Source organism: Delphinus delphis, chromosome 1, assembly GCF_949987515.2.
Source record: "Delphinus delphis chromosome 1, mDelDel1.2, whole genome shotgun sequence".
NCBI lineage: Eukaryota > Metazoa > Chordata > Mammalia > Artiodactyla > Delphinidae > Delphinus > Delphinus delphis.
The window spans coordinates 113415781-113487869 of record NC_082683.1 but is presented as its reverse complement, the minus strand read 5'-3'; the positions used below and the strand labels follow the sequence as shown (position 1 = coordinate 113487869).

The 72089-nt window shown below is 39.5% G+C and overlaps 1 protein-coding gene and 1 non-coding gene across 2 annotated transcripts; one reads left to right on the top strand and one right to left on the bottom strand.

Moving 5' to 3' along the window:
- Positions 1–15212: 15212 nt before the first annotated feature.
- On the bottom strand, positions 15213–15319 carry LOC132416789 (U6 spliceosomal RNA). The gene has a single exon (XR_009517725.1). It is a non-coding gene; the product is annotated as a U6 spliceosomal RNA (small nuclear RNA).
- Positions 15320–21620: 6301 nt separating this feature from the next.
- Positions 21621–71268, top strand: FCRL5 (Fc receptor like 5). The gene is made up of 18 exons (XM_060032223.1): positions 21621–21651; positions 28892–28912; positions 30163–30417; positions 31493–31765; positions 32055–32339; positions 33797–34072; positions 36754–37032; positions 42046–42324; positions 45650–45928; positions 49257–49535; positions 52853–53131; positions 65934–66212; positions 66652–66768; positions 67444–67471; positions 68596–68678; positions 68881–68949; positions 71069–71100; positions 71179–71268. The coding sequence occupies exons 1-18, from the start codon at positions 21621–21623 to the stop codon at positions 71266–71268; spliced, it is 3234 nt and encodes a 1077-aa protein (XP_059888206.1).
- Positions 71269–72089: the final 821 nt, after the last annotated feature.

Sequence of the window (72089 nt, the reverse complement as noted above, 5' to 3'; positions counted from 1 at the left end):
CATTGAGGAGAATAACCACCCTCTCCAGAATGGAAGAGATCTAATGTAGACACTCTACTACCATGTAACAAGCTGGCCCCCCATGGATCTGGCACGTTATCAAACTCCATCTAGCCTCTGTATCTGTCAGGCTGGGCACTTAAGAGTGGCCAGACTGGCCATGGTGAGCACATGCTTATATAACTGAGTACATACTTAACCTCTGCATCTTCCACCGATGCCACTTTTTACATGAACCCTTAGAGTAATCAGTGGAGAAGCCGGGGAAAGAGCTGACTGACGTTCACCTAGGGCAAGTTATCATGTCCCTCAGATTATTGAGATCCTCTTCTGCAGCAAGGCCTTTGGTGAGCATTCATATGAGACACAAATACTCTCATGCTCTGGGTCCAATCAGAGAGGTCCACCCATGTAACTTTTTCCTAATCTCCTAACTTTTTTATTTCCAACCCCCAGACCATATGGCCCCTGCTCATGAATCAGAGTAGACATCCATCTCTGGATATCTCATCTTCCAGTCAAAGTGGACCTCTAGATGTGCCACTAAAAGTTCTGTCACTGGCAAAACTCTTCTTCACAGTCCTCCAAGTACTCCCCAGATGGGGCTACAGTGTTGCAACAGTCACCTCCAGCCGACACTGGCATATTTAAGCCAGGATAGACTTTTTCCTCCTCTGTCAACTGGTCATAGGGAACTCACCACCAGGCCATAGTTGTTAGTTGAGAGAGAAGTTGGAGAGATGAATATGAGCCAGTTATTATTTATTCAACTTACTCATACCTTCAGGTGTCAGATCTTCTGTAATCACTTCCACTTGGTGATGGTATGAGTTCTTGATTAGTGGATCAGACACCTTCCAGCTAATGATGAACAGCTCAGGTCTCTGGTGTGTCATGTTCAAGTGTTCAGTGACTACCTGAGCAAGGCTACCCAAGAGCTTTTGCAAAAAGATGGTAGTTACTTGAAGAGGGCATAGGTTTGCTCCAAAACCCTAGGGTCATTGACTGTGATTCTCCTGTCTAGGCTTGCTACAGCATCCACAAAACATCCTAATCAGCCTCAGCACTTTTGGACCCTTTGGGTATACTAGGTCATAAAAACCAAGGACAGAACTGATTGTACTCTAGCCTAGACGAGCTGAAGAACTCTTCCTTCCTCAGGGACTCTCTCAAAGATAACAGCTTTATGGGCAGTTCAGTTATTGAGTCAGAACAGGGCAACCAGTGTGATATATGTTGCTTCCAATATCCAGAGGTCTGGGTTGGGCTTCTTTCTTAACAGAATGCAGTACTAACTAATCTTACTTTGAAAGGACTATCTCAATATGTTGTAGAGGGCCAATAATACTGCAAAACCCAGAAAAGGAAGGATAACATGTTAGGAGAATTTTTTACATTTATGAATTTATAATAGCAAAAACCTGGATATTTTGCCAAGGATAGTAGACTAGGGATGGAGGAAGGTAATTTTCTTTGGGGCTAAATTAATTGATACAGTTTCAATTGGTAGAGATCCTGGATTCAGTGTATGAACACAAGCAGCTAGGAGTGGTCCTAAATAGTTGCTCTCTTGGAGGATCAAAAATTATACTCAGCAGTGGCCTGGGTTAAATGAGGTTGAGATAGCAACTATTTATTGGTATAATGTAGTGGAAAGATTCAAAGATTAATATAAATGAGATTGCTGAAGTGGATTTACCACATATGACCCACTCGCCTACACTCTGACTATATCTCCCAAAAGGGCCTGGAGGACACCCCTTTCCACACATAGCAGTGAAAAATACATGAGTGATAAAAGTCCAAGCATCTTTGTGAAGCATAATAGAAATAGGCAAAGGTGAAGATACCACATCTGAAATAAGCTCCCTGATAGTGATGGAGTTCAGTGTAGCAGAGTCCAAGGAGGGCATGTCTACTATAATAGGAGGCAAGGTCAGAATGGTAATTAGAATACTATTGCTGAAAAGGACTTTGAATCTTGGTACCAAAATAGATGAGCAAGCTATATATGTACAACTTGTACATATATAAAATGTATGTGCATATGTACATTACATATGTACAACTTGTACATATGTAAAACAAACTGGACGCCTGAAAGGGATTTAATATAGGGTATTAAGGGACAGGCTGGAGAATGAGGCTCTAGGCTGAGCCTCCAAGGGCAACTCCCAGAATAAAACTGCCAATTTGGCCTGGCAAGAGAGCAGCCACTGCAAGATCCACAGGGTCTCAGCTGCTACTGGCAAAGTTTCAAAACTGAGAAGCTGCTATAACTTCCATTCAACACAAAAGCCTCTCCTTCTTCAGCTCAGAAAAATCAAAACATCCAGCTCTACCATGCAGCTTCCAGAAGAGCTCACAGCTGCAATTTCATTACACCAAAGTCCATTTCTAAGTCTGGCAGGTGATCTGTTTAGTGAAGGAGAGGTTACATGCAGAAACCCTAGCTTCACCCTTCTAGTCTCTATTGAGTAAGAAGTCACATAGAAAGCATTGGTATTAAGAAAGCCATTCATCATGACCTCCCATGACAGTTCTTTTAGAATGGTGTGTGTGTGTGTATACTTTTAGTGTAACTAAAAGTAAAAGTCACAGGCTGGAGAGTGTATCAGAATGAATATGGGCTTTTAAATCCAAAAGATTTCAGTTCAAGCCTTGAATGTGCCACTTATAAGTTCTTTGATAAGTTACTTAAATTTTCTGGGTTCAGTTTCTTTCTATGCAAAATGAAGATACTATGTACCTTGTACAGCCATTGTGAGCACATGCCTACTCAAGGCTTTTGTCCTTGCAGTTCCCTCTGTTTGTAATGATTTCCTCCTGATAACCACTACTTGTTTCCTCTCAACCTTACTCAAATGTTATAATACCCACAAGGTCTTCCCTTGTCACCCATTTAAGATAGCCACATCTCCTAACCCCCATTAATTCCTCTTCTTCTTATGCTACTTCATATTTCTCCAAAGCACTTTTACCATCTGACATTCTAAGAGTTTTTCTTATTTGTTTATTATCTGATTACACAAAGTATAACTTATGCTGTATGCAAACAGGGACTTTGTTTTGTTTACTAATGTATCCCCAGGGCCTCTTTCAGAGCCCAATACACAATACATGGTAACCACTTAATTAACATTTGTGAATTATTAGAATTATATAAAGCAATGAATATGTGCTTGATAATGTGCCTTTTGCATATAAGCATTCAAAACATATTATCAATATTAGTATTTAGTAAGCCATTGATATATTTTCTAGGTCAACAAATATTTAATGTGTACTTAATATACCAAACATAAAGACTGATCAGAAAAAGTGTTTCCCCTTAAGATGTTTCCAAACATCTTATTGGAAGAGATAGATACATAAAGAGATAATTCCCATATAATATGAAAGTAACATTAGATGGAGCACTTAGCCCATGTGCTAGGGAAAATAACATTAACAGTGTTAACAGCACTTCCCTGGTGGTGGAGTGGTTAAGAATCCGCCCACCAATGCAAGGGACACAGGTTCAATCCCTGGTCCAGGAAGATCCCACATGCCTCAGAGCAACTAAGCCCATGCATCACAACAACTGAGCCTGCACTCTAGAGCCTGCAAGCCACAACTACTGAGCCCATGCACACGACTACTGAAGCCCTCACGCTGCAACTACTGAGCCCACATGCTGCAACTACTGAGCCCACAGCCTAGAGCCTGTGCTCCGCAACAAGAGAAGCCACCTCAATGAGAAGCCTGTGCACCACAATGAAGAGTAACCCTGCTCACCACAACTAGAGCTGTGGCGCACAGCAACGAAGACCCAATGCAGCCAAAAAAAAAAAAAAAGTAAAAACAAAAAACAGTTGTAACTGATGACCCTAGAAGTCTTAGGAGCTTTCCAAATAAAGCATCACTTGCTCCCAGCATGAAGGGTAAAGCTGTGCTCCACCCAGTCATTTAGGAACCTAAGCTGCTTACATTTCATGATACTGTCATCTTCTGGGCTTCCAATTTCTTTGCAAAAAGAGAGAGAGTGTGGAAGGTCACCAGAGAGACTTTAGGGGCCAGCCCTGAAAGTGGCATGCACTCATTCCTCCCATAGCCCATTGACCAGAACTTAGCCACAGCTTCCTTGCCTAACTCAGGGGTGGGAAAAGCAATCCAGCTGTGGCCTGGGAAGCAGAAGACACAGATCTGTTGAACATCCCAGCCAGCCACTGCCCGACTCAACCAAGGGAAATTTTTCTGGAAGAGATAGTACACAGTGGTTAAGAGAGTATTAACATGTGGGAGCCAACCAGATCTGAGTTCAGATCCAGGTCACAGTTCATAGCTATGTAACCTTAGTTAAGTTACTCAAATAACTCCTTAGAGATTAAAAATGAGAATAACTGTAGAATCTAGTTCATAAACTTGCTGTGAGGATTAAAAGTGTGGAGTCTTAAGCATAGTGCCTAGACATAGTAAACATTTAATCAATGTTAGCTGTCAGAGGAGGAGGAAGGAAGGATAGACAGAAGAAGAGGAAAAGGAAACTGAGTTGGAAAACTAGACACAGAAAGGATGGGCTAGGGAATGAAGAAAAGGACTTAAGCAGACATAGAAAATGTGCACAGGCATAAAACAGAAAAATGTGTTCAGGAACTTACAAGCAGTTTAGTACATTTGCAAAATAAAACTCTGTTCACTGGAAAATTGGGTCAGTCTGGAAAGGGAGAGCCCCCAATAGCCTTGGTGCCGTAAAGAGCTTTATCTTGTAACCGCAGGGAACCACAAATGTTTTAGTCAAACCATGTGTCTCAGATTTGTCCTCCAGAGAGATCTTTCTAGTGGCTGTGTCAAAGACAGCTTCATGGTGGGAGAGCCTGGTGACAGGGAGAGTGGTTAGGTACTGTTACTGTCATCAAGGTTAGATGAATAGGGCAGAGCCACAGATGTAGTAGAGGGGAGGGGCACACACCTTGTTTTGTAGGAAACTCAGTAAAAGCAGTTATTGATTGGAGGTGAAGGAAGGCATCTAGGACAAGTCCCAGGAATTTGGCTTAGGCAACCAAGGGAATGACGATGCCATAGATGAAGACAGACTGAAGTATCGTTCAAAAACTCCTTGGGGGCTCCCCTGGTGGCACAGTGGTTAAGAGTCCACCTGCCGATGCAGGGGACACGGGTTCGTGCCCCGGTCCGGGAAGATCCCACATGCCGCGGAGCGGCTGGGCCCGTGAGCCATGGCCACTGGGCCTGCGCGTCCGGAGCCCGTGCTCCGCAACGGGAGAGGCCACAACAGAGAGGCCCGTGTACCACAAAAAACAAACAAACAAACAAACAAACAAAAACTCCTTGGCATAAGTGCAGTCTCACCCAGCTCCTCTCAGTGTTGCATTTTATGTGCCAAGATTTTATTTACCAAAAAAACTTGAAGAAAATTTGAGATTCACATTCAGATTTCTCTCCTCCTGGCCAATCACTTTGTGGCCTAGACATTTTTTTTTTAAAACAATTTGAAATTCCCTGCCTTCACTCTTGAGTCATTAAAATGTTTACCTAGATAACCTCTACAATACTTCAATCTTGTATATTTGGTGATTCTGCTGTGCACACCATCAGCCTTCAGTTTTCATTAGCTCCATCCCAGTTTCTTGCTTATTATATTTAATAAAATCTCTAAAGCTAAGCATGGCCTTGAGATAAGATGTAAAAACAGCCCCCACCCAAACGTCAGTTCAAGAGTATCAGAAAGAGGAACCCCAAGATAAATATATCATTTATGTTTATGCAAAAATGTGTTGTGTCTTCGGACTTCCCAGAGGCATGGAAAAATAACACCTCAGAAATTTACATAAGCTGGAGGGGTAAGGGGAAAGCCTCAAACCAGTTGGCTTCTACTATTTTCTGACTAAAAAAATGAGAATTTTCATTATGAAAAGAAGTCAGTTCATTTGCAGAGGGCCTCTTTCCCTAAGAGCACAAGTAGCCCAAGTTCTCCCCAGGAAGATATTCAGGACCACCAAGAAGAGAGCAGAGTTAGATGCAGGGTGTTATATAAATTTTGTGGCCCAGTGAAAATGCAAGACCCTCTGTTCAAAAACCAAGAGAAAAAAAGTGATGCTAAATGTACTAAAATATAAAGCTTTTTTTTTTTTCTTTTTTCCATGGTCTCTGCCTCTTCTTGTCATGATGCTTTTTATTTGCTATTTAAGGTCATTATAAGAAAAGAAAAGACAAAATTTTAAATCATTAGCATGAATTTTATGTTTCACCTTTATATTTTGCAATGCCAGCTTTAACTGCAAATATGAGAGTATTTCACTCATATGTAGAACCACAGAAATTAGACAATTTGTATTTCATAGTTCACTCATCATATGTATTTTGTTCTTTTGAGACCAGTGGAAATTCTACAAAAAAAAACCTCTCAACTTTTAAAATTTCATTTCTTAATATGAGCACATTATGCCAACACTTTCTATCTTTAGATTACTGACAAGTAAGGAAAGACTGAAATATAGAGATTGTCTTATCTTTCCTTTTCCTTTTATGTTATTTTCAGCTAACTTGATTAGCTAATATAGGGAAGTACCTTATATTAGGGTTCCTTGGTTGTTGAAGTTTCTTAGAACACGATTGCCTTCTTACTATGTTTAAAGCCAGTTCTGGTTCAAATGGAAAGCATGGCTTCTCAGGGCTGTTATTCATTGATGTAATATGTTTACTTTGTACTCCCTTTGAGTCTTGCTGACTCACACATATTGTGGATCCAACAGGAATTCTGTGTTCCTGGGGTATTTGAATGCTATTTGCATTTGGGCAGCAAGGAAAGTGGACACACCTATAGCAAGTACCTTCTCTGCTCCTGTGCTGACTCCATTGTTCCGTCAGACTTCATTTACAAAACACAATTTAAAGATAAAATTATTAGAAATTTCAAGACAGCAACAGCAGAGTGTTAGACCAAGCTCAGGGCCTTTATAAATAAATGTAGGGTCCTGTGTGACTGTACAGGTCATATGTTCATGAAACCAGATGTAGTTGTGATGCTGCCAGCAAGTCGTAAGTGGCTAGTCAGAGGTCTTCTCCAATGGATCTTCCAGAATCAAACAGGCCCAAAACAAGTTCTCTCTTTTTCTAAATGCTTTCTAACTAAATATTTGAACCCGTCATTGGAATTTGTGATTATGCTAGTGCTGGGATTAGAAGGCAATTGGATCTGAAAGCCCCGGGCTGAGGGCAGCCTTGGAGAATGTTACCTAACACAAGTTCATGTGCCCAACACACAGTGAGGCCAAACAAACTGAAACGTCAGAGTTTGGAGCAGTGAAAGGCCCCGCAAGGAGACAGGTGGCTCATGCCCCACCCCAAAACCTGAACTCCGCAAAGGGCTTCAGCAAAGCATTTTTAAAGTCCAGGTTGGGGGATGGGGGTGGTAACAGGGTATATGATCAGCTCGTGCAAGATTCTCTGATTGGTTGATGTTGAAGTAACAGGGCCGTTAACTTTACCAGCCCTTGGGTGCCAGTAGGTCTGTGTGCTATGTGCTTATGATCACCAAGTAGTTAATTTCTTCCATTTGGTGGTGGTTTTTAGCATCTGAAAAACTCAGGAAATATGCATGAGATACTATTATCTGTGTACTGTGGAGAGGAGTTAAAGCCGAGGATATGGGGGAGGGGTCTGTCATGGGAAAACCCCATAGGGTGCTGCTCAGTTACGTGAACGGAAAATAGAGCTGAGTTCAGGGTAGCGGGCTAATAAACTTCATAACTGCCATTTATGCAGCATCTACTGTGTTCTTGTGACATATACTTTGCAAACATTTAATGCTGACAACAACTAGAAGGCAAGTATAATTTATACCTGCTTTATAAATGAGAAAACTGAGACTCAAAATCTTGCATTGTTTGCCCAAAGTCCCCCAGAGGGTAACTGACAGAGCTAAGATTCAGTTTCATGTCTATCCAATTCGAATACCAATGTTCTTCCCATACAACAAGCTTCCTCCCTGGCCAATGATCAGAGTCTGAATACACAAGGCAGTTGGTGTATTGGGATGTCCAAGTTGGAAAAAAAACACGAAAGGAGAAGGGTCTTTGTGTAGAGAGTCACCTTGGCAGGTCCAGCATGTATCTTAAGATGGGGAGAGATTTGCTTGACAAACCCAATGATGGGTGCCTGTTTTGATTACTTTTTCTAAATGTAACCAGGTAGATAAATTAATAAGAAATAAAAATCAATATGAAGTAATGAACAGAGGGTATTCAGAAGTTGAATTAGGTGGAGGAACGGACATAGATTGGAGAACTAGCAAAAAGTTGGAAAGCTGGGGAGCTTTTGTTCTTTGCTACCTGTTCAAGGTAGCAAAGCCACAGCACACAAAAAGAATGTCCAGCATTCAAAGACAGAAGTCAAGAACAGCCTAATCTGACCTAATATCCCTTCTGGACATGGTCGGGAAAATGGTAGCAAGTATGCAAAGTGACCCACAGGCATGGGTATCTCACCTCAGAACCCTAGAAAGTTTAACGGGGGATATCAGACATGTTCTTTCCTTATTATCTCTGGCTGTTGCTCTTGTTTAACAAACTCAGGTTGATGTAGACAGTACCTTCAAGGAAACTGAAATATTCAAGGAGATTCTTAACAAACCTTGTTATCCTAGCCAAGAAGGTTCAAAAAACAAAGCATACATTCACAAAGTACTGATGAATGCTAAAACACGGATGAGCCTCGGAAGCATGCTAAGTGACCACATATTGTATGAATCAATTTCTATGCTCAGAATAGGCAAATCTATAGAGAAAGAAAGTAAATTAGTAATCTGTTGCCTGGGGCTGTGGGTGGGAATGGAGAGTACAAATGGGTGCCAAGTTTCTATTTGGGGTAGTGGAAATTTTAAAAAAATCAGATTGCGGTGATAAAACAAATGGATTTTATCATTGAAAATTATACTTCAACAGAGTTATTAAATATATATGCATTCACCCAGTGATTTTTAATAAGCATTAATTACCACAAATAAAGGCAATTTGGTAAAAATGCTGTAGTGTAGAAAGTGAATAGAAGTTCGAAAGAACAGCAGATTTTGGTTTCATGCAGGTCTGGGTTTTGAATAGGCTGGCACCAACCTAGTAAGATGGGTGGTGGTGTCTCCTTTATAAAGATGAAGAAACTTGGGATCAAGTTTGATAATTTGCTCATGGTCATCCCTCTGGTAAGTGGCAGAGCTCTGAGTCTCTCCGGTAACAGAGCCTGTGCTCCTTTACCTCTCTGTCACGACAGAACGTTGCCAGTTAGATTTTCCTTCAGGAAAATGACCTGATGGTAATATTTAAATTCTCCCTTTGTCCCGATTTGTTTATGCTGCCAACACTCCCTCTTCATCTCTGTCAATCCTCTCTCATTACTGTATCTGACACTTTTTCCTCCAGCTGCCTGTAGCCAGAGCAACTGAGAGGCTCCAACCCTTTTCCATATTGATTGACAGAGCCCTTGAACCGAAAGGTTTATCCAGTGATCATGAGATTACCGTGGTTAATTCCTCACGTCCTACTTTAAATATGTCTCTCCCTTTGTGCTTCAAAAGCCTTTCATTCTAATTTGTACTGTTATAGATAGTACAGTGCTTACTTATAAACTTCAGAATACCAAGTTTCCATTTCCTGCCATCAGGAACCCAGAATAGGTCCTTAATATTGCCCTTGAGATAACCATTTAACCATGGAAACTGTTGCTGCTACAGATGGCTTTAGAGCAGTGCTTTACCTAGATTCCTATTCAAATGTTAATGACTGTTGAATCTCTGTATTGAATTGGTTATGCTCATTCTCAGACAGATCTGGGTTCCAGACCTGGCTCTACTACTTACTGTCTTTGAGTCTTTGGACTTACAACGTACTTGAAATTAAGGTACTTAATTTCTTTGAGCTTCAGTTTTCCTCATCTGTAAAATGAGGACAATAATACCCACCTGACAGAACATTGCCTGTGTTATTTCACTGTTTAACTATTTTAGTGTTGAAGCAAAGATTAAATAAAATAATATATACATAGCACCTGATGTGATGTTGTATTACAGTAAGCATCCAATATATGGTAAGCTATCAGGATAAACATCACTTTCAGTTCAGAATAAAAGCATGTCTACCACATTTTACTTTCTGAGACAAACCACAAATGACTAAAAGAGTGAAAAACAAAACTCCATCTTCAATGAAACTTTTTGGGGGAGGAGGAGTTTTAACAAAACATTTTTTCCAAGCATACTTTTCCTTGGTATTTAAACTCATGTGTATTTCAAGGGAAAAAAAAATCCATTTCTTTCTGATTCATTTATACTTAACTCATCAGGATGTTACTAGAGAAGTGTTATTGGGTGTCCAGGTCACTTCCTTCCACCCTCCTTAAACTTCTGTTACTTCTCTTCTTTCTTTTTTTCATCTTGAATTTGTTGATTAATGTGGTAAGATTTAAGGTCATTATGTTATTGTGTTGCTATCCTCAAATATGATATAACTCTCCATTTATCCAGCTTTTTCATGGCAATAAATTTTACAATTTTCTTAAAGTATTACCAAATCAGGTCCAGCTGCTCACCACTCAAAAATCAATACTCAAGAGAGGCAAATGTTGGTAGAAAGGAAAGTTGCTTTTAATCAGAATGCCGGCAGTCTGGGGAGATGGTGGACTCAGTGTTCCCCAAAAACCGCCTCCCAAGATTCTGCTCAGCCATGAAAGTTTTAAAGGGAAAAGGGGAAGTTATCTCAGTTAATCATTGAGATAGGGGGTCAGAGTCGTTGCCATCCCCCTCTGCATGCAGGTTTGTGTGCAGGCTTGTCAAATTCTTGTGATCTTTCTTTTGATATTGTCTTGTTCACACAGTTTGTTCGTGAGATTACTGAAAGGGATGCTAAGGAAGAGATCTGGTCATCTGTTAATTACTTATTCTTCATTTCTACTTCTTTGATCTACAGAAAAAACCAACAAGTTAAGCAAGGTATTGTGTGATCAAAAGATTTGAAAGTTGTGCTAGGGCTAGAGATGAGTACAGCATAGGGGTGTCTGATTTAAGTTTTGTGACAAGACAAAAGGGGCCTCCTGCGAAGAGCTCTTTCCTGCCAAAGGCTGCTTACAAAAAGACTTGTACATTATTTTCCTTTTTTCTTTTCATTCCCTTATTTCTACCACCCCAAACCCCCTGCCTCTTTCAGATTCCACACCTGAGAGAGGTCACATGGTATTTGTCTTTCCCTGTCTGACTTATATCACTCAGTATAATGCCCATGAGGTCTACACATGTTGTCACAAATGGCAAGATTTCATCATTTTTGTGGCTGAATAATATTCCACTGTTCATATGTACCACAAGTTCTTTGTCTTTTTATCCATTGATGGACACTTAGGTTGTTTTCATATCTTGGCTATTGTAAATAATACTGCAGTGAACATATGGGTGCATATATTTTTGAGGTAGTGTTTCTATTTCCTTCAAATAAATGCCCAGAAGTGGAATTGCTGAATCATATGGTAGTTCTACCCTTTTCTCCACATCCTCACCAACATGTTTTTTCTTGTCTTTTGGATAATACCTATCCTGATAGGTGTGAGGTGATATCTCATTGTTGTTTTTATTTACCTTTCCCTGATGATCAGTGATGTTCAGCACTTTTTCAGATACCTATTGGCCATTTGTGTGTCTTCTTTGGAAAAATGTCTATTCTGATCTTCTGCCCATTTTTAAATTGGATTGTTTATTTTTTTTTTTGCTGTTAAGTTGTATGAATTCTTTATATATTTTAGATATTAGCTCCTTATCAGATATATGATTTGAAAATATTGTCTCCCACTCTGTAGATTACCTTCTCGTTTTGTTGATGGTTTCCTTTGTTGCACAGAAAACTTTCATTATGATGAAGTCCCACTTCAAAACCATACTGTTTTAATTACTGTAGCTCCACAATATAATCTGATATCAGGGCGTGTAATACCTCTAGTTTTGTTCTTCTTTCTCAAGGTTGCTTTGGCTATTCAGGGTTTTTGGTGGTTCCATACAAATTTTGGGGTTATTTGTTCAATTTCTATGAAAATGCCATTGGAATTTTGATGGGGATTGCATTGAATCTATAGATTGCTTTGGGTGGTATGAACATTTTAAAAATACTGGCAGAACATTCTTTGACATAAATCACAGCAGGATCTTTTTCGATCCACCTCCTAGAGTAATGAAAATAAAAACAAAAATAAACAAATGGGATCTAATTAAACTTAAAAGCTTTTCCACAGCAAAGGAAGCCATAAGCAAAACAAAAAGACAACCCTCAGAATGGGAGAAAATATTTGCAAATGAATCAACAGACAAAGGAGTGATCTCCAAAATATACAAACAGGTCATACAGCTCAATATCAAAAAAACAAACAACCCAATCAAAAAATGGGCAGAAGACCTAAATAGACATTTCTCCAAAGAAGGCATACAGATTGCCAAGAGGCACATGAAAAGCTGCTCAACATCATTAAAAATTAGAGAAATGCAAATCAAAACTACAATGAGGTATCACCTCACACCAGTTAGAATGGGCATCATCAGAAACTCTGCAAACAACAAATGCTGGAGAGGGTGTGGAGAAGAGCGAACTTTCCTACTTTGTTTAGTGGGAATGTAAATTTGTATAGCCACTATGGACAACAGTATGGAGGTTCCTTAAAAAACTAAAAATAGAACTACCATATGACCCAGCAATCCCACTCCTAAGCATATACCCAGAGAAAACCATCATTTGAAAAGATACATGCACCCCAACGTTCATTGCATCACTATTTACAATAGCCAGGACATGGAAGTAACCTAGATATCCATCAACAGATGAATGGATAAAGAAGATGTGAGATATATATATATATATATATTGTGTGTGTGTGTGTATACACACACACACACACACACACACACACACACACACTGGAATATTACTCAGCCATGAAAAAGAACAAAATAATGCCATTAGCAGCAACATGGATGGACCTAGAGATTGTCATACTGAATGAAGTATGTCAGACACAGAAAGACAAGTATCGTACATATATATATATAACTGATTCACTTTGCTGTACATGTGAAACTAACACAGCATTGTAAATCAACTATACTCCAATACAAATTTAAAATAAAATAAAAATACTGATTCTGCCAGTACATGAATATGGTATATATTTCCATATGTTTGTTTCATTTTCAATTTCCTTCATTAGTACTTGAACTTTTAAATATACAGGTCTTTCACCTAATTGGTTAAATTTATTCCTGAGTATTTTATTTTTGATGCAGTTGTAAATGGGACTGTTTTCTTTCTTTTTTTTTTTTTTTGCAGTACACAGGTCTCTCACTGTTGTGGGCTCTCCCGTTGCGGAGCACAGGCTCTGGACGCGCAGGCTCAGCGGCCATGGCTCACGGGCCCAGCCTCTCCATGGCATGTGGGATCTTCCCAGACCAGGGCACAAACCCGTGTCCCCTGCATCGGCAGGCGGACTCTCAACCACTGCACCACCAGGGAAGCCCCAGGACTGTTTTCTTTATTTCTCTTTCTGATAGTTTAGTTTATTAGGGTATAGAAATGCAGCAGATTTTTGTATATTGATTTTGTATCCTGAAACTTTACTGAATTCATTTATTATTTCTAACAGTTTTTTTATTAAATCTTTAGGATTTTCTATACATAATATCATGTCATCTGCAAATAGTAAAAGATTTACTTCTTTCTTTCCAGTTTGGATGCATTTTATATCTTTTTATTGCCTATTTGTTCTGGCTAGGACTTCCAATACCATATTGAATAAAAGTGGAGAGAGTGGACATCCTTATCTAGCTCCTGATCATAGAGGAGGTCTTTCAGCTTTTCAGTGTTGAGTATGATGTTAGCTGTGGGCTTGTCATATATGACCTTGATTATGTTGAGGTACTGTTTCCATGCCAACTGTGTTGACAGTTTTTATCATAAATGAACGTTGAATTATTTCAAAAGCTTTTTCTTCATTTATTGAGATTATTAACCTTCATTTTGTTAATGTGGTATATCACATGACTGAATCGTGGATGTAGAACTTGGAACAGCTGTATCCCACAAATTTTGGTACATTTCAATTTTTGTTCATCTCAGAGTTTTTTATTTCTCTTTTGACTTCCCTCTGACCCATTGATTGCTCAGTAGTAAGTTGTGGGTTTTGTTGTTGTTGTTGTTTTTAACATCTTTATTGGAGTATAATTGCTTTACAATGGTGTGTTAGTTTCTGCTTTATAACAAAGTGAATCGGCTATACATATGCATATATCCCCATATCTCCTCCTTCTTGCATCTCCCTCCCATCCTCCCTATCTCACCCCTCTAGGTGATCACAAGCACAGAGCTGATCTCCCTGTGCTATGCAGCTGCTTCCCACTAGCTATCTATTTTACATTTGGTAGTGTATATATGTCCTTGCCACTCTCTCACTTTGTCTCAGCTTACCCTTCCCCCTTCCCTTGTCCTCAAATACATTCCCTATGTCTGTGTCTTTATTCCTGTCCTGCCCTTAGGTTCTTCAGAATCTTTTTTTTTCTTTTTTTAGATTCCATATATATGTGTTAGCATACAGTATTTGTTTTTCTCTTTCTGACTTACTTTACTCTGTATGACAGACTCTAGGTCCATCCACCTCACTACAAATAACTCAATTTTGTTTCTTTTTATGGCTCAGTAATATTCCATTGTATATATGTGCCACATCTTCTTTATACATTCATCTGTCGATGGACACTTAGGTTGCTTCCATGTCCTGGCTATTGTAAATAGATCTGCAATGAACATTGTGGTACATGACTCTTTTAGAATTATGGTTTTCTCAGGGTATATGCACAGTAGTGGGAGTGCTTGGTCGTATGGTAGTTCTATTTTTAGTTTTCTAAGGAACCGCCATACTGTTCTCCATAATGGTGGTATCAATTTACATTCCCACCAACAGTGAAAGAGGGTTCCCTTTTCTCCACACCCTCTCCAGCATTTATTGTTTGTAGATGTTTTGATGATGGCCATTCTAAATGGTGTGAGTTGATACCTCCTTGTAGTTTTGATTTGCATTTCTCTAATGATTAATGATGTTGAGCATCCCTTCATGTGTTTGTTGGCAATCTGTATATCTTCTTTGGAGAAATATCTATTTAGGTCTTCTGCCCATTTTTGGATTGGTTTGTTTGTTTTAAAAATATGGAATGCTTCACGAATTTGCATGTCATCCTTGCACAGGGGCCATGCTAATCTTCTCTGTACCATTCCAATTTTAGTATATGTGCTGCCAAAGCAAGCACAGTAGTATGTTGTTTAATCTCCACATATGTAAATTTTTGTTGTCTTCATGTAATTAATTTCTAGTTTAATATTGTGTTCAGAAAGACACTTGATATGATTTTAATTATCATAAATTTATTAAAACTTGTTTTGTAGCCTAACATATGATCTATCCTGGAAAATATTCCAAGAGCCCTAGAGAAGAATGTGCATTCTGTTATTTTTGAGTGTAACGTTCTGTATATATCTGTTAAGTCCATCTGGCTAACACATCCTTTAAGGCAGATGTTTCCTTATTAATTTTCTTTCTGGTTGATCTATTCACTTATGTAAGTGGGGCATTAAAATCCCCTACAACTATTACTGTCTATTTCTCCCTTTAGGTCTGTTAAAATTTGCTTTATATATTTAGATGCTCCTATGTTGGATGCACAAATATTTATAAATGTATTCTCTTGTTGGATTGACTCCTTTATCATTATGTAATGCCCATCTTTGTCTCTTACTACCGTCTTTGTTTTAAAGCCTATTTTTTCTGATATAAATATAGCTACTCCAGCTTTCTTTTGGTTCTGTTTGCATAGACTGTCTTATTTCATCCTTTCACTTTGAGTCTGTGTGTGTTCTTACATCTAAAATGACTCTCTTGTAGACAGTATATATATATGGATCTTGTTTTCTTATCAGTCAGTCACTCTGTGTATTTTGGTTGGAGCATTTAGTCCATTTACATTTAAAGTAACTATTGATAGGTATGTACATATTGCCACTTTGTTAATTCTTTTCTACTTGTGTTTGTAGTTCTTCTGTGTTCCTTTTTTTCTTCTCTTGCACTCTTCTTTTTTTAATAGCTTCCCAAATTTTATATTATTTTTATTCATTAAGTGAATAATTATTTTAGCTACAAAATATTTAAATATACAAGCAAGTGAAATTATATGTTCAACAAAATTAAATTACAATCATTGATGTGTTTCCAAACATGTTTGTTCTTTTGAATTTATCACACCAAATTTACAAGTGTTAGTTTTTCATCCTAAACAATCTTCACAATGTTTTAGAAATTTAAATGTTATCTTTCAGATAAATTTTAAAATCACCCTGGTGTCTCTGTAAGAGTGTACCAGTTTAAATTATAATTATTTTTAATTGAAGCATAGTTGACTTACAATATTATATTGGTTTCTGGTATACAACATACTTATTCAATATTGTTCTGGATTATACTCCATTTACATTTATTACAAAATAATGGCTACATTTCCTATGCTGTAGAATATAATTATTTATTTTATACATAGTAGTTTCTACCTCTTAATTCCTTACCCCTATCTTGCCCCTTGCCCTTCCCTCTCCTCACTGGTAATCACTACTTTGTTCTCTATAGCTGTGAGTCCTTTTCTGTTTTGTTATATTCGCTTGTTTTGTTTTTAGATTCCACATATAAGTGATGACATACAGTATTTATCTTTCTCTGTTTGACTTATTTCACTAAACATAGTACCCTCTAGGTTCATCCATGTTGCTGCAAAGGCAGAATTTCATTCGTTTTTTTTGGTTGAGTAATATTCCATTATATATATATATATATATATATATATATTCAATATATATACCACATCTTTATTCATTCATAGGTTGCTTCCATATCTTGCCTATTGTAAATAATGCTGCTATGAACATTGGGGTACATGCATCTTTTTGAATTACTGTTTTTGGTTTTTTTATATGTATACCCAGGAGTGGAATTACTGGATCACATGGTAGTTCAATTTTTAATTTTCTGAGGAACCTCCATACTGTTTTCTACAGTGGCTGCACCAATTTACATTTCTACCAACTGTGTACAAGTGTTCCCTTTTCTCCATATCCTTGCCAACATTTGTTATTTGTCTTCTTTTTGATGATAGCCATTCTGACATGTGTGAGGTGATATCTCATTGTGGTTTTGATTTTAATTTTCCTGATGATTAGTGGTGTGTCTGTTGATCATCTGCATTTACTCTTTGGAAGAATGTGTATTGAATTCTTCTGTGCATTTTTAATTCTGTTTTTTGTTGGTTTGTTTGTTTTTGATGTTGAGTTGTATGAGCTTTTTGCAAATATTTTCTCCCATTCAGTAGGTTATCTTTTCATTTTGTTGATGGTTTCCTTTGCTTTGCAAAAACTTTTAAATTTAATTAGGTCCCATTGTTTATTTTTGCTATTGGTTCTTTTCCCTTAGGAGACTGATCCATAAAAATATTGCTGCAATTGATGTCAAAGAGTGTTTTGCCTCTGTTCTCTCCTAACAGCTTTTTCACGTATTACATTTAGGTCTTTAATCTATCTTGAGTCTATTTTTGTATATGGTGTGAGAAAATGTACTAATTTCATTCTTTTACATGTAGCTCTCCAGTTTCCCAGCACCACATATTGAATCTTTTTCTCTTCCTTTGTTGTTTGATGAATTTTTTTTTTACTGTTATGCTTATATTACTCTCTCTCTCTCTCTCTCTCTCTCTCTCGGTATTTACTAAAGGATTGTTTTGTGGTTACCAGGAGGCTTTTGTATAATAACATAACATTCTATTTTAAATTGATAACAACATAAGTTTGATCCCTATATCTCAAAATTTTTACTTTCCACCTCACAGTTTATATCTTTATGTCTTGTATATCCCTTAACTAATGATTGTAATAGTTGTTTTTACTGCTTTTGTCTTTTAATCTTTATACTAGCTTTATGTGATTAAACCACTAAATTTACTATATATTAAACCACTAAACCATTAAACCACTAAATTTACTATATATTTACCTACTATATATTTTCTCTCATATGTTTTCTTGTTAGAAATTAAACTTTTTTTTTTATTTTAAATAAGTCCTCCTAACACTTCTTGTAAGGCCAGTTTAGTGGTGAAAACTCCTTTAGCTTTTGCTTGTATGGAAAACTCTTTCTCTCTCCTTAAATTCTACCAGATAACTTTTCTGGGTTAGAGTATTATTTGTTGGATTTTTATTCTTTGTTTCAACACTTTGAATATATCATTCCACTCCTTTCTGGCCTGCAAAGTTTCTGCTGGAAAATCTACTGTTAGTCTTATGAGTGTTTCTTTATACATAACAAAATATTTCACTCTTGCTGCTCTTTAATATTCTCTCTCTGTCTTTAATTTTGACATTTTAATTATAGTGTGTCTTGGTGTAGTTTTCTTTGGATTCATCTTATTTAAACTCGGAACTTCGTGGATCTGGATGTCTATTTCTTTACCCAGGTTAGGGAAGTTTTCATCCATTATTTCTTCAAGATTTCTGCTATTTTCTCTCTCTCCTCTCCTTCTGGTACACCTATAAGTTGAATGTGTGTCCATTGGGTTTTGCCTCATAAGCTCCTTAAGTTATCTTCACTTTAAAAAAAAAATTACTCAATTTATTTTTTGCTGCTCTGATTGGGTGAGTTCTACGGCCTTGTCTTAAAGTTGACTCATCCTCTTTTATGCTTCATCTAGTCTGCTGTTGAATGTGTCTAGTGTATTTTTCAGTTCAGTTATTGTATTCTTCAGCAGTGATTTCTATTTGGTACTTTCTCATATTTTCCCTCTTTTTGTTGAAGTTTTCCTGTGTCCATCCATTCTTCTCCCCAGGTCAGTGAGCATCATTATGACCATTACTTTGAACATTTTATCAGGTAAATTACTTATCTCTATTTCATTAAGGTTTTTTTTCTTTCTAGGTTTTATCTTGTTCTTTTATTTGGAATATATTCCTCTGTTTCTTTACTTTGCTTGACTCTGTTATGGTTTGTATACAGTAGATGAAATGAAGCCCTCTCCCAATATTGAAGAGTGGCCTCATGTAGGAGATAAAACTTATTATTCAACCCTGCTCCAGCTCTTTGTCATCTCTCAAATCTTTGTGCTTCGTCAAACAGACTACTATATTTTTAAATGCTCCCAGTATTTGAGGATATGCCAAGAACTCTCAGAGTTCCTAAGAGGAGTATCTCAATACCTAGTTTCAAGCTGTTTGGAAGCTCTGTTCTTTTTTCTTAAAATTGTTTTGCCTCTTCAAGGTTTACTGTCTTTCCATACAAATTTTAAAATTGTTTGTTGTGGTCTGGGAAAAAAATGCCATTGGTATTTTGATAGGAATTGCATTAAATCTGTAGATTGTCTTGGGCTAGTATGGTCATTTTAACAATATTAATTCTTCCAATCCAAGAACATGGTATAGCTTTCCATCCACTTGTGTCATCTTCAATTTGTTTCATCGGTGTTTTATAATTTTCTGTATACAGGCTTTTTACCTCCTTAGGTAGGTTTATTCCTAGGTATTTTATTCTTTTTGATTTGATGGTAAATGGGATTGTTTCCTTAATTTTTCTTCTGATAGTTTGTTGTTAGTATCTAGAAATGCAACAGACTTCTGTATATTAATTTTGTATCCTGCAACTTTACTGAATTCATTAATGGGCTCTAGTAGTTTTCTGGTGACATCTTTAGGATTTTCTATCTGTAGTATCATTTCATCTGCAAAAAACTATATGCCAATAAAATAGACAACATAGAAGAAATGAACAAATTCTTAGAAAGATAAAATCTCCCAAGACGGAACCAGGAAGAAATAGAATATATGAACAGACCAATTACCAGTAATAAAATTGAATCAGTAATTTAAAATTTCCCAAAAAATGAAAGTCCAGGACCAGATGGCTTCACAGGTGAATTCTATCAAACATTTAGAGAAGAATTAACACCTATCCTTCTCAAACTATTCCAAAAAATTGCAGAGGAAAGAACACCTCTGAAGTCATTTTATGAGACCAACATCACACTACCAAAACCAGACAATGATATCACAAAAGAAGAATTGCAAGCCAGATGAAATAAAATTTGTATTTTAAGGCAAGAAAAGAAAAAATGACCAGTGAGATTAAAAATATCCAATTCACCAATTAGAATATGAAAAGATGTTCAATTGCATAATTCACCAGGGACATGAAAATTAAAACTGCATTAAGATAATCCTAGCACAGTGTCTAAAGTTTACAAGAGTATAATACCAATATCAGTAAATATTTTACAGCAACAAGAACTCTTACACACTGGTTGATAAGGTAGGAATTAGCACAACCACTCTCCAAAATAATTTAGCAGTACCTTCTAAACTGAGCCTTCTAAAATAATTTTAAGAGCCAGGAATTCTTCTCCCAGGTATATAGTCAACAGATATGTGTGCCCACATGCACCGAGAGACCTATACAAGAATATATGTAGCAGAGCTATTTGTATTAGCTTCAAAAGCAAGTAAAAGCTCTTTGTTCCCTTGAGGTCTTCTGCTGGACTGAGATGGAATAATCTCTATTTACCCTTACATGTTTTTCTTGTCTCAGAATGAAGTAGGTAGGATATAACATAATATATGTAAGGTGATATGCATTTGCAGATATGAGATTAAATGTCCCCTTAAGAAGACCAAGGTATGGACTCAGAAAGAAAGGGTGGGGAAAACTATTTGAAAATAAGGAACTGGCATTTCTCATGGCAGCTAATGTCTTAGTGATCTTTGCTGTCAGTATACCAGGATGGAAACTTGAGTTTTAAAAAGTTATAAAATCAATTCACAAACATAGTAATTTTTTAAAAGTTAAACAGTATAGAAAGACATAAAATAAAATGTCTCTTTCCCATCCATAGTTCTTCAAATATAACCACTATTTTAGGTATACTTTCCAGGAAATAAAAAAGAATACTTTGTCAGTTTATACACACATGTACTCTATTTTTTACATCTACCCCAATGTGTTATTACTACAAATACCAATCTACTCCTCACTTTTTTCTCTTCACATTAATCAAGGTTGTCTTGCCTTCTTATATGTGCAACTTTATCTCATTCTTAATGTCTGCATTTTATGTCATTGTTTAGATGTATCAGAATATTCTTAAGCAGTCCTATTATGTTGCTTCAAGTGTTTTGGCTATTATGAATAATGTCACAAAAACATTATTTTAGAGCTATCTTCCATACTTTCCTTAAGGTATTTTCCAAGCAATAGAAATGTGGGGTCAAGGATATGAGCTTTTTAAAAACCCTAACATTTATTTTTTCACTTTGATCACTGGGCAGGAAACTTTGATTAGTAGTTAAGGATGGGTACTTCCACTTCCTTTTTTCTAATTTACTAATGCATCCTGCTCTTTGAAAAAGCTGTTTCTCAGATGTCTTCCTTGGCGCTACTGTGACAGTGTACAACTAACTGTAAGATCAAGGCCAAACCTGGTATTCCTGAGAAAACCTCTCTTTTGGTCTCAGCCCTGGGCAGGCCAAGTCTTCATGCTGCTGTGGGTATCACTGCTGGTCCTGGGTAAGTAGAACAGCTCAACGTGGGCCCTGGGTGGGGTTGGGACAGCACCTCTCTACCATGGACCTGGCCTTTTCTTGGGGCTCAGCCCCTGCTCAGAGATTCTTTTCTGCCTGGGGAGATTATATTCTCTGGCTTCACTGTATAGCTCAGCGATTTCTCCCTTGAGGCTGAAAGAGTGGTCAGAGCTTCAACTTTACAAAGAAGGAAACCACAGTGACCACAACACTTAAGGGTTTATTCATTTTTTTCTACAACAAATATTACTTGATAAAGTCCAGAAAATGTATTATGTTTGCTTGTTCATATTGTCTCATTCAGAGAAGACCCTAGTTTTCTCTCTGCAGAGGAAGAGTGTTTATCCCTTGTATGACAATGCCAGAACATGGTGCTGGACATGGGAAGGAAAGTTTTCTAATACAAAAGATGTCTCCTTCTTTTGCACACAAATGCAAACCACAGCTGTGATTGTCAGATAAAGAACACAGGGAGGGGGAGACAAAGACCGAGACTCACAGGGAGAAGTGGGCAAGGCAAGGGAAAAACCTGATTCATGACATTCTTTCTTTTTCCCTCCAGGTTTATTGAAGTATAGTTGACAAATAAAAATTGTATATATTTAAGATGTACGAGATGTTTTGATATACATATATTTTACAGTAATAACAACAATCAGCTAGTTAACATTTCTCTCACTTCACATAATTACCGTGTGTGTGTGTGTGTGTGTGTGTGTGTGTGTGTGTGTGTGTGGTAAGAACACTCAGAATGAACTCTCAGCAAATTTCAACAAAACATTATTAGTCACCATACTCTACATTAGATATCCAGTACTCCTTCGTCTTACAACTGAAAGTTCATTTCCTCTGACCAACATCTCCCCAGTTCCCCTACATCCTACTCACTGCCTGGCAAACACCATTTTATTCTCTGCTTTTGTGAGTTCAACTTTTTCAGATTCTACATGTAAGTGAGATCATGCAGTATTAGTCTTTCTCTGGCTTATTTCATTTAGCATAATGTCCTGTAGGTTTATCTATGTTTTCACAATGGCAGGATTTTTTTCTTTTTCTTAAAGCTGAATAATATTCCGTTGCATATATATATATGCAACGGAATATTATTATACACCACATTTTCTTCATCCATTAATCAGTTGACAGACACTTAGATTGTTTCAATATTTTAGCTACTGTGAATAATGCTGCAATGAATATGGGAATGCAGGAATCTCATCAAGATACTGATTTTATTGCCTTCAGATACATACCCAGAAGTGGGATTGCTAGATCATATGATAGTTTTACTTTTATTTTTTTTAGGAACTTCCATACTGTTTCTGCATAATGACTGTGTGAATTTATATTCTTACCAACAGTGTACAAGGTTTCTTCGTCAACACTTGTTATCTTTTTGTCTATTTGGTCTATCTTTTGTCTATTTTGCCATTCTAACTGGTGTGAGGTGTTATCTCCTGGTTTTGATTTGCACTTCTCTGATGATTATTAATGTTGAGCATCTTTTTATATACTTTTGGACACTTTTATGTCTTCTATTAAGAATATCTATTTATGTCCTTAACTGTATTTTAATCAGGTTATTTGTATTTTGCTGTTGATTTGTTAGAGTTCCTTAGACATTTTATATATTAACCCCTTATTGGATATATGGTTTGCATATATTTTCTCCCATTTCATAGGTTACTCTTTATATTGTTGTTTCCTTTGTTGTGCAAAAGCTTTTACTTTTGATGCAATCCCATTTGTTTTAGTTATTACTTTTGTTGCCTATGCTTTTGGGGTTATATCCAAAACTCATGTCCCAGATCAATGCCAAGAAGCTTTCTCCCTATGTTCTCTTTTAGTAGTTTTACAGTTTCAGGTCATATATTTAAGTCATTAATTTACTTTGAATTGATTTTTGTACATGGTGATATATAAGGATCCAATTTTTTTTTTCATGTGGATATTCAGTGTTTGTAGAATGATTTACAGGAAGAATTATTCTTTCCCCCTTGTGTGTTTTTGGCACTCCTTTTGAAGATCAGTTGGCTATAAAAGTGTGGACTTATTTCTGGGCTCTCTGTTCTTGATCCATTGATCTGTGTGTTTATTTTTATGTTAGCTTTGATTACCATAGCTTTGTAATAAAATTTGAAGTCAGGGAGTATAATGCCTCCAGTTTTGTTCTTCTGGTTCAAGATAGTTTTAGCTTTTGGGGGTCTTTGTGTACCTATTTCAGTTTTTTTCTTTGTGATTACTATGGGACCTTATAAAATATAACAGACAATTTAAGTTAAGAAATGTATTTCAATCACATATTAAAACTCTACACTTTTAGTTCTCCCCCCCATTTTGTTATGGATATCACAATTTACATATTTTGTATTGTATATACATTAACAAATTGTTTTAGCTATAGTTATTTTTAATACTTTTGTCTTTTTAAACTCTTTTCACTGGAATTAATTGTGATTTATATACCATTATATAGGATGCTATGGTCTGAATGTTTGTTTCCCCTCAAACTTCATATGTTAAAATTTTGACACCGAAGGTGATAGTATTAGGAGATGGTGGGACGTTTGGGAGATAATTATGTCATGAGGGCAGAACCATCATGAAAGAGATTAGTGCCCTTGTAAAAGAGGCCAAAAAGAGCCCTCTTATGCTTTCTTCCATATGAGATTATAGTGAAAATATAGCTGTCTATGATGAAGTGCACTGTACTGGAGATGAGTCTGCCAGTGCTTTGATATCGGACTTTCCAGGCTCCAGAGCTTTGAGAAATAAATTACTGCTGTTTATAAGCTACCCAGTATGGCATTTTTTTCATAGCAGACTGAATAGAATAAGACCCAGTATTCAGAGTAGTCTGAATATAACTATACTGATCTTCCTCAATTCATGATGAGGTTATGTCTTGATAGACTCACTATAAGTAGAAAATACCATAAGTCTAAAATGCATTTAATACACCCAGCCTACTGAATATCATAGCCTAACCTAAACTGCTTTAAGCATGCTCAGAACACTTACATTAGCCTACAGTTGGGCAAAATCATCTAACACAAATCCTATTTTATAGTAAAGTATTGAATAGTTCATGTAATTTATTGAATATTGTACTGAAAGTGAAAAACAGAATGACTGTATAGATACAGAATTGTTGTAAGTTTACCCTTTTGACTGTGTGGCTGACTGGGAGCTCTGGCACACTACTGCTGCCCAGCATCACAGGAGAGTATCATACCACATATTGCTGGCCCAGGAAAAGATCAAAATTCAAAGTTCAAAGTATGGTTTCTACCAAATGTGTATTGCTTTTGCACCATCACAAAGCTGAAAAATCATAAGTCAAACCATATATATACTCACCTTTAACAGTGAATTTTATAATTTCATGTGTTTTCATGTTGCTAGTTAGTGTTCTTTAATTTCAACTTGATGAACTTCCTTTAGCTTTTCTTTACAACAGGTTTTATGGTAGTTAACTTTCCCAGCTTTTGTTTATCTTGGAAAGTCTTTATCTCGCCTTCATTTTCAAAGGACAGATTTGCCATGTATCGTACTTTGGGTTGGCAGGGTTTTTTTCTTTCAGTATTTTAATTATCCCACTCTCTCATGATCTGCAATTTTTCTACTGATAAATCCACTGTACGTTTATTAGGGTTCCCTTGTGTGTGATGAGTTGCTGTTCTTCTGCTGATTTCAAAACTTTCTCTTTGTCTTTGACTTTTGAGAGTTTGATTATAATATGTCTTGGACTTTTGATGTCTAGCTTATTTGGGATCCTTTGGGAATCATGGATCTAGATGTTCAATTCCCTCCCTAGATTTGGGAAGTTTTTAATTATTTCTTTAAACAGTCTTTCACTCTTATTCTCTGCTCCTTCTGGGACTTCAATAATGCATATATTGATTGGTTTAATGTTATCCCATAAACCACCTAGGTCATCTTCACTCTTTTTTGGTCTTCTTTCTTTTTGTTCCTCTAACTGGGTAATATGAAACGGCTTGTCTTTGAATTTACTGATTCTTTCTCCTGCATGATCACTTCTGCTATTGAAGGTGTCTATTGAATTTTTCAGCTTAGTCATTGTATTCTTTAGCTCCAAGATTTTTGTTTTGGTTCTTTTTTATGTTTTCTATTTCTTTGTTAAACTTCTCATTTTGTTTATCTATTGTTTGCGGATTAATTTACTTGTATGCTTTTTCTTATAGTTCATCGAGCTTCTGTAAGACTATTATTTTGAAATGTTAGTCAAGCAGTTCATGGATCGTTAGGGGAGTTACTGGAGCTTTATTAGTTTCCTTTGATGTTGTCATATTTGCCTGAAAAATATGATCTGTGTAGCTCTGCATTGGGGTCTGTGAATTTAGAAAAGCAGACACTCTTTCTGGTATTTACTTGTTTGAACTGTTAAATACTCTTGCTTCTTCCATGAACTTATAGGATTGCCTCCAGGATCATGGTTGAGCTTGGCTGGAGCTGGATCTCATGGTTATTGCTGGGTCTGCATTTGGGTCTGAAGTTGGCAAGCCTGTTACCAAGGGCATGGATGGGTGTGATTTCTGCTAGATCCCTGAGCATTCTCTCATTGGGTTGTTTGGCTGGTCCCTGGGAAGTCAGGACTTCCCTGAACTTCAGTAGAGTGGTACTGGAGTTTGGTCACAGGATGGCTTTAGGACCACAGTCAAGTTCAAGACATGAAGTTCTGTTGTCAGGGATGCCTACAGGTGTGGCTTTCACTGGGTCCCTGGGTAGAACCCTGGACAGGCAAAACTGCTTTGGACTACAGTAGAGTGTGACTGGATCTCAGTCACAGAACTGCTTCAGAAATAGAACTCAGGTCTGAGGCTGGTGGGCTTGCAACCAAGAGCATGGATGAGCATGAATTCCTCGGCAGAAAAGGCTGGTGGCAAGACAATGGACAAGTGGAGCTAGAGTTGAGTTTACAGGAGAATAAGGCAGCTTTCATTCTGTAGCTGGGATCATAGTCAGTGAGTCTTCTACCAGCGCATGTGCTTGTCTTCTCAAAGTGGCCCTCCTTGGTCTTGGGCTCCAATGGGGTTTCACAATCTCTAGATCTCAAAGCTCTCAGTTTTTGTTTGTAGATGGCTGCCAAAACTTTGTTTCTGTAGAGGGTGGAGACAAAGACTAGAGACCTCCTCTTCTACCATCTTGTTCATGTCACTCCCAACATGTGACATTCTCTTTGTGCCTGTGGGTGTGTATAAGTCTATCAATTCACACATATCAACTGGTTCTTTTTTTACCAAAGTTGAAAATATTAGAATAAAACATATTTGTTCAACAAATTATTTAGTAACATTAATACACAGCACTATGCTAGGTGCTGAGAATGATGGGAAGACACGGGAGGCAGCATTTCTGTGCTTAGGAAGCTCATGATATAGAAGGACCTTCAACAAGGCCAATGTACAAGAAATATCTATGTAACAAGATCTCAGTTAAACAATTGTCCAAGCAAAGTTACCAATGATCGTAAAAGTGGTTAAAAACTATATGCCAAGTAGCTGGTAATGACTTCATGAAACAGATAGACGGTAGGAGATGGAAGGGGCAGGGAAGAGGTGCAGCACAATGTGAGAAAAAAAGACCCCATAGTTGGAAGCTGCATGGAATACTCCAGAAATAGGAAGCACATCCTTGTGTGGCACCAAAACAAAGGAGCAGGATAGGGTAATGGCCAGTAACATGTGCTTTGGGGTCAAACAGGATGGGTTCAAATAAATGGGTTAAAAACTCAATTCTGCCGTTAACAGCTACTTAAACAGTTTCTGGTCTGTAAAATGGGGATAATCATAGAACTTTCCTCATAGGGATAGTTAAGAAGATTACATGAAATAATGTATGTGAATATCTACCACAGAGAATACACTCAGAAAAATATTAGCTACTTACAAAACAATACAAATCCATGGTGCCAAGATATTTAGAAAATGGCAAATAATCCATTGCTCTGATTATAACACTTAGGTTTGGATTATTTCTCATCATCCCCATGTGGACAGAGATAATATCCCTTTTGCTCACTGCTGGATTTCCATTGTCTTGTCCAGTTCCTAGATACAGTTGGCATTCCACAAATTTCTGTTGAATGAATGAATCAAATCTGTCCCTCATCTGGAATGTGTAATCAGTTTACAAACTAGTCAATTTTGCCTCCTCTGCCTCTCCAATACCCCTTTCTCAAACCCGTATTCTCCCAAGTAGAGATACTTACTAACTTAGTACTTTAATTAATTCATTACTCAATAAATGTTTATGAAATGTCTCTTATAAGCCAGGCACTGTTATAAATTCTGCGTGATATTTGGTGAACATGAGAAGTCCCTGCTTTCACATAGCTTCTATTCTAGAGAAGGGAAAGTAAACAAACAAAGTAAACAAGCAAATAAGATAATTTCAGATAAACATTCTGAAGAAAATTAAATATCATCATCTCTTGCTCTGCCTTCCCTCCAGTCCTTCTGCTTTACTTCTGCCAGAGTGCTCCAATAAGTTACAACTTTTAATCTTGTCACTTTCCTACTTGAAACGTTTCCATGGCTCTCTGTTACTTTTATGATGAAACCATAGCTACATACCATCCATAACTTAGGCCCTGCCTATCTGTCTAATTTGATTTCCCCTAAACTCTCTACCTTCCAGGACCACTCCTGCATTCAACTTCTAAACACCAGTGATATTTCTTCACATCTGTGCCCTTTCTGTCTTAATTATACCCCCCATCAGCTCTTGCCACACACAAACACCTTTGCCCGGCTGACTCCTATATTCTCATTCATTCTTCTCAAGCATCACTTCCTTCAGGTATCTTTCATGGTCCACCCACCCTCTTTGCCACACACTGACTCACATACACAGACCTTGCATACTGGGATGGGTGACCCTTCTGCCTTCAAGATGCCCATGTGTATTTCTGTTACTGCACTTATACCCTGTATTATAATTATATTATTTTGCTTAGGGTTTCTATTTATCCCACCAATCAACTTCTTTTATCAGATACCATTTTTTTATTCATCTTTTTTATTCACGCTTTAGTCCAAGCACAATGACCAGTATAAATAGACATTTGACAAATGACTATTACATTAAAAAATAAATTTTAATGAAAGAAATAATAAATGAATGAAAAAAAAAACAAGCTTTCCCTTTGAAAAGCCAAAGATTCCTTGCTCTGTGCTCATCTCTGGCTCTTTATATTTTTACAGCTCCTGTCAGTGGACAATTTGGTGAGTTCTCCTTTCTTATGTACTTCAGTGTCCCTGGATAAGAGTGTCTCCCTAATAAATATGAAATATTTGTGATGATTGCCTGAGGATCTCTAATATCTCCTGTTTCTCTTGCTGAGGTCGGCAAAGATGTGAAAATGTCACCTGGTCTATTGGCATTGCCTAAGAGCCAGGATAGCCATGTGGTCATCCTCTGACCCTCCCTGGAAGAAGCAGCAAATGTACAAGCAACTCCTGGCCTTCACTAGGTCCTGCACTTACTCCTATTGCAAATGGACCCCAGATAACAAGGCAGGACATCTTAACTCCATATCAAATGCACAGGACTTGGGATAAGACGTTTTCCAATCAACAAGCCTGCAAAACTTCTCTGAAAACATCACACTGTGCAGATACCAGTGGGAATGTTGCCTTCTCTGAAGTTTTAGGAGTAAAATCCTCCAGGAAATGTGTGGGGAGCATAAGAACATCCAACAAATGGTCCCTTAAAAGAAAGAAATACACAAAAAGAGGAGATTGAGGGAGGAGACAAATTGTCTGTATCCCACATTTTTTTTAAGTTCTAACACTTAATTGCCAATCTTTTGGGTCAGAGTATTTTGGCTATTTGAGGACTCATAAATAGCAAGAACTCACTACCACCTCTCTCCTGTCCAAAATCAGCTGCCCAGTGTTTCATCCTTAATTAGATCACCTCTGGATTCTAGCTAACAACTTGTCCATTCTTTGCTCTACCACAATTAGCTATGATGGGATTTTTCTGGGCATTTCCTGGACATGATCTATAAGATGAAGGTGTTAGACAAGTTAATCTCTCAAGCTTTTTCCAGTGCCAAAATCTTAATATGATTTATCCTTTTTTGGAAAGTGCAAAATTGTGATTTTAACAACTCCCTGGGAAGTTCTTATGAGTTTATGAACATGATGAAGTGGCAGGGGCAGGGGATGACATTTCCCAGGATCCAATTCCATAACAGACTAACCTACCATTTTTTTCCCATTGACATTTGGCAGTGAACCTTTCCTGGTATCACCCTCTTGAAATCATTTTGCTCATTGTCATCCCCTCAGCAATCACTTTCTGCTGGGTGAGTGCTTTGGTTGAAACACAGACTTGAGCAATCAGTGACCTTCCCAGGGGGGTTTCTTAGGGATTCTCCAAAGCCAGGACCTCCAGTCTGGGCCTCACAAACCACTGTGATGGGGACTGCAGGCCACTCCACCTCAGATTCTTTCTCTTTCATCCACAGCAACTGAAGCAAAATCTGTAGTTTTCCTCCATTCTCCATGGACCACTGTCTTCCAAGGAGAGAATGTGACACTGACTTGCAAAGCATTTCACTTGGATGCATCAGAGAAAATAAAATGGTACCGTTGGTATCTTATGGAAAAAATACAAAGTGAAACCTCAGGAAACACCCGTGAGGTCCATGAATCTGGAGATTACAGATGCCAGGCCCAGGACTCACCCCTGAGTAATCGTGTGGGCTTGCTCTTTTCTCCAGGTGGGAAAGAAATGAAAGAAAAAAGTTTAGTAATAATAAAGTTACCCAGAACTCAGCTAGATTTACTAATTCAAAAGCTATAGAAATAGGGCCCAGGAATTTATATATTTTACAAGCTGCTCGGGAAAAAGGAAATTTGAGAAGCAATTTATCTGAATGGTTTCTGAAACTATGTATAGTTTGAGGCTTATAAAATTTATTAGGAATAATAATTTACATGAGGATTTGTTAATATTTGACAGATAGATAGATAGTTATATAGATAGACAGAAATTTCCATTTCTGTCCTAAAGCCACCTGTTTTGAGTTGAAGCAGTATCTTTCTAGTTATAATGCTCTTTAATTTAGTGAACAAGGAAGCAGTATAGTAGCAAAGAGCTAAGAGCTTCTTTGACCTGACAATTCCCCTCTTAAGAATTTACCTACTGAAATAATCATAGATATATACAACCAAAATTGAAGAACATTAAATGGTCAAGAAAAGAAAACTCATTAAATGAATTACCTTACTGCCATTGTAGGAAAACTTTGTGGTCATTGAAAACCAGATTAGGGAATGATATTGATGACATAGGAAAGTGTTCATAGCAAAGTAAGTGAAAAGCAAGTTATCAAGTAGATAAATATTTTAATTTCATAAAAAGAAAAGAAATACACACAGACTCTCATATACATGTACATAGAAAAAAGAACTTGAAAAAATCTGGGTGGTGTGATGATAAGATTAATTTATATTTCCGTTTACAAAATTTTCTCAAACATATGTGTTCCTTTTAAAACCAGAAAAAAAGAGGGATTTCCCAGGTGGTCCAGTGGTTTGGACTCTGCACTTACATTTCAGGGGCACGGGTTTGATCTCTGGCTGGGGAACTAAGATCCTGCAAGCCGCACATCATGGCCAAAAAATAAAATATAAAATAGATAGATAGATCGATAAGACCAGAAAAAAAGAAATGATAATTATTTTAAGAATCCTTTTTCCTAGTCCCTCTCTTATAAAATCTATTGGAATAATAATGAAAAGAAGGGAGAAACAATCAGATGAAACAGACAACTCTCCATGTGTTTCCTACAGCCAACCTGATCCTGCAGGCTCCACTTGATGTGTTTGAAGAAGAATCTGTAATTCTGAGATGCCGAGCAAAGGCAAACACAGTACTGAAAACTATAAAGCTGTACAAGAATGAAAAAGTCCTGGAAGATCACACTGTGGAGATACCAGTGGGAATGTTGACTGACTTCCATATTCATCAGGCAAGTCTGAAGGACAACGGCAAATATCACTGTACTGGAGTTAAGGAAGATGATCAGTTGGTTTCTTCAAACTCGGTCAAAATCGAAGTCCAAGGTAAAGCCTTCATTATTTTGTGAAATAGGTTAGTCTAAAGGAGGACCCCTGAGATTGTAGAGGATAAAGAGGGTGGACTGTAATACCATTGAACCTCAGGGCACAGTCCTACAAGGAACAGAGAAAGTATTACTGTGCTTTGGGCTGAAGGATATTAGTAATCAAAGGTGGCATCTCTTCTGCCTGCTTTTGTATGCTCTGCTTGCTCGTGCTGAGGATGAACTGTGTTTTTCTCCAGAGCAGTTACAAGCCTCACTGCTCCAGGGACTGTTTTGATTCTTCTCTCTAGAGCTGTTTCCACGTCCTGTGCTGAGAGCCAGCTCCACCCAGCCCACTGAAGGAGGAGCAGTGACTCTGACCTGTGAGACCCAGCTCTCTCCACAGAGGCCAGATGTCCAGCTCCAGTTTCACTTCTTCAGAGACAGAAGGTCCCTGGGGTCAGGCTGGGGAAGCTCTCCAGAATTCTGGATCCACACCATATGGAGAGAAAACTCAGGGTCTTACTGGTGCCAGGCACAGAGCATGAATCCCTCTGTCCAGAAACAGAGCCAGAGATTACAGATACAGGTGAAAAGTAAGTGTTAGTGAGGTGAGACCTGCTAAGACTGGGGCTGGGAAGAGCCGGGCAGAGTGGCACAACAGTTGTTTATTTTTTTCTTTCAATCCCATGAGATACAACTCTTTCTTTTTCTTCCGAAGTTTCTCTTCCTTGACACCATTTTTTTTTCCTGGTAGGCCTATAGGCATAAGCCATGGGCTGTGGCAGAGCCCTCCGACTGGGCTGGATGGACTCTGCTCAGCCAGATGGACAGATTCCTAGAATGCTAGATCCCTGGAGCAGAGCACTTAAGAATAAAAAAACAAAGGACAGGAGATTGGGGAGTAAATAGTTTCAACTTGCTGTCTTTAAGGATGGTGTTTTATCCACGATTACTTTTCCCTACATCTCTGAAACTGTGTAGGTCCTCATGCATGAGTGCTAACCAATTGTCAAATGCCTCTTCTGATTAAATTTGACCCATCTCATAGGAGACGTGTTTGAGCATTAGGAAAGATGCAGATCTGGGGTGCATACTTTCCTGAATGAGGAAGGGGTGAAAGTGGTAGCATTCTCCATAAATTCACTCCCATTCCTAAACAAAAAAGAAGGTTCTATGTTTCTTCTACACTATCCAGAATTTATTAATCTTTGTTCTCCAGTCACAGTCAACAGGTTTTCCTTAGGTCCCTGGTTTGGACTGGAAAATTGAAAGGAAGTGGAGAGGGTGTTACCCAACAGTTGCAAAATAGTAATTTCTAGCATAGGATCTCCCCTAGCATAATTGATGGAACCCCAGTCTCAAACCCTACTCCCTCTCTGTTCCCAGGTATCTTCCCTTGTTCTTCAAGCCCCCAGGATGACTCAGAAAGGCACTGCCCTAAGCCAACATCCTAGTGTAAAACCACAACCACCTGGAGTATAGAACACTTTCATCACAGATTTTCCCAGTTTTAGGAGGACTGTTATGTGTCCACATCCTCTGATCATCTAACTGACTGGCAGAGGTGTTAAGAAGTGCTTATTCCAGGGCAAGCTTTCTGTATATGCCAATGATTGATTTCCAGCTAGCCATTGCAGTTGTCACAGCTTCAGAACAAGCACCTCTGATGGCAGGTCTTCCTGTCCCCTTCACCATCCACCACTTCCCCCACAAGCAACACCACTGTTGGGCACCGGGTGTAATTTCTAGAATGATTAGTCCATGTTCTAACAGGTAGGGCATGAGGGGAGGGTGGGCAGGGTTGCCTCTTTTTCTTGTGCCAGATGCTCCACAATTTCATTAGGGAGTTGAAGTTCTCCCAAACCATGGATGGACCACAGTCGCTCCACCACTTTCTCCCTCGTCCCAAGGAACAAGCCCAATTCTACTCCAGGCCAACTTCCCATCGGGTCAGCAGACTTAGCCCTTCCCATTCTGAGACTCTTCTTCTATGACTCATTCTGTGACACCCCAATACCAAGAATCCCACATGTCATTTTTATTCATTTAGAAGTTGTTCCTGACATCCGTATATACCCTCGCCCAGAGTTGGTGTTTGAAGGGCAGGAGCTGGTGCTCATCTGTTCAGTAAATGGAGTTCCAGGCCCCATCACAGTTTCTTTGTACAGCAAATTCAAGCTGAGGACAGAAAGAAAGCTTCACACTTCCTCAGAAACAGAATTCAAGATCCCTGTGGTGCAAAAAAGCCATGATGGAGAGTATTATTGTGTTGCCAGCAATAGTCGTTCCTCCTTCCGCAGTGACCCAGTGACCATCAATGTGAAAGGTATGTCTGCCAGATATTGTCTGAAGGATGGCTTTTCAAACTTCGTGAAAACCACAAGGTGGTTGGGTGGGAGTGAATGTTGATAGTTGCCAATAATTTACTACTCTGAATAATCTACCAGAAGTTAGAGACTAACAGGAGTGGGATTTAGGGATAGAAGGAGTTATGGGAGCTTTTGGAAACTCCTAGAAATGGAGGTCAGAGAAAGTACTCAGTGATTGGCATATGTCTGGACTCTTCATATTTACAAATTACTTTTTAGCTTAAATGCAGTGGCTCCTGGGATAAAGCCAGAACAAACAGAATTTTAGAACTGGAACAATCTGGGGCCATGTGTCTTCGTAAGCCTCATTGATTTAAGGATGTGCAGGGATTCCCTCCCTCCCACTACCTCGTTGTCTCTTTTAGTTCCAAATGACACATCCTTTCACCACCCTCAGGGCTCCTAGGGCACAGGATATTGGGAAGAATGAGATAGAGTTCCAGATCTTCCCTGTGAAACCAAGGGAGCCTCTCTTTCAATTCTGTATCAGTTTTATCATGAGGCTGAAATCCTGAGGACCCCAGACCCCTATAGTAGAGGAACATCCCTAAATCTCTCTGCCCACAGAACATTCTGGGAATGACTCCTGTACTCAGACAATGACCTGGGGACCCAGGCAGTGAGGAGAGGCCACTCTCCATCAGAAGTGAGTTAAGTCTGACCACCAGAAGTCACAGGATCAGGTTGTTTGTTACCCCACAATCTAAAGACTGCAGCTTCAGAAATTCACAGGCTTTTGGTTCACATGGCACCACGGCAGGTTCATTGCCTCTGCTTGGCAGATCTGAGCTCCTTCCTGTGACCACACTCTCAGGAATTCCTTACAGTGAATCATCAACAGTAAAATACACAGTCTGACCAAAACTCTCCTAACACAGCTGTGAAAATTTGTCAGGGTCCGGATGCTGTCAGAGTTCACCATTATTTGGTTTAGATGATACGCAGTCTTTGATTTTTCTGTCAATCAAAAAAAAAATAGTCCAGCGATTCCTGGGTCTAATCTTCCTGTTACTGAATCCCAACAAATCTCTACTCCCTTACCTACTTCCTGCTTCTTCCCCAATTCATCTATATTAGTTTGCTCAGGCTGCCATAACATAATACCACAGACTGGGTGGTTTAACAACAGAAATTTATTTTCTCACAGTTCTGGAGGTTAAAAGTCCAAGATCAGGTGCCAGTAAGATTGGTATTTAATCAGGGCTCTCTTTCTGGCTTGTGGTAGGCCACCTTATCTCTGTGTCCTCACATGACCTTTCCTCTGTGCCCTGGGAGAGAGAGAGGCCTCTCTCTTCCTCTTCTATGAGGACACCAGTCCCATCTGATTAGGGCCCCACCCTTATGACCTCATTTGACATTTATTTCCTTAAAGGCCCTATCTCCAAATACAATCATATTGGAGATTAGGGCTTCAACATATGTATTTGGAAGGGACACAGTTCAGTCCATAACACCATTCTAATATCCCCATTGGTTCCCAGGCCTTTGAACAACTGTCTCTATCTTGTGGGCCTCATCTTTCAACAAGTTCAGATACCATCACACCCCTTAATATGTCTGCAGCATCTGTCTCTCTCCTCCTCCTTGGTCCCTGGCATCTACAGAATTCACTGTTTTTCTCTTTTCTTTCTTTATCCTTCAAATCCCCAGATGCTTGAGTTTCCAATCAATCTTAGTAGTTCTCAAATCATTTCTCTATCCCAGAGTTGTGGAGATATCTGTTGTTCCAATCAACAATTAATTATTGGCAATAACCAATGTGCAAATCCATGTAGGATACAGACAGGTAGCAACATCACAGTTACTCCAACCATGTAACTATGGTTACTGCACCACCCCAAACTACACCACCTACTTTACCAGTATCTGATGCCATCTTACACTGAAAGCTATTAAGGTAGTTGTGGTAGTGAGAGGAAAATAACTTCTGTAGAGCCCTATGCTGTTTTCTTCATTGGTGGCAAACTCCAGTTCCACTTTCAAGGAGATGATATGATTCAGCATTAGACCATGAGTAAGGAGACAGACTCAGGTCCTATCTGGCCCTGAAAACAGCCCGCTGAGGGACTACAGGTGGATCTCCTAACCTTTTCCTGACTCAGTTTTCTCACCTGTAAATAGAGAGGGTCAGGCTGGATGCAGGGAGAGTGTAGGAACAGAGGAGAGCATCCTGGAAGAGTATGTGAATCTGGAACAGAAATGGACCAAGGGCAGAGGCCTGAGGCCAATCCCAGTAAAGAGAGAAATGTAGAGCAGGGACTGATAAGAAGACTCAGAGAGGCTTGGCAGGTGAGGGAACAGGTCTTCCATGGTCATATGGCAAAGGGAAGGGACAAGGTAAATCTGTCAGTCTGGTGGAAGCAAAATAAGAGACTTCTTCCCAGAGAACATCATTTCCTCTGGAAAACAAGAATGAGGGTCACCTAACAAAGGGAGACAGGAGAAGAGAAGGGCCAGGTCTGATGGGAAAGGAGAAGACCAGCATGGAAAACAGGAGAGAGCTGGCGAGAAAAGCCTGGGAGGCACTGGGCTGCCCTGAGGGCCAGTGGACTTCAGACTGGACATCTCACTAGCCACTGATTGAAAGCTCCAAGAAGTGTCAGATGCACCTGTTTGACTAAGTGTTTCTTTCCCTCAGTCCCCGTGTCTCAACCTGTCCTCACCCTCAGCCCTCCTGGGACCTGGACTTTTGTGGGAGATGAGGTGAGCTTTGACTGTGAAGCTCAGAGAGGTTCTCTGCCCATCTGGTATCAGTTTTTTCATGAAGGTGTGCTGCTCATGAAGATAGAAGCTACTTTATGGAGAACAATGTCCTATAGATTCTTTCTGACTGAAGAGCATTCTGGGAACTACTACTGCACAGCTGACAATGGCCTTGGCCTCCAGAGCAGTGAGACCCTGAGACTCTCTGTCACCAGTAAGCTCTGGATTCCTGTCAGTGACCCATCCCTGACGCTCTCACACCAACCTTTTCAGAGGTCTGCATGGATCTTCCAGTTTCCTACCCCAGTCAACCTCATGCCTGTCTTGGTTCCCTTCTTATAGAACCAGCTATCTGTGGGCCTTAATCTCACCCATCCCTGGCTCAGCCAGACCCCTATGATAGCTCAGCACCTTCCCCAGCTTTTACCAAATGAATTTGTTTTCTCAAATTATCTTCTCAGGCCCTGTATATTCAGTCTCCAAGCCAATTTCTCTTAACTCCATGCACAGAAGCATCTCATATTTCCCCAATAACACTTACATATTAATTTAGCTACAAGCACAGTCATATGGGCATATAGTGGGCAAGACCTTACTTTCTCCAAAGTGTTCTCAAGCAATTCAAGCTCTTCCAGTAGGTTTAAAGAGGGCTGAAGGTGAAGGGAAGGGAGGAAATTGCTTCCTGGAAACCAGCTCATTTGTTTTCTGGGGTTTCCGTGATCCTTTGACTTAACCCAGTAAAATAAGTGTCATTTCATTGTATTATGTTTTTAAATTTTTTGTTGCAGTATGACATACATTTATAAAGGTATACGAACCATAGTTGTACAGATCATGGTTTCCCATGGAACCATGAAAAAGTGTCATTTTAGGGGCAAATTTGCTTCTGTTTACACTTGGAATCTTTGTTTAGTAGAGAGTGAAAGTTCAGTTTTCTTTTCAGAGAAGAGAAATATAAATAGAAAAATCTTGAATCTGGTATATCAGATCATTTTAGGTCAGAAGAAAAAAACCCTGATGTCTCCAGTGGGTGAGGGTTTGTTAAGGATATCCAGGGATTAAAAAACAACAACAACAACAAAACAAAAAACAGGAAAGACATTATATTCAGATTCATGGAATAAGAACTGGGAGATCTCTCAGAATTCAACTTATTTCTCAAAAACAGATTATACTGATGTCTGAGGATCTAGAAGCTTTCATTATTCTCTACTCCTAAGCCCATCAGCTATTTCCTTTCTATGTCCTTCTGACCCATTGTTCTTACTGCTCCTAAGTGCTTTCCACCCTCATTCTTATGACTCTATCTTATAACTTATTTTTACTCAAAACTCCTGTTAATTTCAGCATTGACTGCCTTGGACTTCTAGGTATGACATCCTGCTCTGTATTTCAGCGTCTGCCCCAACTGCCAAAGCGGTGCTTCCAACTAGTCTAACTAGTCAAGCAGCCTAGCTCTAAGACACCTCATAGGCCACTGGCAAGTCTATACATAGAATGTTCTTAAACCAACTGCTCACCTCTAATTCAACAAATGATGGCCAAGAGAGCAGGGTCACTTGGGACAACGTGACATGTAATGAACTACGTTTAAGAAAATACTTTTTCTAGGAACGATATGCACAGCAGGACCTCTGAGGTTTCCTAGAAAGAGCCAGTGTACATGAAAAAGACCTTGCTCGGGTTGTCTGATGTCAGCGTGGGTCAGAAAATCTGAATTCTAGCCCTGGATATGAAAATAGCTAGCTCATAATTTGGGCAAAACTTTTAAATTTTCTTTGTCTTGCTGTTTTCACCTTCTATTGAAAGTTAGATAAGACAGTAATTAGCGTCCCTTAGAGCCCCAGAATTCTGTGATTCAAGTTGGAATAGGAACCCAGAGGCCATGAATTCATGAAGCTCTGGAAGAAACAGAGTGAGGGAGAGGCTGAGCGACACTCGTCAAAGCCCGAGACAAGACAACCAGGGAAATCTGTGGGTGCCCCAGAGCTGAGCTTGTTTACCTGGCAAAGCAAGGGAAAGCATCAGTTTCACAGAGTCTCATCAACTCTCACAGCAGGGAGTTAGGTGGGGCACTTTTAGGGCTTTGGGAGCAGGAATTGGTCAGAGTGTGATTGTAACTGCAAGTGTGGTCTGGTCAGAATTTGTAAATTAGGCAAGTTTCTGTTACAGTCTGTGGTCTTAGGAACCCATGAGTCCACTTGGAGTTCTTATTACTATGGTCCTATCTTGGAACATATGGATCTGAAGGACCTCTTGCTCCTCGATAGCTGTTTCAGATCATAGAAATAAAACATGGCCAAAGGAAGACATTACCCCAATATAAATTGTTGAGTAAAGAGATTATTTTAAAAATGTAAATGATCTGGGGCCCAGACTCCAAAGCCTGAAACCAATCTACCTAGGAAAGCCCCAAGCCCTAAGACATCCTCTTTCTCATTATGATGTTGTATTTTCTTCTCAAATTTAGCAATATCTGAAACCCCTTTATTTCCCATTTAGTGTCTGTCTTCCTCAATACCAGAGTATAAGCTTCATGAGAATGGAACCTTATCAGTTTTGGTCTGCACCTCATCCCTGTGCCTACTTGGTGTCTGGCATAGAGTAGGTCCTCAGTCAGCATTTGTAACTCCATGAACAAAAAGTCTTTGAGAAGAGATGAGGAAAAAAAGAGCAGGGAGAAAACATTGATCTTTGCAACTGTTTATATCAACTGAACAGAAGTAAATGAGCCCTAAATTAGCAAACAAGTTGAGAAGCTTCACTGTGAGCCATGCAGACTTTCTGGCAGAATAATCTGGGTTGTTTTTTTTTCCCCAAGGGAATATACCCCAAAGAGAAGACACAGAAATTTCTTGGGAATGTGAGCTAATAAGATATACCCATTTTGAATCTATCAACAGCCCTGGGTCACTAAAACACTACCCGCCCCCCCCACACACACAGCTTTCTCAAGCAAATACAAAACTCAGAATATAATTTTATTCATTGAAGTAAAAGCCATAAAGAAAACAAGTCCAATATAAGAATCTTATATGTATAGCTGATTCACTTTGTTATAAAGCAGATACTAACACACCATTGTAAAGCAATTATACTCCAATAAAGATGTTAAGAAAAAAAGAGAGATGATAACAGAAAATAAAATATATATATATATATATATATATATATATATATATATATATATATATATATATATATATATATATAAAACAGAGCTCAGGAGAAAAACCAAACCTATGTTAAAAATAAAATCCAAATTTGAAGCACTAAGAAGAGAATGCATACTTCCAAAATCTGTTACTGGAATGGAGAATTGGTTTGAGAAAATAATACAGAATACAAAGTAGAAAGACACAGAAAAAGGCAAAAAGAAAGTAAAATATGGAAATCAGACAACGAAGCCCACAAGTGTGGATAATTAAGTGTCTAAAGAGAGAAACAAAACTCAAAGACATAATAAAAATGTTTCCTGAAGTGAAGAAAACTTGAATATGTAGATCAAAAGACATATCCTGATGAGGTTATTGATTTTCAAGGCTAAAAATATACGTGTGTGTGTGTGTGCATGCGCCCACGTGTGTGTGATCACAGTAAAAAAAAAAAGAAAAAATAGCAGTCATCTCAAAAAGAAAAAATATGCAGTTGGTCTTAGTCTTTACACAGAAGTCAATGCTAAAAGAGAGAGGAATTGTATTCAGACTTGAACTTTCAGAGGAGAAATGAGAACTGAGAATTTTATATCAAATCAAAAAAACATTTTCAAACGTGCAAGAATTCAGGGAACTTAGTACCCATTAAAGCTTCTTGAAAAATTACTTGATGACAAACTCTAGCCAGCCAAGGTATGAATCAATATAAAAGACTCCAAATGAGGAAACTATGATATGAAAAGTGAATACTGAATCTATTCAGATCAGTAGTTCTCAGCCTTGGCTGCATATTAGAATCACCTAAGAATTTTGAAAAAAGACTTTTTACTAAGCTCTCTCCAGACCAATCAAATTCAGAATCTCTCAGATGGGGTCTCAGAATCCATATTTTTTAACACATCCTCAGTTGAAAATATTGTACAGATATGGTTGAAAACCACTGATTCAGACAGAAAAACAAAGGCTAAGCAACATGAGAGTTATGGTTACAGAAGAGAAAGCAACTATTATAAATGCTGAAAACGTAAAAAATATATGTAACAAAGGAAAATCAGCCAGAGGGAGAAGAGGAAATTAAAAAAACCAATTTTCTCATGACTATTATTATTTCATAATGGAGAACAAAAATTGACTTGATAATTTATAAAAATTAATGACAGATTTCAAAGTTTTCATTTTGGAAATAATTTCTGGTTACTTTATAGAGAACAACTCATCATTAATGGATTATAGTTCACTAGCAGTCCATAAAAAATCAAATAATAAATTGTAAGGTCCCATAGGATAGAATAAGTCAATTCTTCAGATGGAACAACTGTAGAGTTTAAAACTAGGAAAAGAGAAATGATAAGAAAAATAAGCCTGTGCATTTATATGCCTATAATTGATCAGAGAGTGGGGAAAGGAAACTCTTACATACTATTAGTGCAAGTGTAAATTCATTGAAACTTTTTGAAGAAAAATTTAGCATTATATATCATTATTTGAAATGCCCATATCCCAATCCCAGAAATCCCACTTCGAAGAATTTATCCTAAGAAATGCATTGACAAAATACAATGATATATATACAGAATTGTGTAATGCAGCCTTATTCAAACTTAGAAAACAATAACAACCTAAAGTTCCATAATGAGGAATTGCTTCAGTGTATTACAGTAAATTCATACCATGGAATGCTTTGCTGTTGTTAAAAATAATCAAGCAATATTTACCCTAAATTATCAAATTTTAAATTTAGAGGAGTTGCATTTTATGCATGTAAATTATACCTCAATAAAGCTGATTTTTTAAGTGACTGAGATAGATCTTTAGGTAATAACACAGAATGATGCTCATGATATTTTGCTAAGGGGAAAAATCAGGTCATAGACCAGTATGTATACTGTGATCCCAGGCATGTATGTGGGTATTTTATGTATTTGTTTATGTGTTGATAAGAATAAGAGTTCTTACACATAGAAAAGATCTAGAAAATGTCACCAAATAATCATCAGAGGTAACTTCTGAAAAATAAAAATAGAGTCAATGGGAAAAGATCCTGGTATCAACTAACTCATTTTTGCTCTCAGTTCCAGTATCTCGCCCCATCCTCACCCTCAGGACTCCCGGGGCCCAGGCTGTGGTGGGGGACATGGTAGAGCTTCACTGTAAGGCATGGAGAGGCTCTCCCCCAATCCTGTACCAGTTTTATCATGAGGATGCCAGCCTGGGGAGCAGCTCAAGCCCCTCTGGAAGGGGAGCTTCCTTCAACCTCCTTCTGACGGCAGAGCATTCTGGGAACTATTTCTGTGAGGCCAACAATGGCCAGGGGTTCCAGCACAGTAACACAGTGTCACTCAGTGTCAGAGGTAAGTGGACCCAACTACAGCACAGCCAGGGACAGACCATCTCCCCCACCTTCACCTGTAGCCGAGATTGGAGGTACCCCAGGGCCATTTGCTGTGTGACATCATTGCTACACAGCCTCCAACTGAGAGTTCTGTATTCTACATTTTCAGGAACTCGCACCTTCCCTTTGCTTGCTTTGACTCTCTTGGTAGCAGCAGTGCAAGGCATTGTGACTAAAAGTTTCCTAACGTAGGAATAAAGGCTTTTAAAACACAAATTGCATCCTGGCCAACAATGATCAACAAGAAAGGAAATTATAAAGTTCAACATGTCTCACCTCAGAAGAGATTTAGTTGGGGTTTCCTTTGTCAGTCAATCAATAAAAAGGCCAACTCATCCTTTCACTGGCTCATGAATTTCTCTCTAGCTTCTCCTGCCCCTGTCCCAGAGCATCTCAGACCTCCAGCCAGAACTCCTGCTAAAAGACCTTTCAACATCATTCTCCTGACATCTTACCTCTCATTCAGCTATAGCACTCTCTCTCTTACCTGGCCTCTCATGGGCTGACCTCCTAGTCATGCCCACTTTCAGTGCAGGCTTGGCACCTCACTCATAGTCTTCCTCTCTACCCTACACTCTGTCATCATTCCATAACTCGTCCACATGGATGACCCACTCAACAAAATGGCTTGTCATTCTTTCCGCCACCCACTGCCCCGTACATACACTACTCCAATCACCTGATCACAACCTCCTATCCCTCTACTTGTTTCTTCAAATCCTCCAATCACTAGGGGCAGGACAGGAGTAAAGACGCAGATGTAGAGAGTGGACTTGAGGACACGGGGATTGGGAAGGGTAAGCTGGGATGAAGTGAGAGAGTGGCATGGACATATATACACTACCAAATGTAAAATAGATAGCTAGTGGGAAGCAGCCACATAGCACAGGGAGATCAGCTCGGTACTTTGTGACCACCTAGAGGGGTGGGATAGGGAGGGAGAGAGGGAGACGCAAGAGGAAGGAGATACGCAGATATATGTATATGCACAGCTGATTCACTTTGTTATAAAGCAGAAACTAACACACCATTGTAAAGCAATTATACTCCAATAAAGATGTTTTAAAAAAAATAAAAGAATACAGGAATTAAAATAAATAAAATCCTCCCATCATTATTTTTCTCAGACCTCAACAGAACCCCCAGTTCATTAACACCTTTACTTCCTCCCAGACAATCACACCCTCGACTCCCACCGCCATTTGAGTGTTTGTCTCGGTATCCATCCAGTAACTCATCCCTCCTCTTCCTAAGGTATAGAAGACTGCTTCCTATGAAAGGTGAACATCTCCGTCTCACCTCTAGAGTCCATCCTTCCTTGCATTCTCAGACTTTGAACAACTTTCTCTCCTGCTTTATAGGATCCTTCCCATTGACATTTAACGTGCTGTGTCTCTCCCATGTCTAAGAAAAAACCCTAACTTGGTCCCACTTATGTCTCCAGCCACTGCTCTATTATGGCTTCACTTCCAAAAAAGAGTCAGTTGCACAGATTGTCTCCATTTCCTCCTTACCTTCTTGGATTTAACACTTGGTTTCTTCTGACCTTTATATAAAAAATGATTCTCACAAAGGTCACAAATGACCCCCATGGTTTTAAATGCAATGGCCATTTTCCAATCCTCACCTTACTTGGTCTCTCAGAAATAGTATTTCTTTCTTCTTGAAACCCTCCCTTCCTTGGCTTCAATGACTTCACCTTCTCCTGGATCTCCTTTCTCTGCCACTCCTTCTCTGTTCCCTTTACTAGCTCCTCCTTTTATAGACAAACTTTAAAAGCATTGGTGTGTCCCAGAGCTTTGTCCTGCATGTACCCTCTTCTCTTATATATGTTCTTTCTCTGGATAATCCTGGGGGTGTCATCTATAAATGATTCTTAAGCTTTTATCTCCAAAAGAGACCTCCTACCTGAGCACCTGCCTATGCCATATCTCTTAAAGGCTCATGAACTTGAACATCTCTAAAACTGAACTCATGGAACTCCCCCCATATCTGGTCCTCCTCCAAGTGTCCCTAGCTCTGTGAAAGACACTTCCATTCACCCATCTATACAATGCAAAATCCCAGGAGTCTTCCTTGCCATTTCTCTCCCTTGGTCTCCATAGCCAGTTAATCATTAACTCCTATTGATTTTATTTCCAAAATATTCCTTGGATCTTTTCTTTCTATCTTTACTGCCACTATCATAGTCAAGTCTACCACCATTTCAATTACTGCAACGCCACCACTCCACCCCTAATAACCTCTCCATTCCATTTCTGTCCATTACAATCCATTTTGCACACTGAGATCAAAATTGTCTTTAGAAAAGACAGGTTTGATCATCTCATGCCCCTGTATAGAGACACTTACAGGTTTCCCATTGCTCTGTGAAGAAGGATCAAAATCCGTACCATGGCTTGTGAGGCTCTGCCTAGCTCTCCAGCCTCCTATTTCATGGCACTCTTCAAACCCTTCTCTTACTGCTGCTGTCACCTCGTTTCAACAGCTCAAAAGCGCCAACCTTCTTCCCAGCTCAGGGCCTTTGCGCGCACTGTTTGCCTGCCTGGGCAGTCTTCACTCCCTTCCTCACCTGGTTAATTCAGATGTCACTTTGTGAGGAAGCATTACCTGACTAACCCATACTAGATCAGGCCCCATTATTATACATTTCATAGCATCCTATTCTTTACTTTGTATCAATTATAAATGTTTTAATTATGTATTTGTATTTCTATTTAATTGCTCTCTATCATCTCATCTAGATTGCAGGCTTCATGAGGGCAGGAACTGTGTCTTTCTCACTATTGAATCCCCAGCATATTGTGTAGTTCCTGAGACTTTTAAACTGCTCAATTAATTTTTGATGAATGAATAAATATAAAAATGAGCCAATAACTTGATCAATATTTATTCTCTTCTGGGTCTTATTTTTGATGCGGCCAAGGCTCGGTTACATCTCTGGCTATGTAAGCAGCAGTCTCCCCTGTTTCTCATTTTCTATTGAACTGATTTCTCCTTTTCTCCAATTGTCTTCTGACTTCTCAGATACTTGGGTTTCAATTTAATCTCTGTTTTCAGATTCCCCAAACACTTTTGCGATTGTATATCGAAGTATTCCAGACTATATATAACACTACACAAATGATTTGTTTCTTCAGATATGAAGCAATTATAGCTGAGTTCTGAGTGATGTCACAAGGTCATTAAAAACAGAAAAACATTTTCCTGTTTGAAATGTCTTTTCTATGGAAGAACATATTTAAACAGCATGAACTGATGGTTAACTATCTTGCTTCCTTCAGTTCCAGTGTCTCAGCCTGTCCTCACCCTCAGGGCTCCCGGGACCCAGGCTGTGGTGGGGGACATGGTAGAGCTTCACTGTGAGGCATGGAGAGGCTCTCCCCCAATCCTGTACCAGTTTTATCATGAGGATGCCAGCCTGGGGAGCAGCTCAAGCCCCTCTGGAAGGGGAGCTTCCTTCAACCTCCTTCTGACGGCAGAGCATTCTGGGAACTATTTCTGTGAGGCCAACAATGGCCAGGGGTTCCAGCGCAGTAACACAGTGTCACTCAGTGTCAGAGGTAAGTGGACCCAACTACAGCACAGCCAGGGACAGACCATCTCCCTCACCTTCACCTGTAGTTGAGATTGGAGGTACCCCAGGGCCATTTGCTGTGTGACATCACTGCTACACAGCCTCCAACTGAGAGTTCTGTATTCTACATTTTCAGGAACTCGCACCTTCCCTTTGCTTGCTTTGCCTCTCTTGGTAGCAGCAGTGCAAGGCATTGTGACTAAAAGTTTCCTAACGTAGGAATAAAGGCTTTTAAAACACAAATTGCATCCTGGCCAACAATGATCAGTAAGAAAGGAAATTATAAAGTTCAACATGTCTCACCTCAGAAGAGATTTAGTTGGGGTTTCCTTTGTCAGTCAATCAATAAAAAGGCCAACTCATCCTTTCACTGGCTCATGAATTTCTCTCTAGCTTCTCCTGCCCCTGTCCCAGAGCATCTCAGACCTCCAGCCAGAACTCCTGCTAAAAGACCTTTCAACATCATTCTCCTGACATCTTACCTCTCATTCAGCTATAGCACTCTCTCTCCTACCTGGCCTCCCATGGGCTGACCTCCTAGTCATGCCCACTTTCAGTGCAGGCTTGGCACCTCACTCATAGTCTTCCTCTCTACCCTACACTCTGTCATCATTCCATAACTCGTCCACATGGATGACCCACTCAATAAAATGGCTTGTCATTCTTTCCGCCACCCACTGCCCCGTACATACACTACTCCAATCACCTGATCACAACCTCCTATCCCTCTACTTGTTTCTTCAAATCCTCCAATCACTAGGGGCAGGACAGGAGTAAAGACGCAGATGTAGAGAGTGGACTTGAGGACACGGGGATTGGGAAGGGTAAGCTGGGATGAAGTGAGAGAGTGGCATGGACATATATACACTACCAAATGTAAAATAGATAGCTAGTGGGAAGCAGCCACATAGCACAGGGAGATCAGCTCGGTACTTTGTGACCACCTAGAGGGGTGGGATAGGGAGGGAGAGAGGGAGACGCAAGAGGAAGGAGATATGCAGATATATGTATATGCACAGCTGATTCACTTTGTTATAAGGCAGAAACTAACACACCATTGCAAACCAATTATACTCCAATAAAAATGTTTTTAAAAAAATAAAAGAATACAGGAATTAAAATAAATAAAATCCTCCCATCATTATTTTTCTCAGACCTCAACAGAACCCCCAGTTCATTAACACCTTTACTTCCTCCCAGACAATCACACCCTCGACTCCCACCACCATTTGAGTGTTTGTCTCGGTATCCATCCAGTAACTCATCCCTCCTCTTCCTAAGGTATAGAAGACTGCTTCCTATGAAAGGTGAACATCTCCATCCCACCTCTAGAGTCCATCCTCCCTTGCATTCTCAGACACTTTGAACAACTTTCTCTCCTGCTTTATAGGATCCTTCCCATTGACATTTAACGTGCTGTGTCTCTCCCATGTCTAAGAAAAAAACCCTAACTTGGTCCCACTTATGTCTCCAGCCACTGCTCTATTATGGCTTCACTTCCAAAAAAGAGTCAGTTGCACAGATTGTCTCCATATCCTCCTTACCTTCTTGGATTTAACAGTTGGTTTCTTCTGACCTTTATATAAAAAATGACTCTCACAAAGGTCACAAATGACCCCCATGGCTTTAAATGCAATGGCCATTTTCCAATCCTCACCTTACTTGGTCTCTCAGAAATAGTATTTCTTTCTTCTTGAAACCCTCCCTTCCTTGGCTTCAATGACTTCACCTTCTCCTGGATCTCCTTTCTCTGCCACTCCTTCTCAGTTCCCATTACTAGCTCCTCCTTTTATGGACAAACTTTAAAAGCATTGGTGTGTCCCAGAGCTTTGTCCTGCATGTACCCTCTTCTCTTATATATGTTCTTTCTCTGGATAATCCTGGGGGTGTCATCTATAAATGATTCTTAAGCTTTTATCTCCAAAAGAAACCTCCTACCTGAGCACCTGCCTATGCCATATCTCTTAAAGGCTCATGAACTTGAACATCTCTAAAACTGAACTCATGGAACTCCCCCATATCTGGTCCTCCTACAAGTGTCCCTAGCTCTGTGAAAGACACTCCCATTCACCCATATATACAAGGCAAAATCCCAGGAGTCTTCCTTGCCATTTCTCTCCCTTGGTCTCCATAGCCAGTTAATCATTGACTCCTATTTATTTTATTTCCAAAATATTCCTTGGATCTTTTCTTTCTATCTTTACTGCCACTATCATAGTCAAGTCTACCACCATTTCAATTACTGCAACGCCACCACTCCACCCCTAATAACCTCTCCATTCCATTTCTGTCCCATTACAATCCATTTCGCACACTGAGATCAAAATTGTCTTTAAAAAAGACAGGTTTGATCATCTCATGCCCCTGTATAGAGACACTTACAGGTTTCCCATTGCTCTGTGAAGAAGGATCAAAATCCGTACCATGGCTTGTGAAGCTCTGCCTAGCTCTCCAGTCTCCTATTTCATGGCACTCTTCAAACCCTTCTCTTACTGCTGCTGTCACCTCGTTTCAACAGCTCAAAAGCTCCAACCTTCTTCCCAGCTCAGGGCCTTTGCGCACACTGTTTGCCTGCCTGGGCAGTCTTCACTCCCTTCCTCACCTGGTTAATTCAGATGTCACTTTGTGAGGAAGCATTACCTGACTAACCCATACTAGATCAGGCCCCATTATTATACATTTCATAGCATCCTATTCTTTACTTTGTATCAATTGTACATGTTTTAATTATGTATTTGTATTTCTATTTAATTGCTCTCTATCATCTCATCTAGATTGCAGGCTTCATGAGGGCAGGAACTGTGTCTTTCTCACTATTGAATCCCCAGCATATTGTGTAGTTCCTGAGACTTTTAAACTGCTCAATTAATTTTTGATGAATGAATAAATATAAAAATGAGCCAATAACTTGATCAATATTTATTCTCTTTTGGGTCTTATTTTTGATGCGGCCAAGACTCGGTTACATCTCTGGCTATGTAAGCAGCAGTCTCCCCTGTTTCTCATTTTCTATTGAACTGATTTCTCCTTTTCTCCAATTGTCTTCTGACTTCTCAGATACTTGGGTTTCAATTTAATCTCTGTTTTCAGATTCCCCAAACACTTTTGCAATTGTATATCGAAGTATTCCAGACTATATATAACACGACACAAATGATTTGTTTCTTCAAACATGAAGCAATTATAGCTGAGTTCTGAGTGATGTCACAAGGTCATTAAAAACAGAAAAACATTTTCCTGTTTGAAATGTCTTTTCTATGGAAGAACATATTTAAACAGCATGAACTGATGGTTAACTATCTTGCTTCCTTCAGTTCCAGTGTCTCAGCCTGTCCTCACCCTCAGGGCTCCCGGGACCCAGGCTGTGGTGGGGGACATGGTAGAGCTTCACTGTGAGGCCCAGAGAGGCTCTCCCCCAATCCTGTACCAGTTTTATCATGAGGATGCCAGCCTGGAGAGCAGCTCAAGCCCCTCTGGAAGGGGAGCTTCCTTCAACCTCCTTCTGACGGCAGAGCATTCTGGGAACTATTTCTGTGAGGCCAACAATGGCCAGGGGTTCCAGCGCAGTAACACAGTGTCACTCAGTGTCAGAGGTAAGTGGACCCAACTACAGCACAGCCAGGGACAGACCATCTCCCCCACCTTCACCTGTAGCCGAGATTGGAGGTACCCCAGGGCCATTTGCTGTGTGACATCATTGCTACACAGCCTCCAACTGAGAATTCTGTATTCTACATTTTCAGGAACTCGCACCTTCCCTTTGTTTGCTTTGACTCTCTTGGTAGCAGCAGTGCAAGGCATTGTGACTAAAAGTTTCCTAACGTAGGAATAAAGGCTTTTAAAACACAAATTGCATCCTGGCCAACAATGATCAGTAAGAAAGGAAATTATAAAGTTCAACATGTCTCACCTCAGAAGAGATTTAGTTGGGGTTTCCTTTGTCAGTCAATCAATAAAAAGGCCAACTCATCCTTTCACTGGCTCATGAATTTCTCTCTAGCTTCTCCTGCCCCTGTCCCAGAGCATCTCAGACCTCCAGCCAGAACTCCTGCTAAAAGACCTTTCAACATCATTCTCCTGACATCTTACCTCTCATTCAGCTATAGCACTCTCTCTCCTACCTGGCCTCCCATGGGCTGACCTCCTAGTCATGCCCACTTTCAGTGCAGGCTTGGCACCTCACTCATAGTCTTCCTCTCTATCCTACACTCTGTCATCATTCCATAACTCATCCACATGGATGACCCACTCAATAAAATGGCTTGTCATTCTTTCCGCCACCCACTGCCCCGTACATACACTACTCCAATCACCTGATCACAACCTCCTATCCCTCTACTTGTTTCTTCAAATCCTCCAATCACTAGGGGCAGGACAGGAGTAAAGACGCAGATGTAGAGAGTGGACTTGAGGACACGGGGATTGGGAAGTGTAAGCTGGGATGAAGTGAGAGAGTGGCATGGACATATATACACTACCAAATGTAAAATAGATAGCTAGTGGGAAGCAGCCACATAGCACAGGGAGATCAGCTCGGTACTTTGTGACCACCTAGAGGGGTGGGATAGGGAGGGAGAGAGGGAGACGCAAGAGGAAGGAGATACGCAGATATATGTATATGCACAGCTGATTCACTTTGTTATAAAGCAGAAACTAACACACCATTGTAAAGCAATTATACTCCAATAAAGATGTTTTAAAAAAATAAAAGAATACAGGAATTAAAATAAATAAAATCCTCCCATCATTATTTTTCTCAGACCTCAACAGAACCCCCAGTTCATTAACACCTTTACTTCCTCCCAGACAATCACACCCTCGACTCCCACCGCCATTTGAGTGTTTGTCTCGGTATCCATCCAGTAACTCATCCCTCCTCTTCCTAAGGTATAGAAAACTGCTTCCTATGAAAGGTGAACATCTCCGTCTCACCTCTAGAGTCCATCCTTCCTTGCATTCTCAGACTTTGAACAACTTTCTCTCCTGCTTTATAGGATCCTTCCCATTGACATTTAACGTGCTGTGTCTCTCCCATGTCTAAGAAAAAACCCTAACTTGGTCCCACTTATGTCTCCAGCCACTGCTCTATTATGGCTTCACTTCCAAAAAAGAGTCAGTTGCACAGATTGTCTCCATTTCCTCCTTACCTTCTTGGATTTAACACTTGGTTTCTTCTGACCTTTATATAAAAAATGATTCTCACAAAGGTCACAAATGACCCCCATGGCTTTAAATGCAATGGCCATTTTCCAATCCTCACCTTACTTGGTCTCTCAGAAATAGTATTTCTTTCTTCTTGAAACCCTCCCTTCCTTGGCTTCAATGACTTCACCTTCTCCTGGATCTCCTTTCTCTGCCACTCCTTCTCTGTTCCCTTTACTAGCTCCTCCTTTTATAGACAAACTTTAAAAGCATTGGTGTGTCCCAGAGCTTTGTCCTGCATGTACCCTCTTCTCTTATATATGTTCTTTCTCTGGATAATCCTGGGGGTGTCATCTATAAATGATTCTTAAGCTTTTATCTCCAAAAGAGACCTCCTACCTGAGCACCTGCCTATGCCATATCTCTTAAAGGCTCGTGAACTTGAACATCTCTAAAACTGAACTCATGGAACTCCCCCCATATCTGGTCCTCCTCCAAGTGTCCCTAGCTCTGTGAAAGACACTTCCATTCACCCATATATACAAGGCAAAATCCCAGGAGTCTTCCTTGTCATTTCTCTCCCTTGGTCTCCATAGCCAGTTAATCATTGACTCCTATTGATTTTATTTCCAAAATATTCCTTGGATCTTTTCTTTCTATCTTTACTGCCACTATCATAGTCAAGTCTACCACCATTTCAATTACTGCAACGCCACCACTCCACCCCTAATAACCTCTCCATTCCATTTCTGTCCCATTACAATCCATTTTGCACACTGAGATCAAAATTGTCTTTAGAAAAGACAGGTTTGATCATCTCATGCCCCTGTATAGAGACACTTACAGGTTTCCCATTGCTCTGTGAAGAAGGATCAAAATCCGTACCATGGCTTGTGAAGCTCTGCCTAGCTCTCCAGCCTCCTATTTCATGGCACTCTTCAAACCCTTCTCTTACTGCTGCTGTCACCTCGTTTCAACAGCTCAAAAGCTCCAACCTTCTTCCCAGCTCAGGGCCTTTGCGCACACTGTTTGCCTGCCTGAGCAGTCTTCACTCCCTTCCTCACCTGGTTAATTCAGATGTCACTTTGTGAGGAAGCATTACCTGACTAACCCATACTAGATCAGGCCCCATTATTATACATTTCATAGCATCCTATTCTTTACTTTGTATCAATTGTAAATGTTTTAATTATGTATTTGTATTTCTATTTAATTGCTCTCTATCATCTCATCTAGATTGCAGGCTTCATGAGGGCAGGAACTGTGTCTTTCTCACTATTGAATCCCCAGCATATTGTGTAGTTCCTGAGACTTTTAAACTGCTCAATTAATTTTTGATGAATGAATAAATATAAAAATGAGCCAATAACTTGATCAATATTTATTCTCTTTTGGGTCTTATTTTTGATGCAGCCAAGGCTCGGTTACATCTCTGGCTATGTAAGCAGCAGTCTCCCCTGTTTCTCATTTTCTATTGAACTGATTTCTCCTTTTCTCCAATTGTCTTCTGACTTCTCAGATACTTGGGTTTCAATTTAATCTCTGTTTTCAGATTCCCCAAACACTTTTGCAATTGTATATCGAAGTATTCCAGACTATATATAACACTACACAAATGATTTGTTTCTTCAGATATGAAGCAATTATAGCTGAGTTCTGAGTGATGTCACAAGGTCATTAAAAACATTTTCCTGTTTGAAATGTCTTTTCTATAGAAGAACGTATTTAAACAGCATGAACTGATGGTTAACTATCTTTTTTCCTTCAGTTCCAGTGTCTCAGCCTGTCCTCACCCTCAGGGCTTCCAGGGCCCAGACTGTGGTGGGGGACATGATAGAGCTTCACTGTGAGGCCCAGAGAGGCTCTCCCCCGATCCTGTACCAGTTTTATCACAAGGATGTCGCCGTGGGAAACAGCTCAGCTCCCTTGGGAGGGGGAGCATCCTTCAGCCTCTCTCTGACCACGAACCATTCTGGAAACTACTCCTGTAAGGCCGACAATGGCCTGGGGGTCCAGCAGAGTGAGGTGATGCTACTCAGTGTCATAGGTGAGTTGGTCCTGCCCACAGACAGCACAACCAGGGACTGACTGCTTTCTCTCCCCGGCAGCAGAAATGGAGCTCCAGCACTCCTGTTTGCTGGTGTGACCACCCAGCATATTTCCTGCACATAGAATTTCCAGTTGAAAGTCTGGGATCCTTCCTGTGTCTGCGCTTTCAGGAACCTGGACCTTCCCAGCAGCACAGTTCAAGAAGTCTTCTTGAATGTGATCAAAACTCCTCACTAAAAATGCAAAGAAGGTTTTTAGAACCAAGACTATATTTTGATCTGCAATTACGATACAAAAGGGAAAATAACGAATTTTAGGTATAGGTTTCGTTGCCCCCAGAAAGGTCAGGTCATTCTTTATCCTGGTTTTTCTCTCTTTGACTTCCAACAAACTTCTACTCTTGAGCTTCTTTCACTACCAGGGATATAAACATGCCTCACATTTCCATATTAAAAATTCTATATTAATATTAGCTAGGTACATAGCTTTTAAGGGTATACAATCACAACCAATCCAAGTTAGTTTACAAAGTGATTCTTAAAGCAGTGGGGACACAGAGGTGAAAGCAGGATGACATGGAGTGAAAATGGTCACCCATTAATCAAATTCTTTCATTCTCTAAGCAGTCTGACATCTTGCCTTTAGGTATAAAAGCCAAAGGAAAACTGCTTCTTGTCATCTCTGAATCTGCTTTGTGATGATCCCCTACAGGCCAATCTTATGGTAGAGCAAAAGTATGCTAAGGGCTGTTGAGATGAATGTTCTAGTGTTGGTTCTGAAGATACTAGCTCTATGAACTTGGCCAAGCATATTTCCCTATATTGACCTCAATTTCCTCATTCACAAAGTGAGAAAATTGAACTAGATGAATATCAGGGTCATCCTCAACCCTAGAATCCTATTATTTTGGTGCACAGGGAATATGGTGTATGTCAGACTCAAAGGTTCCTGGAAGGAGACATGCTAAAGGAGAAGCTGGGAGTCACTGCTCCTGGGATACAAACCCAGAGAAACACGAGACCATGAAATAACATGCAAATGCTTTCTGAAGTACATAAAGCAAAATACAGGCTGATACTCTTAGTCTCCCTTGGCTGGGTCCCTGAGTATCATAAGAAATACAGACAAAATCACATGAGCAGGTTGATTTAGACATACCAGCCCAGGAGCCAGCATCCCATCAAGGTGGCTGGGGCAGCCACCTCTTTGGCATCTAGCAGGCTACCTGATTGCAGATTTGATTTTTTTCCATTCAACTAGTCCATTCTTCTCCCCCCAGTGGTAGGCAGCACCTGCCTCAGCCAATTTTCCTCTAAGGTTCACAGGAACTCTTACCGCATGGTTTACACACTCACCTTTTAGATCCACCACACAGGCATGTACTTCTGACCAAGTGCCACTCCCTCCCTCTTCACAACACAGTGGACCAGCACATCATACCCCTCACACTCTGTATTCGTGATTTTATACACATCCTCATTCCTTTGTTTCTATGATCCCTGGTGCAAATGCCTATTATTTATGCTGGTGCTATCACACCTAAAGGACTTCTTGCTAAATGATTGTGTCTGAGTCCTAGAACTAGGACACATCATGAAGAACTACAAGAAAAAGGAATACTTATTACATTGTCACTACCATCATCATCATCACCATCATAAATACTTACTGAGCCCTTGTATGTGCCAGGCCCTGTGCTTAGTACTTGACATGCAATATCTCATTTAATCTTTAAAATAAACCACTGAGGTTAAAAATGAGATCATTTTTATCCTCAGTTTGCAGGAGAGGAAACTGAAGCTTAGAGAGGTGAAGTAACCAGCTTAGAGACACAGCTAGCAAAGGTAAAGCCAGGTTGAAAAATGAGCCTATCCAACTCAATGTAAATCTACATTATAATATCTCTCATCCTTTGTGGCCAGGTTTAACACAACTTTTTAATAATTTATTATTCTGGAAGAATACATAAACTTTCACGATAAAAAGTCAAATGGAACAAAAGGGTACTTTCAGGTATATTTTTTTAGAAATATTAAAATATATTATAAACATAAAGGCATAGAATTTTTTACAAGTACAATCATATTACACATATAGTTATGCAACTTGCATTTTTTACTTGATATATCTTGGATATCTTTCGTGTTTTATTAGCAAGTCAACTAGGTTGTCTCCAGTTTTTAGCTATTATAAAAATTCTACAATAGAAATCTTTGCGCAAATATATTTGCAAATACTTTTTTAAATAGAAGTATAGTTACAATGTGTACAGCAAAGTGATTCAGTTTCATATACGTACATATATATATATATATATATATGTATATATATTCGTTATCAGATTCTTTCCATTGTAGGTTATTACAAGATATTGAGTATAGTTCCCTGTGCTATACAGTAAGCCCTTGCTGGTTATCTATTTTATATATAGTAGGGTATACATGTTAATCCCAAACTCCAAATTTATCTCATCCCTGCCTGCTAGCCCCCTTGGTAACCATAATTTTGTTTTCTATGTCTGTGAGTCTATTTCTGTTTTATAAATAAGTTCATTTGCATCATTTTTTTAGTGATAAGTGATATCATATGATATTTGTCTTTCTCTGTCTGACTTCACTCAGTATGGCAATCTCTAAGTCCATCCATGTTCCTGCAATGGCATCATTTCATTCTTTTTTATGGCTGAGTAATAGTCCATCGTATGTATATATACCACATCTTCTTTATTCATTCATCTAATGATGATATTTAGGTTGCTGCCATGTCTTGGCTATTGTAAATATTGCTGCTATAAACATTGGGGTGCATATATCTTTTTGAACTAGCACTTGCCCAAGAGTGGAATTACAGGATCATATAGTAACTCTATTTTTACTTTTTTGAGGAATTTCCATACTATTCTCCATAGTGGCTGCACCAATTTACATTCCCACCAACAGTGTAGGAGGGCTCCCTTTTCTCCACAGCCTCTCCAGCAATGTTTCTTGACTTTTTTTTTTAACGTCTTTAGCGGACTGTAATTGCTTTACAATGGTGTTAGTTTCTGCTTTATAACAAAGTGACTCAGCTATACATATACATATATCTCCCTATCTCCTTCCTCTTGCGTCTCCCTCCAACCATCCCTATCCCACCCCTCTAGGTGGTCACAAAGCACCGAGGTGATCTCCTTGTGCTATGCAGCTGCTTTCCACTAGCTATCTATTTTACATTTGGTAGTGTATATATATCCATGCCACTCTCTCACTTCGTCCCAGCTTACCCTTCCCCACCCCCGTGTCCCCAAGTGCATTCTCTACATCTGCATCTTTATTCCTGTCCTGCTCCTAGGTTCTTCATAGCCTTTTTATTATTTTTTAGGTTCCATATATATGTGTTAGCATACGGTATTTGTTTTTTTCTTTCTGACTTACTTCACTCCGTATGACAGACTCTAGGTCCATCCACCTCACTACAAATAACTCAATTTTGTTTCTTTTTATGGCTGAGAAATATTCCATTGTATATATATGCCACATCTTCTTTATCTCTTCATCTGTCGATGGACACTTAGGTTGCTTCCATGTCCTGGCTATTATAAATAAAGCTGCAATGAACATTGTGGTACATCACTCTTTTTGAATTAAGGTTTTCTCAGGGTATACGCCCAGTAGTGGGATAGCTGGGTCGTATGGTAGTTCTATTTTTAGTTTTTTAAGGAACCTCCGTACTGTTCTCCATAGTGGCTGTACCAATTTACATTCCCACCAACAGTGGAAGAGGGTTACCATTCCTCCACACCCTCTCCAGTATTTATTGTTTGTAGATGTTTTGATGATGGCCATTCTGACTGGTGTGAGGTGATACCTCATTGTAGTTTTGATTTGTTTTGCTCTAATGATTAGAGCATCCTTTCATGTCTTTGTTGGCAATCTGTATATCTTCTTTGGAGAAATGCCTATTTAGGTCTTCTGCCCATTTTTGGATTGGGCTTTGTTTGTTGTTTTTGATATTGAGTTGCATGAGCTGTTTGTAAATTTGGGGGATTAATCCTTTGTCAGTTGCTTCATTTGCAAATATTTTCTCCCATTCTGAGGGTAGGCTTTTCGTCTTGTTTATGGTTTCCTTTGCTGTGCAAAAGCTTTTAAGTTTCATTAGGTCCCATTTGTTTATTTTTGTTTTTATTTCCATTACTCTAAGAGGTGGACCAAAAAAGATCTTGCTGTGATTTATGTCAAAGAGTGTTCTTCCTATGTTTTCCTCTAAGAGTTTTGTAGTGTCCGGTCTTACATTAGGTCTCGAATCCATTTTGACTTTATTTTTGTGTATGGTGTTAGGGAGTGTTCTAATTTCATTCTTTTACATGTAGCTGTCCAGTTTCCTCAGCACCACTTATTGAATAGACTGTCTTTTCTCCATTGTATATCCTTGCCTCCTTTGGCATAGATTAGTGGACCATAGGTGCGTGGGTTTGCCTCTGGGCTTTCTATGTTGTTCCATTGATCTATGTTTCTGTTTTTGTGCCAGTACCATATTTTCTTGATTACTGTAGCTTTGTAGTATAGTCTGAAGTTATGGAGTCTGATTCTGCCAGCTCCTTTTTTTTTCCTCAAGACTGCTTTGGCTATTCAGGGTCTTTTGTGTCTCCATACAAATTTTAAGATTTTTTGTTCTAGTTCCATAAAAAATGTCATTGGTAATTTGATAGGGATTGCATTAAATCTGTAGATCGCTTTGGGTAGTGTAGTCATTTTCACAATATTGATTCGACCAATCCAAGAACATGGTATATCTCTCCATCTTTTGGTATCATCTTTAATTTCTTTCATCAGTGTCTTATAGTTTTCTGCATACAGGCCTTTTGTCTCCCTATGTAGGTTTATTCCTAGGTATTTTATTCTTTTTGTTGTAATGGTAAATGGGAGTGTTTTCTTAATTTCTCTTTCAGATGTTTCATCATTAGTGTATAGGAATACAAGAGATTTCTGTGCATTAATTTTGTATCCTGTAACTTTACCAAATTCATTGATTAGCTCTAGTAGCTTTCTGGTGGCATGTTTAGCATTCTCTATGTATAGTATCATGTCATCTGCAAACAGTGACAGTTTTATTTCTTCTTTTCCAATTTGAATTTCTTTTTCTTCTCTGATTGCTGTGGCTAGGACTTCCAAAACTATGTTGAATAATAGTGGTAAGAGTGGACATCCTTGTCTTGTTCCTGATCTTAGAGGAAATGCTTTCAGTTTATCACCATTAAGAATGATGTCTTCTGTGGGTTTGTCATATATGATCTTTATTATGTTGAGGTATATTCCCTCTGTGCCCACTTTCTGGAGAGTTTTTATCATAAATTGTTGTTGAATTTTGTCAAAAGCTTTTTCTGCATCTATTGAGATGGTCATATGGTTTTAATTCTTCAAGTTGTTAATATGGTGTATCACATTGATTGATTTACGTATATTGAAGACTCCTTGCATCCCTGGGATAAATCCCACTTGATCATGGTGTATGATCCTTTTAATGTGTTGTTTCATTCTGTTTGCTAATATTTTGTTAAGGATTTTTGCATCTATATGCATCAGTGGTATTGCTCTGTATTTTTCTTTTTTTGTACTATCTTCGTCTGGTTTTGGTGTCAGGGTGATGGTGGCCTCATAGAATGAGTTTGGGAGTGTTCCTTCCTCTGCAATATTTTGGAAGCGTTTGAGAAGGATGGGTGTTAGCTCTTCTCTAAGTGTTTGATAGAATTCACCTGTGAAGCCATCTGGTCCTTGACTTTTGTTTGTTGGAAGATTTTTAATCACAGTTTCAATTTCATTACTTGTGACTAGCTTGTTCATATTTTCTATTTCCTCCTGGTTCAGTCTTGGAAGTTTATACCTTTCTAAGAATCTGTCCATTTCTTCCAGGTTGTTCATTTTATTGGCATAGAGTTGCTTGTAGTAATCTCTTAGGATGCTTTGTATTTCTGCGGTGTCTGTTGTAACCTCTGCTTTTTCATTTCTAATTTTATTGATTTGAGTCCTCTCCCTCTTGGTGAGTCTGTCTAATGGTTTATCAATTTTGTTTACCTTCTCAAAGAACCAGCTTTTAGTTTTATTGATCTTTGCAGTTGTTTCCTTTGTTTCTATTTCATTTATTTCTGCTCTGATCTTTATGATTTCTTTCCTTCTGCTAACTTTGGGTTTTGTTTGTTCTTCTTTCTCCAGTTCCTTTAGGTATAAGGTTAGATTGTTTATTTGAGATTTTTCTTGTTTCTTGAGGTAGCCTTGTATAACTATAAACTTCCCTCTTAGAACTGCTTTTGCTGCATCCCATAGGTTTTGGATCATCGTGTATTCATTTCCATTTGTCTCTAGGTATTTTTTTATTTCCTCTTGGATTTCTTCAGTGATCTCTTCATTATTTAGTAATGTATTGTTTAGCCTCCATGTGTTTGTGGGGTTTTTTTGGTTTGTTTTTTGTGTGTGTGTGTGTGTGTTTGTGTTTTTTAATGTTTTTTTCCCTGTAATTCATTTCTAATCTCATAGCATTGTGGTCAGAAAAGATGCCTGATATGAGTTCAATTCTCTTAAATTTATTGAGGCTTGATTTGTGACCCAAGATGTGATCTATCCTGGAGAATGTTCCATACACACTTGAGAATAAAGTGTAATCGGCTCTTTGGGGATGGAATGTCCTATAAATATCAATTAACTCTATCTATTCTATTGTGTCATTTAACGCTTCTGTTTCCTTATTTATTTTCATTTTGGATGATCTGTCCATTGGTGTAAGTGGGGTCTTAAAGTCCCCCACTATTATTGTGTTACTGTCAATTTCCTATTTTAGAACTGTTAGCCATTGCCTTATGTATTGAGGTGCTCCTATGTTGGATGCATATATATTTATAATTGTTATATCTTCCTCTTCAATTGATCCCTTGCTCATTATGTAGTGTCTTTCCTTGTCTCTTGTAACATTCTTTATTTAAAGTGTATTTTATCCAATATGACTATTGCTACTGCAGCTTTCTTTTGATTTCCAATTGCATGGAATATATTTTTCCATCCCCTCACTTCCAGTCTGTATGTGTGCCTAGGTCTGAAGTGGGCCTCTTGTAGACAGCATATATATGGGTCTTGTTTTTGTATCCACTCAGTGAGCCTGTGTCTTTTGGTTGGAGCATTTACTCCATTCACGTTTAAGGTAATTATTGATATGTATGTTCCTATGACCATTTTCTTAATTGTTTTGGGTTTGTTTTTGTAGGTCCTTTTCTTCTCTTGTGTTTCCCACTTAGAGAAGTTCCTTTAGCATTTGTTGTAGCGCTGGTTTGGTGGTGTTGAATTCTCTTAGCTTTTGCTTGTCTGTAAAGCTTTTGATTTCTCCATCAAATCTGAATGAGATCCTTGCTGGGTAGAGTAATCTTGGTGGCAGGTTCTTCCCTTTCATCACTTTAAGTATATCATGCCACTCCTTTCTGGCTTGTAGAGTTTCTGCCGAGAAATCAGCTGTTAACCTTATGGGAGTTCCCTTGTATGTTATTTGTCATTTTTCCCTTGCTGCTTTCTTTGTCTTTAATTTTTGCCAATTTGATTACTGTGTGTCTTGGCGTGTTTCTCCTTGGGTTTATCCTGTATGGGACTCGTCGCGCTTCCTGGACTTGGATGGCTATTTCCTTTCCCATGTTAGGGAAGTCTTCAAGTATAATCTCCTCAAATATTTTCTCTGGTCCTTCCTCTCTCTCTTCTCCTTCTGGGACCGCTATAATGCAAATGTTGTTGCATTTAATGTTGTCCCAGAGGTCTCTTAGGCTGTCTTCATTTCTTTTCTTTCTTTTTTCTTTATTCTGTTCCGCAGCAGTGAATTCCTCCATTGTGTCTTTCAGATCACTTATCCGTTTTTCTGCCTCAGTTATTCTGCTCTTGATCCTCCTAGTGTAGTTTTCATTTCAGTTATTGTACTGTTCATCTCTGTTTGTTTGTTCTTTAATTCTTCTAAGTCTTTTTAAAACATGTCTTGCATCTTCTCCATCTTTGCCTCCATTGTTTTTCCAAGGCCCTGAATCATCTTCACTATCATTATTCTAAATTCTTTTTCTGGAAGGTTGCCTATCTCCACTTCATTTAGTTGTTTTTCTGGGGCTTTAGCTTGTTCCTTCATCTGGTACATAGCCCTCTGCCTTTTCATCTTGTCTATCTTTCTGTGAATGTGTTTTTTGTTCCACAGGCTGCAGGATTGTAGTTCTTCTTGCTTCTGCTGTCTGCCCTCTCAAGAATGCAAGAGTTTTCTGTGCATTAATTTTGTATCCTGCTACTTTACCAAATTCATTGATTAGCTCTAGTAGTTTTTGGGTAACATCTTTAGGATTCTCTGTGTATAGTATCATGTCATCTGCAAACAGTGACAGCTTTACTTCTTCTTTTCCGGTATGGATTCCTTTTATTTCTTTTTCTCCTCTGATTGCTGTGGCTAAAACTTCCAAAACTATGTTGAATAATAATGGTGAGAGAGGACCACCTTCTCTTATTCCTGATCTTAGTGGAAATGGTTTCATTTTTCACCATTGAGAATGACGTTGGCTGTGGGTTTGTCATATATGGCCTTTATTATGTTGAGGTAAGTTCCCTCTATGCCTACTTTCTGCAGGGTTTTATCATAAATGGGTGTTGAGTTTGTCAAAAGCTCTTTCTGCATCTATTGAGATGACCATATGGTTTTTCTCCTTCACTTTGTTAATATGGTGTATCACATTGATTGATTTGTATATACTGAGGAATCCTTGCATTCCTGGGATAAAACCCACGTGAGCATATTGTATGATCCTTTTAATGTGCTGTTGGATTCTGTTTGCTAGTATTTTGTTGAGGATTTTTGCATCTATGTTCATCAGTGATATTGGCCTGTACTTTTCTTTCTTTGTGACATCTTTGTCTGGTTTTGGTATCAGGGTGATGGTGGCCTCGTAGAATGAGTTTGGGAGTGTTCCTCCCTCTGCTATATTTTGGAAGAGTTTGAGAAGGATAGGTATTAGCTCTTCTCTAAATGTTTGATAGAATTTGCCTGTGAAACCATCTGGCCCTGGGCTTTTGTTTTTAGGAAGATTTTTAATCACAGTCTCAATTTCAGTTCTCATGATTGGTCTGTTTATATTTTCTATTTCTTTCTGGTTCAGTCTTGGAAGGTTGTGTTTCTCTAAGAATTTGTCCATTTCTTTCAGGTTGTCCATTTTTTTGGCATATAGTTGCTTGTAGTAATCTCTCATGATTCTTTGTATTTCTGATGTGTCAGTTGTTACTTTTCCTTTTTCATTTCTAATTCTATTGATTTGAGTCTTCTCCCTTTTTTTCTTGATGAGTCTGGCTAATGGTTTATCAATCTTGTTTACCTTCTCAAAGAACCACCTTTTAGTTTTATTGATATTTGCTATTGTTTCCTTCATTTCTTTTTCATTTATTTCTGATCTGATATTTATGATTTCTTTCTCTCTGCTAACTTTGTGAGGGTTTTTTGTTGTTGTTCTTCTTCTATCTCTAATTGCTTTAGGTGTAAGGTTAGGTTGTTTATTTGAGATCTTTCTTGTTTCTTGAGGTAGGATTGTACTGCTGTAAACTTCCGTCTTAGAACTGCTTTTGCTGCATCGCATAGATTTTGGGTCATCGTGTTTTCATTGTCATTTGTTTCTAGGTATTTTTTAATTTCCTCTTGGATTTCTTCAGTGACCTCTTATTTAGTAGTGTTATTTAGTAGTGTATTGTTTATCCTCCGTGTGTTTGTGTTTTTTACAGATTTTTACCTGTAATTAATATCTAGACTCTTAGCATTGTGGTCCGAAAAGTTACTTGATGCAATTTCAATTACCTTAAATTTACCAAAGCTTGATTTGTGACCCAAGATATGATCTATCATGGAGAGTGTTCCATGAGCACTTGAGAAGAAAGTGTATTCTGTTGTTTTTGGGTGGAATGTCCTATAAATATCAATTAAGTCCATCTTGTTTAATGTATCATTTAAAGCTTGTGTTTCATTATTTATTTTCATTTTGGATGATCTGTCCATTGGTGAAAGTGGGGTGTTAAAGTCCCCTACTACGATTGTGTTACTGTCATTTTCTCCTTTTATGGCTGTTAGCATTTGCCTAATGTATTGAGGTGCTCCTCTGTTGGGTGCATAAATATTTACAGTTGTTATATCTTCTCCTTGGATTGATCCATTGATCATTATGAGTATCCTTCTTTGTCTCTTGTAATAGTCTTTATTTGAAAGTCTATTTTGTCTGATATGAGAATTGCTAACCAGCTTTTTTTTGACTTCCATTTGCATGGAATATCTTTTTTCATCTCCTCACTTTCGGTCTGTATGTGTCCCTAGGTCTGAAGTGGGTCTCTTGTAGACAGCATATATGTGAGTCTTGTTTTTGTATCCATTCAGCCAGTCTATGTATTTTGGTGGGAGTATTTAATCCATTTACATTTAAGGTAGTTATCAATATGTATGTTCTTATTACCACTTTCTTAATTATTTTGGGTTTGTTTTGTAGGTCTTTTCCTTGTCTTCTGTTTCCTGTCTAGAGAAGTTCCTTTAGCATTTGTTGTAAAGCTGGTTTCGTGATGCTGAATTCTCTTAGCTTTTGCTTGTCTGTAAAGCTTTTAATTTCTCTGTCAAATCTGAATGAGATCCTTGCTGGGTAGAGTAATCTTGGTTGTAGGTTTTTCTCTTTCAACACTTTATATATGTCCTGCCCCTCCCTTCTGGCTTGCAGAGTTTCTGCTGAAAGATCAGCTGGTAACCTTATGGGGATGCCCTTGTATGTTATTTGTTGCTTTTCCCTTGCTGCCTTTAATATTTTTTCTCTGTATTTAATTTTTGATAGTTTGATTAATATGTGTCTTGGCCTGTTTCTCCTTGGATTTATCCTGTATGGGACTCTATGCCCTTCCTGGACTGGATTGACTATTTCCTTTCCCATATTAGGGAAGTTTTCAACTATAATCTCTTCAAATATTTTCTCAGTTCCTTTTTTTGTCTCTTCTTCTCTGGGACCCCTATAATTTGAATGTTGGTGTGTTTAATGTTTGCCCAGTGGTCTCTGACACTGTCCTCAATTCTTTTCATTCTTTTTTCTTTATTCTGCTCTGTGGTAGTTATTTCTACCCTTTTATATTCCAGGTTATTTATCCATTCTTCTGCCTCAGTTATTCTGCTATTGATTTCTTCAAGAGAATTTTTAATTTCATTTATTTTGTTGGTCATCATTGTTTGTTTGCTCTTTAGTTCTTCTAGGTCCTTCTTAAATGTTTCTTCTATTTTCTCCATTCTATTTCCAAGATTTTGGATCATCTTTACACTCATTACTCTGAATTCTTTTTCAGGTAGACTGCCTATTTCTTCTTCATTTGTTTGGTCTGGTCATTTTTACCTTGCTCCTTCATCTGCTTTTTGTTTCTCTGTCTTCTCATTTTGCTTCACTTACTGTGTTTGGGGTCTCCTTTTCACAGGCTGCAGGTTCGTAGTTCCCGTTGCTTTTGGTGTCTGTCCCCAGTGGCTAAGGTTGGTTCAGTGGGTTGTGTAGGCTTCCTGGTGGAGGGAACTGGTGCCTGTGTCTTGGTCAGTGAGGCTGAATATTGTCTTTCTGGTGGGCAAGACCGTGTCTGGTGGTTTTTTTCGGGTGTCTGTGACCTTATTTTGATTTTAGGCAGCCTCTCTGCTAATGGGTGGGGTTGTGTTCCTGTCTTGCGAGTTGTTTGGCATAGGGTGTCCAGCACTGTAGCTTGCTGGTCATTGAGTGGAGCTGGGTCTTAACATTGAGATGGTGCTCTCTGGGAGAGCATTTGCCATTTGTTATTACGTGGAGCTGGGAAGTCTCTTGTGGACCAATGTTGTGAACTCCGTTCTCCCACCTCAGAGGCATAGGACCTGACACCCGGATGGAGCACCAAAACCCTGTGAGCCACAATTTTGGGAAGTCTGAGGTCTTCTGCCAGCTTTCAGTAGGTGTTCTCTAGGAGTTGTTCCACATGTAGTTGTTTTTCTGATGTATTTGTGGGGAAGAAGGTGATCTCCACGTCTTACTCCTCCGCCATCTTGAAGGTCTCAGTCCTGTTGACTTTTTTTTTATTCAAAATATAAAATTTATTCAAAAGCAATAAAATAACAGTTTCTATGAAGTATGAACTGTATATAATAAGTAAACACATCACAATACCAAACTTGTTGACTTTTTAATGATGGCCATTCTGACTGGTGTGAGGTGATACCTCACTGTAGTTTTGATTTGCATTTCTCTAATAATTAGCCATATTGAGCATCTTTTCACGTGTCTATTGGCCATTTTTTACATAACTCATGTCAGTAGCCCTAAAGAAAATAGTCTTAGAAGTAGATTTGCTGGGTCAAAGTTTATGTGCATTTTAAATTAGATATGTATTTCCAAATCACCATTCAAGGAAGTGTCTCAAATTTGCATTCCCACTGAGAGAATATCAGGGTGCCTCTTAATCCACAACCCCATTAGTATTATCTGCCTTTTTAAGCTTTGCCAGTCTGATGGGTGTTTTTATTTGTATATACTTAACTAGTAACAAAGATAATATCTTTATATATTTATTGGCTATTTGAAGTTTTTAGTGATTCATACCCTTTTCACACTTTTCTGTTGGATATTTTTGTGCATTGAAAGCTATTTGTGGATTCAGGTCATTAACTTTGCCTGTCATATGTGTTTCAATATATTTTCCTTGATTGAGATATGACTTTTATTATTTGTTTATATTATTTTTTGTTCCTTTCTGAATATGTTAGAAGTAGGAACTTCTATTGACTTTTTGTTTTTTCCTCAGTTCCAGTGTCTCGCCCTATCCTCACCCTCAGGGCCCCCAGGGCCCAGGCTGTGGTGGGGGATGTGGTGGAGCTTCACTGTGAGGCCCAGAGAGGCTCTCCCCCAATCCTGTACCAGTTTTATCACAAGAATGTCACCCTAGAGAGCAGCATGTCCCACTCTGGACAAGGAGTGTCCCTCAACCTCTCACTGACTGCAAATCATTCTGGAACCTACTCCTGTGAGGCCGACAATGGCCTGGGTCCCCAGTGCAGTGAGGCAGTGACACTTTTCATCACAGGTAAGTTTCCTATTCTCAGGCCACAGATGTGGCCAAAAGATTTCCTCCTAGGATACTCTGATAATCCTTGTGATGCCTGACCAGGACAGTGTTTCTCAGGGACATGTACACAAAGCTAGATGTTCTCCAAACTGTTATTTTCATTAAGTTTTTCTGAAGGCTTGTCATTTGGGTGGGAAAGGAGGCTAAAGAAGACCACCGAATTTAATACTCTTCAGCTAGCATCATCCATCCTGACCCTCAACCCTTGCATCAGCCACAGACATGAGCTTCCCCACCAAGAGAAGTTCCATCCCCTGTGCCACACTTGCACCTCATTAGCCTCAGGAGTCCTGGTCCCCTCAGTTCATCCTCTCTCCCAGGCATCAGCTCCAGGGATCAGGGCAGTTCAAGACCACAAGCCTCTCCATCTGGCTCATGCCTGGGGTCTCCCCCTCAGGGCTGACAGGGAGCAGAAGTGGCCCTGTTGCCACCGGTGTCACCGGGGGGCTGCTCAGCATGATGGGTCTCGCTGCCATAGCACTGTTGTTCTACTGCTGGCTCCCGAGAAAAGCAGGTGAGTAACTCCCTAGTTAACCTTTGCTTGAGTCCCTGTCCTTCCCATCTCCATTCCCTCAGGCCCATGCTGCCTTTGGAACCAACCGCAAGCTCTCAAAACCTCCTTTCTGCACAATTCCACAACTCCTACCTTCCTCTCTAGTTCCTCCAGAATTTGTCTTAATCAAATGCAAAGTTTCCAGAACAGCCCTATTGGGTGTAAGATGTCTTCACAAGATGTAGTTTATCTGACATGACAAATTACAGTGTCTTTCCCTCTCTACCCTTACAAGACCCCCAAGGAACGGAAGAGGAGAAGAAAAACTCTGAGAAATAGGAGTGAGAACAGAAACCAAATATAATTTGATAACTTACTGATTTTGTAAATGTATGGTACTTTCATAGCCGATCAAGTCTATTTTCCCACATTCAGCTATTGACCATTGTTCTTCACAAACTCCACGTTAAAAGATTATGGATTGTGGGCTACCCTTTTGTATTATAACTATACCCATCTGGAATCCAGGATCAGTAGTTTTTGCCCAATCTGCCACCTCCCTTGGACATAGCAAAGGAGGGTTCACATCTTAGAGACAGTGACTCCTGGAAGGTTCTAGGTGAGCCTCCTATGAGCTGTGCTCCTTGTGAAGTCTTCCTTCTCCTGGACTCAATGTCTCTCTGCTTTCCTTTGCAGGAAGAAAGCCTACATTTGACTCCTCCAGGTAAGACCTGCCTATATTGCCATATGGTTAATGAAATGCCCACCAAGTGTGAAAATGGAATTAAATCTGGTTACTGCTGAGAGCACGGTCACTGCTTCATGTCACTGAGATGGGTTGTGCCAATTTCATGTTGCCACCTCCCTTGGGATATCTCAATTCCCAGGACCTTCTCACCCATCAGCTTAGCTAAATAGGCCTTTTTCTTGCAGCAAGTGTTAATTGCTTTTTATTTATTAACTTACATCCTTGGTCCAATGTGGCCTTGGTTGTTTGAGTGTTTGAGTGACACTATGACCACTGAATCCATCCGTTTCCTAAGATGGTCTTAGCTTAATCAGCCTGGAAAGCTCTGGTCATGGCCAACCCAACCTAACCAACATCTGTTGTGATGACAGCCAAGAAGATGGAGTCATGCAACTTGACCACCCCGAGAGACCTCTCTGCTAACAGGAGGTGGTGCCTGTGAAGAAGAGGCTGCCATCTTGGATTCCAAAGGCTGACTTTAGGAGTCACACCACAGCTCACAAACTATCCCTGGGCAAGCTTATGGTAGCAGCATCCAAACCATCCTGAGTTCCTCTGAGCCTTTTTGTTTGTTTGTTTTTTTGGCCATGCTGCACAGTTGCAGGATCTTAGTTCCCCTACCAGGGATTGAACCCGAGCCCTTCTTAGTGAAAGCACCAAGTCCTAACCTCTGAACCACCAGGGAATTCCCATTTGAGCTTTTCTAATTATGGATTTCACTCAGATACTGATCTCTCTGGGAGTGTAGACCTTGGAGCCAGGTTTGAATCTTGGCTCTTCCCCTTTCTAGTTACATAGTCTTGAGCAAGTCATTTTACTTCTCAGAACCTCCATTTTTTCCATCTAAAAAATAGAGATAATAATAGAATCAACTTAATATTGTTATAGGCACTAGCACAGTGACATACAGGTGATCATAAAATCTGGATTAATATTATGATTTATAATATAATAGTCCATAACAATAGACCATTTGTTATATGCTCATCTACGTTTCCAGGCTTGGCAACTATCCTGTGGTAAAGACTCACTAACAGGGAATGATCCTTATAGTTACTTCATCAGGATTTCTGGGAAACATCAATGCTTCTATCTTACAGGAATCAGTCAGCTTCAGACCCACAAGAGCCCACCTACCACAATGTACCAAGCTGGATAGAACTACAACCAGTGTACAGCAATGGTGAGGACAGAGGACCCTCCATTTGGGCAGGGACCCCAGGGTTGGTCCAAGAAGTGGTGGGAGAAGAAATGAGGAAGGGACAGTACAGAGGCCCAGAGGGCTCTGCCCCCTCCAGAGAACAAACTCTATCTGGGGGAGGAGGAAGTAGCAAGACAAGGGGCAAGAACCTTAGAGTCCTCTCAAACTTCAACTTCTCTCCAAGTAAATCCTAACAGAGGAGACGTGGTGTACTCGGAAGTCCGGACCGTGAAGGTGGAGAACAAACAGGCAGGTAAGACCCAAGGACCCTTGATTTTGGCGGTCTATTGCTATGTGTGGCTCAGTCTCCACCCCTTCAGTGGGTCTGGGCCAACCAGACACAGAACTGCCCCTCAGGCTGGGTCACTGGGCTTCTTACTTTGTGCCCACCTACTCTGTTGTGATTAACCCAAGCTCACCATGCAGAGCTGCTTTCTCCATTCTCCATGGATGGCCTCAGCATCACTTGAGTAACAAAGTCATCACCCTGGGCAGTCAGCTCCTCAGAGCTTCAGCGTCCCATCTGTGAAATGAGACAGGACTGTCTATCATTCCCTACCTACTTGTACCTGTTTTCTACTGCTGCTGTGGCAAATGACCATGAGGGTTTAAACAATACAAGTTTATTATCTTACTGTGCTGTAGGTCAGAAGTCTAACACAGGTCGCACTGGGCTAAAATCAGTGTTGGCAGAGGTCCTTTCTGGAAGCTCCAGGGAAGAATGCATTCCCTTGCCTTTTCCAGCTTCTAAAGGACACTCTTTTCCTTTCTGGGGCTCATGGCCCCATCCCATCCCCTTCAAAGCCAGCAAGTGGCACCTCTCTAACCATTTCTTCCATAATCAGTGCTCCCTTTGACCACAACTAGAAAAAGTTCTCAGATTTTAAAATTCTCCTTAAAATTCCACCTGGATAATCTAAAATAATCTCACCATTTGAAGGTCCTTAATCTTAATCACATCTGCAAAATCCCTTTCTCCATCTTAGGTCACATATTCACAGGTTGCAGGTATCAGGACATGGACATCTTTGTGGGAGACATTATTCTGCTTATCACAGTCTCTCATAGGGTTATTGTGAGGATCAAACGAGGAAGTAGATGTGGAGATGCTATTACAGCAGCAGAGTTTAAGCAGCTTTTATAATGAGTATATGCAGGTTGTCTGTCTGTGTCATTAGTCCTCACTCATGGTAGATGGTCAGCCGTGAAGAATCCAGCCTGGTTTCGTCCTGCTCAGAGCAGGAAAGGGAAAGCCTTTGGGGCTATGCTAACTTTGTTCTGTAAAAAGTGCCATGTAATTTTTAGCCATTCTGCTTCCTTCTCTGGTTTTTTGATTCTTCTTGTATAAAATTAAAAGAACTCTATTTTGTTCCATTCTTGGTTCAGTGGCCCACCTCTAAAACGTATGAACTCATTCACACTTACAATCCCCTTTGAAGTGTGTTGTTGTTACCCCATTTCACAGATGAGAAAACAGAGGCAGAGAGACCTTAAATGACCAGCCTGAATTCACAGAGCTAACAAATGACAGAAGAGTCTGTCTCTAGAGTCCAAGCCTTAGGCCAAGCTCTGCTTCTCAGGGCAGTTCCAGGGACCCTTGAGGCTCATTCCAAGCCAAAAAGAAAGCCTTGCTTGATGAATGCCATATTTCATTACAGCTTTAAGACAATATAATAATAATAACAACTTCTATTATCATATCAACATGTATTGAGCAGTTCCTATGTGACTGGTACAGTTCTGAGTACTGTAAATAAATACATTTTAAAATATATATATATATATATATATATATATATATATATGCCATAAATACGTACACACACACATATATTTAAAGTTTGTTTGTTTATAGCCCTCAGAAGTGTACCTGCACATTGGAACTGCTCAGCACATAACAGATGTTAGAAATCAAACACACACACACATAACCCTATAGGTAGGTATTATTATTCCCAACATACAGATGAGACACCCGAGGCAGGAGATACTGAGTGACTTGCCCAAGGCCACAGAGGTGGCACGGCTGACCTGGGGCTCAGTCTGGGGTGGTCTGGATCAGAAGTCTGCTCTGAACCACTGCACTGCCTCTGCTCCAGGCCAGGCTGCTTCTCCATAATATACACTATGAATCTATGATCAAAGCATGAACAAGATAAAAAGTAGATTTCTTTCTTTTGAGAGTCCCTGGGGAGCTCAGCATGAGGAACAAAGAGTGGAGTGATACTGAGAGAGTTGGTCGAAGCTGTGAGGTTGAGGTTCTTAGGAAAGGTTCAGTGTAGCCACATGGAGATGGCTGTGGCTGGGCTGATGGCACAGATGCAAAGAGAGAGTTCTGAGTTCACAGATGAATGCTTCCTTTCTTTCCACAGCAGCCTCTGACCCAGAGCTTCTCAAGAACACGGTGAGTCCCGTGACCTGTGTACTCTCCCACCTAGGGCCTGCTGGCCTCTGGCCCTCACCTATGTGCTCCTTCCCCCAGGATTCATGCGTCATCTACTCCCAGGTGAAGGGGGCTTACACCGCAGCCCCTAAGCCCCAGCTCTTGGCTGCATCCCCTCCTCAAAGATGAGTCCACGCAGCTCCCGACTGCTGTCTCAGCCTCTGCACCCAAAACCACCCTTGGGGGAGAAGGGACATCAAAGCAGGAAGATTTAAACCTTGGGTCCTAGACCCAAGGCCACACCCAGCAACCTGTGCATCAAGTGCCCACACCCTAGTGTGAACAGAACACAGGGCCCCGCAGGACTCCCGCTTATTTCCAAAGTGACAGCCCTGGCCCAGTGGTCTTTTTCTTAATGACATGTGCTCCCAACCCAGGGCCCATGATGTTGCCTGGCTTCCTTAATGAACTTCAGCTTTGGTCACTATTCCGAGTCCTACCCCCATACACATCCCCACCATTCCTCCATGAGGACTGCCCCTAAAATCTGCCACGGATAACCTGCTTTCAGTGGGTGCTTTTCTCAGCTGCAGTCAGTCTGGTAAGGCTACAGTGGGCTCTGCCCAATGGGACAGCACACACCGCTGGAGACATGGACACTGCGCTCGTCATGGACCTCCCCATGATGGGACTGCATTCCACACTCCCCCTGTCTGTCTGAAACTCTAAGCTCAGAATCTGACACCAGGATAACTCCTCTCCTGCCCATGTGCCAATATCTACCTGCCCAAGTAAGTGGACTTCACACCTTAGGTCCTAGATCCTTCCCTTCCTGCCAGAAGTAACCCAGGACAGTCAAGGCCAGGAGGACCAGAGATGCAGATAGAATACATATTGAAATATAGGAGGTGCTCTATCACTATTTGATTGATTGAATGAATGAATAAATGAAGAAGATATTATGGGTCATTATGGTGTATTCCTACCCTCAAACTGGCATCTGATCCAGT

What these genes read in the sequence shown, in the direction of transcription:
- FCRL5 (XM_060032223.1), top strand. Translation starts at nt 21,621, where the DNA reads ATGCTGCTGTGGGTATCACTGCTGGTCCTGG. An exon ending in AGTGACCATCAATGTGAAAG is followed by an intron (nt 34,073 to 36,753) that starts GTATGTCTGCCA and finishes TCTTTCCCTCAG; the next exon opens with TCCCCGTGTCTCAACCTGTC. An exon ending in AGTGTCACTCAGTGTCAGAG is followed by an intron (nt 42,325 to 45,649) that starts GTAAGTGGACCC and finishes TGCTTCCTTCAG; the next exon opens with TTCCAGTGTCTCAGCCTGTC.